The 72,089-nt window shown below is 40.9% G+C and overlaps 1 protein-coding gene across 1 annotated transcript; it reads right to left on the bottom strand.

Annotated features, from left to right (window-relative positions):
- Window positions 1-4,143: 4,143 nt before the first annotated feature.
- Window positions 4,144-10,485, bottom strand: LOC123394913 (squamosa promoter-binding-like protein 6). Its single transcript, XM_045089798.1, has 11 exons — window positions 9,401-10,485; window positions 7,901-8,079; window positions 7,162-7,464; window positions 6,894-7,081; window positions 6,710-6,784; window positions 6,531-6,638; window positions 6,335-6,452; window positions 6,094-6,235; window positions 5,841-5,979; window positions 5,155-5,742; window positions 4,144-4,771 (listed from the first exon to the last, which is right to left on the bottom strand). The coding sequence occupies exons 1-11, from the start codon at window positions 10,006-10,008 to the stop codon at window positions 4,325-4,327; spliced, it is 2,895 nt and encodes a 964-aa protein (XP_044945733.1). The 5' UTR covers window positions 10,009-10,485; the 3' UTR covers window positions 4,144-4,324.
- Window positions 10,486-72,089: the final 61,604 nt, after the last annotated feature.

Here is a 72,089-nt window from a genome sequence, read left to right on the forward strand (position 1 = left end):
CATTGGCAAAGGCTATGTCGAGCTTTGGTCATCGACATAGTAACGTGATTCCTGTAGTGAAGTACAATCAATTTATTATTGATGGTAATCTTATATGAGTGAAATGATTCTACAACTTTTAAATGCAACGAACCTTCTCCACACAGTTATATGTTTGTTTGATCTAACCATCACACTAGAACTCTTAACAGCAACGAACTTAACCTTATATTGACCCGGACCCCTCACATGACTCCGTGCTCCAACAGCTCCCATCTGAAATTCGGTGTGGCATAAACCTTGGGAAGAGTGTGGGGGGGTATCCCAAGGCAAACGGCAGATCACGACCACCCCCATCACGGTGAACATTATTGGCTTGTACAGAAAGGCCCCCGCAAAATAAAATGGGGGTACATGTTAGCCTGACGACTGCAGACATTGCACCTTGGCATGATGTGGCATGGTTTTGCGGATCTCCAAGCTAATATTGCATAGCTTCACCGCATCGGTTATTGCAACGCACATGCTGTTGGGAACACCGAGGACAACATGGCATTTGCCAAGATGCGTCAATCTTCTTCTAGACCAGATTTGTGTAACATCGTTACCTATTTGGCGAACATTTTTGTAGAAAAGGAGGATTACCCCCGGCCTATGCATCAATTAATGCATGCAGCCTTTTATTAACCAAATCCACAAATAGGTCTGTAGTTCAAAAACCTATATGGCAAGCGTAGTCTTCAAAGGTAAAGCTTGTCTTGTGTCCTTCATTTCTTCATGCTTTGAGTCCCACCAGCGAGAAGGATTTTTTTTCAAAAGTACTACCTATTTTGTACCAAATTCGAAAAGCGTATGTCGAAACTGAAACAAAATCAAAAATAGCACCCCGTCAGCCTCTCGTGGGTCAAAGAGGGGCCCGTCAGCCGGCGGGAGGCCGAAGAGGGGCCCGTCGGCCTGCAGTAGGCCGAAGAGGGGGCCGTCCGCCTGCAGGCGACCGAAGAGGGGCCGTCCGCCTCCCGTTGGCCGAAGAGTGTTAGAGGCACAAAATGCAATTAAGATGGCCTTAAATGAAAAAGTTATCAACATGAAAAATCTTCGTCTCGTCAAATCGGTTGATTTTGATACAAAAGTTGTCTTAATCTGAGGTCGTATGCAACTTGTAGAGGAAAAACAAGGTCAGGGGCAAAAGTTGCACAGTTACTTCGGACAGACCGAATGGATGTCAGAAAATTTGTCACGGGACACCCGGTGCAGGCCCTGAGTTACTTCGGACAGACCGAATGCGTTTTTTGTAAAAAAATGTAATTAGGTGTTTATTCACTGCAATAAGTGATTAGTTGTTTATTAGAAGGAAAATGGAAATATGGAATTAAAGTTAGGATTTTTGATCCAAAAGAAATTTCGTGTGCACCGGGAAGACTGCTCGCGAACCACGCTTCCGACCGGTACACAGTGACGTTTTTGTGTGCATCACCCCCGTCGTCGAGGGTACACGATGACAAGCCTGAGAGGTGACTGTTGCCTCTACTTTGCATGGTGGATGATGTCAGCGTCGAAAGTTTTGGTCTTAATTCTTGCCATCGCAACAGAGTCATTTCTTCAATGCCCGCACGTGTCTTCCTGGTGCAGACGAACAATGCCCACATCAATTTATGAGGCGGCTGGACTTCCCGTACAATAAAAGGACTAAAAATTCTATCCAAAAAGCTTTGGCAATTTTTCGGATCCATTCGGAGCCTCCGAGTGGTTTGGTTCGGTCTCACCGAGTGAACGTGACCAAACTTGTGTACTCTTCTATATTCCACACGGTCTCACCGAGTGCACCTCGTGCCCCGTGACAAATTTTCTGACATCCATTCGGTCTGTCTGAAGTAACTCTGCAGCTTCTGCCCCTGACCTTGTTTTGGCTCTACAGGTTGCATACGACCTACGATTAAGACAATTTTTATATCAAAATCAACCGTTTCGACGAGATGAAGATTTTTCATGTTGATAACTTTTTCATTTGAGGTATCTTAATTACGTTTTGTGCCCTGACACTCTTCGGCAACGGGAGGCCGACGGGCCGCTCTTCGGTCGCTTGGAGACCGACGGGCCCCTCTTCGGTCTACTGCAGGCCGATGGGCCCCTCTTCATCCCACCGCAGGCCGACGGGCCACTCTTCGGCCCACTGCAGGCCGACATGTTGCTATTTTTGAAAAAAAAAAATCGACATACGCTTTTCGAATTTGATACAAAATAGGTAGTACTTTTGAAGAAAAAATCAGCGAGAAGCAACACAATGGACATTAGACAAGATCTTCAAAGTTAATCAATAGAAACAAACTAAGCTAAGAGGATTAGTAGTCTAGCATCATTAGTGTGTTGTAAATCATTAAACTGATGTCACACTTGTGCAAGAGTTTTAGGGCCTCTCTGATCTGCATGAATTTCAAAACACAAGTGTGTGAAAAATACAGGATTGAAATGCATGTCCAGTTTACTCCTAGAGGGTACGATAGAATGTTTGATACCACTGGAAAAGCAAATGATTTGACAAGAGAGGTTCAAGTGGATGTTAGGTTTTCTATGAAATGTGGTGCAAATGATTCCTTAAGTTAAATTCTATAGGATCCAACCCTAAAATCAAACAACCAACTTAGGAAAAAATCATAAGGATTCTAATCCTCCAAAAATCCTACAAAATTCTTTAAATCAAAGGAGCCCTAAAATATTAAAAAAAAGACTTAATAGTAAGTTGTCGTTTGTGTACTTAAATAAGATGAAACATCCGAGTAATGAAACTTAAAGATGGAGAAAGCTTTTTGGATGGGAAAGCTAGGCAACATACAAACACGAACGAGCAAGTACATTTGGTGTGGTTTTGAACCATAGCCTGAACCGCCATCAAACAATGGAATCACTCATGCATCCTTACTAATTGACATGGTAGACAACCCTCAATCTAATTAACCAATCAATGGTCATTGATGTGCATCCATGTGTGATACAACAACTTGTAAACAATACTTCGCTAAATATTGGGATTGTCAAACACCTCCCTGTTTCGCTATTCCTCTAAACAAACTGAAGTATTTTTAGATTTTGGTATTACATGCTACTATTTTTCGGGAAACTGTGGATTTTACTTGTAATAGTCAAAATTCCCACCCGAGTACTCGCCGACGTGCCTGCAGCCGCAACCTCCATCCACGTCGTTGTCAGCGCAGGCACGAGAACGAACGCCCGCAGCTGCAACCTCCGTCCATGTTGTCGCTAGTACAGGCATGGGAACGAACGCATACGAGAGGTCTATAGTTGTGGACGACGGACTCCTGCAGAAGGGGGAAGGGGATTTGAGATCCCTTGCCAAGTAACAGTGGTCCATGCCCGCCGCCGTCGACCTAGTAGTTGTGGATGTCGCTGTCGACGGGACAATGAATGGGGCGGCAAGGTGGTCATTGGTGATAGCAATCGGGCAAAGAGAGATGTGTGAATAGGTTTGGACGGTGAGAGGAGAGATGGTGGGAGTTAAGACAGATTCCAGATGTTTCATCATCTCGTGCGCTTTCCCGGAGCCTGGTTGGGCTAGATGCACGCAACCAAACAGGTCCCTAGGCACTCTAGAAGAGAAAATAAACAATAAGAATTCAGCATATATATACGAGCACGGCTATTTGGCTCTCGAGCTCCTCAACACCTACCATGAACAGTAAATTCAAAAAATATTAGGAAAAATGACGATACCTGATTAATATTTGTGCATAAAAGATGCTTCGATGCGTGAGGTCCGCTCTAAATTTCAGCTCATTTGAATATCTGAATAGATTTTGACAAAACATGATAAATTTAGGATCTGTGAAGCAGTTTATTGTTTATATACTTTTTTTATTCAATTTTTTTAGAGCTACTTAAATGTTCAAATAAGCTGAAATTTAAAACCGACCTCAAAAGCATCTTCCATGCAAAACAAAAGGATTTTTTTTGAATTGTTTTTGTTTCCTTTTTCTTTTCTTTTAAAAATTTACTGTTCACCAGGTGTATATGAGCCCGGCTCAGACATGGATATTCGCATATATACAGATTACAAAGAAGGATTAAAGAACATGTTTTAATCTGATTCTCTTCTAAACACACAACTCTCAAAAATGGTTTTCACAGCCTAAAATTGCAACCAAATAGAAATAAACGGGCACATGTACAATCAATTTATTATTGACGGTATATAAAATTTATATCAGGGCAAAGATTCTGCAATTTTTAAATACAACGGAACTTCTTCACACAATTACATGTTTGTTTGATCTAACAACCACACTAAAACTCTTAACAGCAACACCCCTAACCTTATTTCGACACGCACCCCTCACATGGCTCCGCGCTCTAACAGCTCCCATCTGAAATTTGGTGCGGCATAAACCTTGGGGAGGGTATGGAGGAGGATCCCGACGCAAACACAGATCACGGCGACGCCCATCACGGTGAACATTGCCGGCCTGTACAGGAAGGTCCTCGCAAAGGAACTTGGGTACATCTTAGCCTGACGACTGCAAATGTTGCACCTTGCGGCGGATGTTGTTGTCACTGGCATGGCTTTGCAGATCTCCAGGCTGATATCACCTGCCTTCACCCCATCGGTAATTGCAGGGCACATGCTGCTGGGAACACCAAGGACAACATGACCTTTGCCAAGATGCCTGTCAATCTTCATCTGGACCAGATTGATGTAAGCATCGTTGCCTCTTTGGCGAGCATAGTCTTCAGGGGTAAAGCCTGTCTCGTCTCGCGCATTTCTCCATGCGTTCAGTCCCACCTGCAAGAAGCAACAGCAGGGGCATTAGACAGGATCTTCAGAATTAATTAATACTCCCTCCGTATGGAAATAACTGTCACTCAAACGGATGTATTTAGACGTATTTCACTGCTAGATACACCCGTTTGAGCGACAACTAATATGGGACGGAGGAAGTGGAAACAAACTAAGCTAAGAGGATAAGTAGTATAGCATCATTAATGTGTTGTTCATCATTAAACTGATGTCAAACATGTGCAGAAGCTAAAAGATAACAAAAAGAAAAGCCTTAAATAATAAGCTTAAACATCCAAGCAATGAAACTTAAAAGATCAAGAAAGCTAGACAACATAGAACACAAGCAAGTACATGAGATCATATTCCATGAGTAGATGAGGGTGTACCAGTCCAGGGTCATCAGTCAATGCATCCAATACATCCTCTGCATCACTAGTAGCGGCTGCTATATGTAGGGGTGTAAATGCAGAAGGGCCCCGAGCATCAGGTCTGAATAGGTATGTCTCTGCAGTTTCATTCAGGCCTCTGTTCGGCTTGTATGTCAGCAGAAATTTAACCATTCGGGCAGAGTTTCCTCGCACAGCAGAGTGTAACAAATTTTCTGACAATACCACCTCTTTGGGAGACTGCAACCCAGCATCAACAAATCCATCAAATAACAAATCTAACAGCATTTTGGTCACAGCACACCACTCCCGCTCCATCGCAAATATACCAAGATTCCTGAATCTCAACAGGTTAAAGGCCGCTACAGGCAGCTCCGCTTTATCATGCTTAGAAATTATGTTAACTCTATGAAGAAGCCACCCCAGCTCATGTAGAAACTCTAAAGCTTGATTCATGACATTGTCATTGTCTGCCTGCTCATGACTGGATGACTTAAATATGCCCTCCAGCTCACAAACCTCAGAGCACACATTCTGCTCAGCAACTATGAAGGGGAAGAAACCATTACTAAATCCACTATCTTCAACCTGAAATCACCAATGATACCATTAATTAGAATGATTTAGAAGTTATTATTAAAACAAAAACTACACCCGAACAGAAGTTAACACGTTATAACTTGTACCTCTATGAATCCTCTTCCTCTTGTATCAGGGAGAGAACAACAGAAGTTGAGATATTCAATATCTTCATCCTCGGTATCATCAGCCATGATAGCTGTGTCTTCTTCGAATATAGAACGCCCTTCAATTGAGCAAATTAGCCTGTGAACATGACATGTGTATTTTTAGATAACAGCGTATTGGCTGAAGTGAACATCAAGCTGTACTTGTCCTCTGCAAGAATGAGCATTATGCAAATTGTATATGATAAAGTACCTCGAGGAAGAACTGACTAGGTTGAAGCCTTCTACCCTGAAATTAACTGTTGCTGAAAAAGGAGCAGCAACCGGACTAACACATAAAACCTTGCAGTAATGGTGAGAATTAGGTGCCAGTGGTTTGTCCAACATAACTTGACCTGCAGTAAAATGACCATAAGGTGATATTACAAAATATTGACGTACAGCTTAATGAAACCTGACAAGCCATGTAAGAATATATAAGAGCTTGGACTCACCATTGTGCATAAAAGCAATTTGATGTTGTACCATCACAAATACCAAACCAGATGTCCAAAAGTTATCAGCAGAACTACTTGAGAGCTTATCCAGATATACACTCATATTCTCAGAGAGCTGTACAAAAGAAATGTGAAGCACCAGCCAGAAAAAAGAACACTACCATGACATGAAATGTTTATGAAAGAAATGTACTTCTCTCCATGAAGACTCAACTAAACGAAGATAAACTGTCAAGATAATACAGCCAGGTCTGATATAGCTCTCTATATCAGTAGGGCTACTGGACAACCAACCAAGGATCTGAAATTCAGGGTTAAAGTGTTAAAATCAAGATATGCTCTCTTCTAATTTGCGAGAGTGAGCATATTTACCTGTGATCGCAAAATTGGAGGTAATTCACTAGGAACTTTCTCAAAAAGCTTGAATACAATTTTATCAGTCCGACACTTGAAGCAAAACAGTACCAATGTATGTCAGAGAAAGGTACGAAGATGTTGAAAATAGCTATTTAGATTTATTTTTTCTGAGCACATTGAAAGGATGAAAATAATAAACCTGAGCATCTCCATTTGAGCTTGACAGTGACTGAGCTGATGTTGAATCCGAATTACCACTAGTCTGTGGTGGGCTTTGAGTAGAATCTTGACGTATCCATGATGGGCAATTCGAACCATCCTCAAAGCCTTCCATATCGTTGCAAGTGTCATTCAAATCAAAATTCTTTAACTTGCATGCTGGAATCTCTGTAAACACGCAATACCGATATCAGCTATTTTTTCATAAGCAATAATTTCTTGGGAGTTAAAAAGGTTATATGTCTTACCGGTAGTTGCCACCATGGGAACATTTGATTGTACTGGTACAACAGCAGATGACGACTGCCCACATTGACCACCATTCGCAAAAGGCGCCTTAGAGTTAGATGGTCCTGCAGCCTCTGCTGCAGCAGTATTCACCAAAGCATTAGCTGCTTCCGAGGTCCCAGCATTTGATCCATTTTGCATGTTCTGACACGCCTCCAGGAGTTTACAGAGTTCTTTTGGATCCAATGATTTTGCAACAGTCCCCAAGTTTCTCCAAAGATTGGATAGCAACTCCTGACCTTGTACACGCTCAGCATTGTCAGCTGCAAGTACAATGTTAAGAATCATGTCTCTTCCTGAGTACTATTACCATAAGAGTAGTTCTAAAAGTCATTAAGTACGCTGATAATAGTTCAATTTAGGCATAGAACAATGCTCTTATCCTATATTTGGGAGAAACCATCATAGACAACAAATATTAGGCAGTAAAGTAGTATAAAGATGCTAAGCTCACACCGCTAAAAATCACAGGATTATGCAACTGCGAATTTAAGAAAGATATAATGGACATCATAAACAATATCAACAATAGTCTTCTTTTAGGTCAAGGCCAAATAAAATTCAGTCAAAGCTCGGAGTCAACATAATTTCAGATGGTTAAGTGGAAAACTAACTATACAAATACTAGTACCCTTATTCACAGAATATTAGCTGTATATGGTACTCTAGCAAGTTTGGAACCTTCATAGCAGTACTTACAGTTAAAATTGGCGCATATTCCAAGAAGACTCAACAATAAATAACTGCTAACTTTTTCCTCAATAGGAGCCCCACCAACAGCACTTTCAGGGCGGGTTTTCCTCCTACGTTTATTATGGCCTGCTAAACGCCGGCGACAACTTCGCTTTCCTTCATCAAATTCTTGAAGAAGGTGAAATCTGCACATAATGTACGGTAGTCAAGAGGATTTGTCAATATTTTAGAAGGTACACATAATGCATGCACTATGATCATACCAGAAAAAATACATTAGGTAAATCAAATGCTTTCAAAAGTAGTCCTCCGGTCATGCCCAGGCTTCAATATTTCCTAAAAGTGGGCACCATCTTTAGAGATATAACTTGTACAAGAACAGGAAAAAATGAACCACGGAAGGCCATTAGTTTTCGCCATGTCATGCCCAAATATGCATACATGCAGGAGCCAATGTGACAATTACATCGCATGAAAAACTTGATGGAACTTAGTCTAGTTGGAAATTTGGACTGTGTGAAACATATCTTTGCGCTCTAATACAAGGTTAAGTTACTGAGAACAACATACAAATTTCGAAAATTTCTTTTTTTCTTAAATATCTGAATAGGACGGAGATTTCCAAGTTTATCAACGTCAACTAATCCTCACACATATGCAAATAATGAAATTGTACCGATTATATCAACTGAAAAGGGAAAACTAAGAGTACAACAGTGCATTTGTATTTGGGAATTGGTTATGACTTATAACTCACGTAAGTTCGATAAACCAAATTCACGAATCCTGATATAGATGAATAACTAATAGGTGTAATCAGAAGTTCAGAACATATTCCCAGTGGTACTATGTGATCATTTGCTCCCAGCGACAACACCATAACTCTTCCTTCTATGGAAGTTGGATGTTCCTGTTTTCTTTCTGCTAGATATTTGCTAAAAAAAATCTCCACATGTCGTTTCAATCTGCAAATGAGAGCTTACTTTGCTTTCATATAGTTGACATATAGTTTGGTGATTCTCACATATCAAATGGTATTGCTTAAAAGATCATCATGGACAGAAGTTTGCTATGGGGTTTGCTCTGGTCTCAAAGGGTCTGTTTGCTTCACGCCCAGGTCATGCACCGCCAAAATCAGGCTCGCGAAATTATTGGCGAAGGATTCTGTTTCGCCGCATCCGTCTCGCTAGAGTGCGGGCGTTAAAGTTAAATGAACGACAAAAATATTTGCCGTGGACAGGAAACCCTGGCTACAATCCACGGACGCCAATACCTATGGTCAACGCCAAAAGTTTGGTAGTGCAGCCTCACGTTGCATTCCGAACAGACCCGAAATAGAAACAAAATAAAAACGTGCATAACATGTTCAACCAATACATTCCCACACGAGGAAATGTATCACATGTAAATAAAAGGTAATAGCAGCTCAGTCTAAAACGGACCTGCTACATTGCTGGCAGAACACATGTAAATAAAAGGTAATAGCAGCTCAATCGGAAAACGGACCTGCTGCATTGCTGGCAGAACCGCTGGACGGTATTTCCGACCACCGCAGTGTTGGCCTTAGCATGCATCTCGCAGACCTTGTGCCGCCGATGGTAATCCTTTGCCGCGCTAAGGTCAGCGCAGCAGCCCTCCACCTGACACGCCGGACCGTTTGAGCTTCCGCCCTGCACCCTGATCCTCTTACCATTTCTGTCCTCCTCGTTCACGCCGCCATCCTCCGCCGCTCCGCCGGCAACAGAGTTGCCGCCGCCAAGTCTCAAGCTGAGCACATTGCTACTGTTCCCCACTGGGTCATCATCCTTCTCATTGTCATCATCATGAATGACAACCACTCGCTTCCTCTTATCAGAGTCAACTCTAACGTTACCATTCCTAGCCACCTCAGGCCCGGCTTCCTCGGAGGAAGACGGCGAACTGTTGAGCGACAGTCCATTCCCCGCTGCCGCGGGCACCGGCGTGGCGACAAAGCGCTCGCTGTCCCAGCTCCAGTCGTTGAGGTCCCAGCCGAACACCCGCTTCTCGCGCCTGGCCTGCTCAAGCTCGCCACCCAGCCCGCCTCCGTACAGGTGGCGGCTCTGCGACCCTACCCTGGCCGCCTCCAAGTCCATCCCCACGAAACCCTAGAGCAAAGCACCCACGAAACAAGCAGCCCTCCTGAAACCGCCGCAGCGCGCGGCCGCCGCCGGGGGCCGAGAGATCTAGTCGGCGCCCGTACCGCCCAGGCAGTCGACGAAGGTGACGCCCACGCAGCCGCGGATCCAGACCAGCGACACCCACATGCCCGCGGCGGGCGGGGGGGATCACTCACTCGGAAAACCGCCGCGAATCCGAGCCCATACCGTGGATCAGCGGGGGCGACGGGGCGGACGAATCGACGGCGCGGACGGCGGGTGAGGGGGGCGAATCGGGCTCCGGGAGGGTCGGGACGGCGGGTTCCGCCGGGAGCAGGGCGAATTCGGGAGCGGGATTGTGGTGGGAACGGTGGACTGGGGAGCAGCGGAGTCGCGGAGGACTGGGGGAGGAGGGAAGGAGGGAGGGGAAAGAGCGAGGGGCGCGTGAGATGGTGGAGGCCGATGGGGACGCGTAGCGGGGACGGCTGAGTTGAGTGTGTGTGTGTGTGTGTGTGTGTGTTAGTAGAAGAAAGTGGCCTGCCAAATTTGTACGGGCACGCGGGCGCGGCTACACGCCCGGCAGGGGGCAGATATTCATTGTTTATTATCAAACCTTATTTTTATATTATCATCACAAAGTTATTATTGGTGTTTTATGATGGTACTATACTATACTAGGTAATGTTCATGATGGCGAGGTGTGCAGTCCATGGAAGGTGGATCTTCTGGATGGTCAAACTCGCAGCCGTTGGACCGATGCGGCGACGCTCAACCGGGAAGGGGTAACGTAAGAGGGGTGGGAACTTTCGACGCGGCTGACGCGGTGCGGCGAGCGGTCGTTATGTCGTATATGATCGGCTGGTTGATATCTAGCAGGCGACGCCAAATGTTGCGGATATCATCTTGAAACGTATGTGACCCATTCAAGGGGGGGCTCAGGAGGTCAAACTTTTGAGTCTGGGTTTTTACACGCGGCATGAATTGCGTGACATACGATGGTGAAAATTAGGAAAATAACATATAAAATATGTGTGTATGGAGAAGGGGCGCGACGTTAAATGGTAAGTGAGGCCATGCATTAAAGAACCATCCAGGTGTATCGTGACACTTGGGCATAACCATGTCAAGGTATGCGGTGCATGAATGATGGATCATGTGAATGGTCAAACTTGCTTTGTCACTCCGGCAGTTGGACCGATGCGGCGGCGCTCGTCGAAAAAGGGGCAACGTAAGAGGCACGAAAACTTTCGATGTGGCTGACGTGGTATGGTGAGCGGTCATTATGTCGTATATGATCATTTCGTCCATATCTAGCCGGTGACGCCAATCCTTGTTGATATCATCTTGAAACGTATGTGCCCCATTCGCCTCAGGAGGTTAGACTTTTGGGTCTTGGTTCTGCACGGGGCGTGAACTCCATGACATGCTGAGGTCAAACTTTGCACGGGTTGTTGATATCTACCAGGTGACTCCAAATGTTGTCGATATCATCTTGAAACGTATGTGCCCCATTCAAGGAGCGTCTAAGGTGGCCAAACTTTCTAGTCTTCGCTTTTGCACGCGACATGAATCGTGTGACATGCTATGATCAAAACTAGGAAAAAGCATATAAAATGTGTATATAGAAAAGGGCTAGGACGATAAATGGTATGTGAGCTCATGCATTAAAAGAACCGTCTAGGTGTATATGATACATGGACATATAGATGAACATAACCATGCCAAAGTATGTACATGGATTTTGTGAATGGTCAAATTTGCTTGTCACTTTGGTAGTTGGACCGACCCGGTGCTCGTCGAAAAAGTGGTAACATAAGAGATGCAGTTGGAGTAAGCAAGTCGGGCCTTAATTTGAGTCTTGGTTTTACACGCGGTATGAAATATGTGACAAAATGTGGTCAAAACTTGGACAAGAACATATGCATAATGTGTATATATGGAAGGCTCGCGACGTTAAATGGTAAGTATGTCACATATTACAGAACCATCTAGGTGTACGTGAGGCATAACCATGCCAAGGTATGCATCCCACGAAAGATGGATATTGTGAATGGTCAAACTTCCGTTGTCACTCCGGCAGTTGGACCGATGCGGCGGTGCTCATCGAAAAAGGGGCAATGTAAGAGGCATGAAAACTTTCGATACGACTCACGTGGTGTGGCGAGCGGTCATTATGTCGTATATGATCATTTGGTTGATATCTAGCCGGTGACACCAATCCTTGTTGATATCATCTTGAAACGTATGTGCCCCATTCGGCTCAGGAGGTTAGACTTTTGGGTCTTGGTTCTGCACGGGGCGTGAACTCCATGACATACTGAGGTCAAACTTTGCACAGGTTGTTGATACCTACCAGGTGACTCCAAATCTTGCCGATATCATCTTGAAACATATATGCCCCCATTCAAGGTGCATCTAAGGTGGTCAAACTTTCCAGTCTTGGGTTTTGCATGCGGCATGAATTATGTGACATACTATGGTCAAAACTTGGAAAAAAACATATAAATGTGTATATAGAGAAGGGTCATGACGATAAATGGTAAGTAGGTCACATATTACAGAACCATCTAGCTGTACGTGAGGCATAACCATGGCAAGGTATGCATCCCACGAAAGATGGATATTGTGAATGGTCAAACTTCCTTTATCACTCCGGCAGTTGGACCGATGCGGCGGCGCTCATCGAAAAAGGGGCAACGTAAGAGGCATGAAAACTTTCGATACGGCTCACGTGGTGTGGCAAGCGGTCATTATGTCGTATATGATCATTTGGTTGATATCTAGCCGGTGACGTCAATCCTTGTTGATATCATCTTGAAACGTATGTGCCCCATTCGGCTCAGGAGGTTAGACTTTTGGGTCTTGGTTCTGCACGGGGCGTGAACTCCATGACATACTGAGGTCAAACTTTGCATGGGTTGTTGATATCTACCAGGTGACTCCAAATGTTGTCGATATCATCTTGAAACGTATGTGCCCCCATTCAAGGGGCATCTAAGGTGATCAAACTTTCTAGTCTTGGGTTTTGCATGCAGCATGAATTGTGTGACATACTATGGTCAAAACTAGGAAAAAAACATATAATTGTGTATATAGTGAAGGGTCATGACGATAAATGGTATGTGGGGTCATGCATTAAAAATCGTCTAGGTGTACATGATACATGGACATACATATGTACATGATACATGGACATACAGATGGACATAATAACCATGCCAAAGTATGTACATGGATTCTGTGAATGGTCAAATTTGCTTGTCACTTTGGTAGTTGGACCACCCCGTGCTCGCCGAAAAAGGAGTAACATAAGAGAGGCAGTTGGAGTAAGCAAGTCGAGCTTTTGAGTCTTGGTTTTACACGTGATATGAAAGATGTGACAAAATGTGGTCAAAACTAGGAGAAAAACATATGCATAATGTATAGGTATAGAAGGCTCGCGACATTAGATGATAAGTAGGTCACATATTACAGAACCATCTGGGTGTACGTGAGGCAAAAACATGCCAAGGTATGCATCCCACAAAAGATGGATATTGTGAATGGTCAAACTACGTCATTTTGCCTTTTGAAACGAAGCGCGTTCAATCAGGTTACGTGAGATGGGTAGATATGTTCAACTACACACACAATGTAATAAGTGGTCATTAAACCATACTTATATGATAGTTGGGAAGAATCTAACATGTACTCTATCTCGTCACGATTTATGTTGCAGACTCGTTATTCGACGGCGATGGATGCAAGTGAATCAAAATTTGGTTCCTCGCCATGTACACATTATCAATTACATGATATATCATGGTAAAGTTTGAAAATAAATAAGACATATGACTATATGTCATTAACAATCATATTAAATGGTGAACAACTCAAACAACGACACTAACACATACTCCCTCTGTCAACTAATATAAGAGCGTTTAGTACATCGCATGGATACTCTGTCAATGACACGTGACAGTAGCATACTTTGTTAACCAGCGACGGAGTCAGAAAATATGTACTAACACGGAGATGAAGGTAACAGATCGAAAGTTTTCTCACACAAAAATTCAGCGACAAAAAAATTACCGAGAATAATGCAAGGATTCAGTAACCAACCATGCATGTATGTGGGTGACTGTGTGTGTGCGCGCGAGTGTGTGTCCGTAGCGTTGTAGCACGCACGAGTGCGGTTCACCAGAGAGTCAAACCAAAATGTGTCTGGGTTCCGTGAGGGCAAACTTTTGGTCATGATTAGTCTCCAACCCAGTCACAGGCCTAATCCCTGCAGACTGAACAACGCGGCGCACGTGTGTGATCGTGCCGTATGGGCTTGCCCAGCGACAACCACCACCGTCTTGTTTTTTCTCTCGCAAAATTGGGCCGGGCCACACGTATCCGGGAACTTGTATACTACGCTTCATGCGTTAAGCTGACCGCGTTTTGCATAGAGCGAATTCGCGGGCTTCGTAGGTTTCTGGTCCAATACCGTCTCCCGCTTTTTCACTGTTTCGTTCTTTCTGCCGCTGTTTACAGTTCACACGCTGGTTCTTGCTGATGTTTCCTGTTGCTGTTCTCGTCGCTACTCCCTCCGTTCGTAAATACAAGTCTTTTTAAAAGTTTCATTAGACGACTACATACGGATGTATATATACATATTTTGGTGTGTAGGTTTACTCATTTTGTTTCGTATGTATTTCACTAGTGATATCTTTAAAAAAACTTATATTTAGGAATGGAGGGAGTATATTTTTTTTGAATGACTACCTTTTCCAGCGATTATTTCTCTTACTACAGTTAGTTTACTTCGGGGTTTGCACGCGGATTTCTTCCAAGGAACCGGTGGAACAAGCTTTGATAGATTTGGAATTATATATTCAATTATAATAATTCAAATTAAGAAGGTATTCATAAAATTTATCTATAATTTTGGAATTTAAAAATGATTGAGTTTTCAAAAACCATATTACCAAATTTCTCCAATTTCAAAAAATTCTCGAATTTATGAATTTTCTCGATTTCTAAAGTGTTCTTGAATATAAAATTCTGCACAAAGTTTTAAAAATATATTTTTAAATGTTCCCAAATAAAAACAATGTTAGAGAAGCTAAAATTTCTTCTCAGTTATGTAAAATGTGCTTGGATTTTAAAAATGTCAAAAATTTAAAATGTTCTCATAGTACGGAAAATATTCGTGAATAAAAAAGCTTTTTAAACTTTTTTAAAACATATGGTTCAACAAGAGCATGTGTTTTTAATTTCCAACTGACATTTTATCAAAGGAATTGGTCACTAGAAATAAGAAAAAATAAAAAAAGGGTTGACGCAACTACACACGATAGGTGTGCAATAGTTGACACTTTGATGCAATATGCATCAAATAGTATTTTCCAACGTACACTCCCCCGGTCGCGGAACCTTCTAAGCGTCAAATAGCAGGGTTGTTGCATAAGGACGCGCCCTGGTGGGCCGCCCACTCCATGTATATGCACACAATGGCAACGAGTTCAAACACACTAACAACCCAGTCTACTATAGCCACTGAATACGGTACCAATATGGCCTACTATAAGGAACCAAAGTATTGCAGTAGCTATTTTTCATAGCTGCTTATTTTCTAAAAATTGGAGCATTTCTCAAACTTTAAAATTTCAATAAGGGGGAGCATTTTAGAAATTTGCACATAGTTTGTGAAAATGAGAATGGTTTCCAAATTTGGAAATATTTTCAAGACAAGATATTTTTTCAAATATTGAGCATTTTTTTAAATCCATGAAATTTATTTTCAAATTTGTGATCATTTCCTCAAATCAGAAAACATTTACTTTTCTACTTTTTCTTGTTTTAAATAATATGAATATATTTTTATGTATAATTTTGTTTCTAAATGTGAACATTTTCATAAGTATTGAAGGATTCTTGAAACAGATTTTTTTAATATTCCAATATTTTTTCCAATTTCACAACATTATTTCAAAAATTCGGATATTTGTAATTTTTAATTTATCATTGAGAACCCGATATATTTTTGAATATGAGAATTTTTAATTGTGAATTTTTTTAGAATTATGTGAAATGTTTAAAAATTTAAAGAAAAGAAAGAGCAATAGGAAACGACTTCACACATGTTCCCAAAAACAGGTAAAATTGACTTAAACCTTCTAGAAGATTCCCAAGCTAGAATCAGAAACCGTCACCTAATAATGAAATGGCCGGTCCACTTCCTCGCTGTTGTGACCATGTCTATGCGTTTCGGCACAAATCTAACGCAACGAACCTTCCTCGCTATCCCCTGACAGGTGCGCGGACTAGGAGGACCCGAGCAGTAGATTGGATTTGCGCCCCCCTCACGCCGATGGTAAGGTAGACGGAACAAATGTAAAAGTTCCAAAACTTTTTTGAAAATTTGAGCGAATTTGAAAACACGAACATTTATTGAAAATCACGATTTTTATTTTTTAAAAATGGGAACAAATTTGAAATTGCAAAACTCTTTTGGAAATTTGAAGAAATTTGAATACGTGAACATTTTTCTAAAATCACAAAAAGAAATTTTAAAATGGGAAAAAATGTGAAATGACAATTTGTTTTGAAAGATTGAACAAATTTGGAAGAGCCAACATTTTTTGGAAATAATGAAAAATTTTGAAACAAAGAAAATTTGGAAACACAAACAAAATTTGTACAAATTTTAAAAGAACGAAATGTTTTCTGAAACATGAACAAAAAAATCGAACTTTTAAAAAAAAAAGCCAAACGAAGTATTGAATATATTGAACATTTTATGAATTGCGATTTTTCTAAAACAAAACTAAAAGAAACAAACAAACAGATAAACGAAAATGTTCGTTTTTTTAAATGTATTTTCTGAAAACTCTGAACATATTTGGAAAAGTGAACGGAAAACGTGAAAAAAGTAAAATAGTAAAGTGAAACTAAAAATAAGAAAAAGAGAAAACGTGAAACAAAAAACAAAGACAAAAAAATAAAGTAAAACGCGAAAAATATTAAAAACAGGTAAAAAAAACGGCCGTAGGCCGCATTGTAAGTGGGCCGTTCCAAGGGTCGGCGCCCCTGTGCGAAACGCCAACTATTCGCCTCTGTAAGCGAAGAATAATATTTTCCAAGGTAGACCACTGAACATGTTGGCATTTTGCGCCACTGCCAGAGTTAATAATAATCATTCCCAGAAGAAAAGCAAACATGCAAAATGGGTCAGCCCATCCTGCGCGTGTGCACAACATTCTGCCTTCTTTACTTTTGTTTTTTCCGCTGTGTGTAGCTTTTTTGTTTCGGCTATTTCTTTATTTTTCTTATTTTTTATTTTCCTATTTTGAGATTTGTTTTCTTCCCTTTCTAGTGTTTTTAAATTGAAAACTCTTGCAATCAACCGGCTGAAATTTCTCTATCTTAAGCCGCGCGCTACGAATGACACGCGTCCTGGTGGGATCCGTCAACCTGCCCGGCCTTATCCCGTCATATCCAGCGAGAGCCAGTCATTCCATCCAGATCGACCCCTTTTCATCCCCGCACATCTCGCCATGGATTTGTTCTCCAAGCTCTGTCCGCCCTAACATGCTTGCCCAAGCTTCAACCCCCGCAGCCCAAGTTTCACACGTCGGCGTGCCGCGCGCAACCGTTGTGATGCTGCAACCCCGCGGGGCTACGCTCGGGGCACTCTTGCGACGAAACATACAAGGGGAGGTGGCTGCTAGTCTGTGTGTTGGCGATGTGATGCGGCGCTCGTCGACCCACCGGTGCTGCAATGCAGACAACTCGACCATGGTCGTCGGGGCTGCGACGCAACAACTCATCCACGACCACCATGATGCGATTCAACCTCACCGGCTCGCTGGTGCCGTAAGTCGTCGACGGCGGAGCTGCAATGGAGCGCTCGCCGGCGGCTCCCCAGCCTCCGATGCAACACGCTCGCGGGAAGCTTCCTATGCTGCATCCCAGCGCTTGTCAGCGGCCTCAGAGTGGTGTTGAAGAGTTTGGTGCTCCATTGAAACGCCGACGAAGAAGAAGCTTTCAAAGAATAACGAATTGCCTTAGAGTACGTATGAAACAAAGAAGGCTCTCCGCTCTCTAGGATTAGTGATGGAAAAGATACATGCATGCCCTAATGGCTGCATCCTCAACCGCGGTGAGGGGTATCAGAATTTTAATGCATGCCCGGTATGCAGTGCATTGCGGTATAAGATCAGACGAGGTAACCCTGGTGATGTTGAGGGCTAGCGCCCGAGGAAGAGGATTCCTGCCAAGATGATGTGGTATGCTCCTATAATACCATGGTTGAAACGTCTGTTTAGAAACAAAGAGCATGCCAAATTGTTGCGATGGCAGAAAGAAGACCGTAAAAAAGACGGGATGTTGAGAGTACCCGCTAATGGGTCGCAGTGGAGAAAAGTCGAGAGAAAGTGGCTGGTGTTTGTAGATGACACATGGAACTTATGGTTTGGTTTAAGTGCATATGTCATTAATCCTTTTGGGAGCACAACAGCAATTATAGCACCTGGCCTATAACTCTATGTAACTATAACCTTACTCCTTGGTTGTGTATGAAGCGAAAGTTCATTATAATGCGAGTGCTCATCCAGGCCCTAAGCAACCCGGCAACGATATTGATGTGTACCTAAGGCCATTAGTTGAATAACTTCTACAACTGTGGGATATCAAAGGTGTATGTGTGTGGGATGAGCAGAAACACGAGGAATTTGACCTACGACCATTGTTGTTTGTAACCATCAATAATTGGCCTCCTCTTAGTAATCTTTCAGGACAGACAAACATGGGATACAATGCATGCACACACTATTTAGATGAGACTGAAAGTATATATTTGGACAAATGTAAGAAGAATGTGTACCTGGACATCGTCGATTTCTTCTGAGCGGGCAGAAAGAAAGGCAAGCATTTCAAAGATGAGGTGGATCACCAGAAGAAGTCTATCCTCCATACAGGTGTTGCTATATTTCATATGTTCAAGGATTTAAAAGCAATCTTTCGAAAGGTTCCGCGCGGACAATCTGTTCCGAATGACGCTCATGGACACGCGCCCATGTGGAAGAAGAAATCTATATTTTGGAACCTACCCTATTGGAAAGACCTAGAGGTTCGCTTTGCAATCGACATGATGCACATGTTGAAGAATGTTTGCGTGAACCTGCTAGGCTTCTCGGGCGTGTATGGGAAGACAAAAGATACACCGGAGGCACGGGAGGACCAGCAACGTATGTACGAAAATGAAGGCATGGATCCAAAGTAGTATCAAGGTCCTGCCAACTACGCTCTTACCAAAGCAGAGAAGGAAATCTTTTTTGAATGCCTGCTCAGTATCAAGGTCTCCTTTGGCTTCTCATCGAATATAAAGGGAATAATAAATATGGCCAATTTTTTTTCCAGAACCTAAAGTCTCATGACTGCCACGTGATTATGATGCAACTGCTTTTGGTTGAATTGAGGGGGCTTCTACTAGAAAATGTTCGATTAGTCATTGTGACGCTATTTGCATTCCTCAATGCAATTTCTTAGAAGGTACTCGAGCCAGAAATCCTTCGAAGGTTACAAAATGATTTGGTCAAATGTCTTGTCAGTTTCGAGTTGGTGTCCCCACCATCCTTGTTCAATATTATGACGCACGTCCTAGTTCACCTAGTCGACGAGATTGCCCTTCTGGGTCCTGTATTTCTATACAATATATTCCCCTTTGAGAGGTTCGTGGGAGTCTTGAAGAAATATGTCCATAACCATGCTAGGCCAGAAGGAAGCATCTCCAAGGGTGGTGAAAAAGAGGAGGTCATTGAGTTTTGTGTTGACTTTATTCCTGACATTAAGCCGATTGGTGTTCCTCAATCGCGACATGAGGGGAGACTGAGTGGAAAAGGCACGCTAGGATCGAACTCAACAATATGTAGGGACGGGCATTCTGAGGCGCAAGCACACTACACAGTTCTACAAAATTCTACCTTGGTGGCCCCATATATTAATGAACATAAGAATATTCTAGGCTCCAAACACCCGAAGCGGTCTGACATGGATTACATGTGAACACACGGGGACTTTTGGTGGTTAGTTGCAAACACATCTCATGAGTAACAACACCGTTGGGGATGACTTGTACGTTTTGGCGAGGACACCATCTTCGACTATACTGACTTTCCAAGGGTTACGAGATAAATGGAAATATATTTTACACGATTGCCCAAGATAAAAATAGCACTAACCAAAACAATGGTATCTGCTTTGATGCAGCAAACACCAATAGGGTAAAGGACACATATTATGGTTACATAGAAGAGATATGGGAACTTAACTATGAGTGTGATTTTAAGGTCCCATTGTTTTTTATGCAAATGGGTCAATCTGACAGGAGGCGAGATACAGGTAGACCCGCAGTATGGAATGACCATAGTGGATATCAACAATCATGGGTACACACAGAAACCATTCGTCCTGGCCAATGATGTGGCGCATGTTTTCTAAGTGAAGGACATGTTTACCAAACCGAGAAAAATAAAGATAAGGAAGCAAATACATCATACAAAGAGCCAAAGCGCAACATAGTTCTTTCAGAGAAAAGAAACATCATGGGAGTGGAGGACAAGACAAACATGTCAGAAGATTATGAAAAGTTTCATGAAATTCCTCCCTTCGGAGTGAAGACTGATCCAAGCATCCTGTTAAATGATGAAGATTATCCATGGTTACGCCGCAATAAGCAAGGTACACACGCGAAGAAATAGTTTTATACCCCAAGATCCCACTCTGGGATGTGACCAGATTCACCGCCATCACTTTATCTCTAGTGTGAGTTTTCATACTTATAGCTGGAAAGTGCCACTTCGGACAAACTGGAGGGAATTTTAGCTACGGCATTTTAGCATTTGAAACATGATTGTAGAATAATCATTTATTAAGTTATGGATTCTCAGTTATTCTTGTCCTTTTAGTTTCCGAGAAAAGCCGCTTGAGGTTTGACAGGAATAGGCCATACACCCTCACCAGTTGGAGATATTTATAAAGTAGAGTAGATGAGATAGGGGCGACACTAAGAGGAACACGGGTTCGCCTGCTCGGTTGCTCCCAGTAAATTAAGCGCTGAAGGTGTTGTCATGCCGGTCAAGTTGGGAGTGTTGGAAATATGCCCTAGAGGCAATAATAAATTAGTTATTATTATATTTCTTAGTTCATGATAATCGTTTATTATCCATGCTATAATTGTATTGATTGGAAACACAGTGCATGTGTGGATAAATAGACAAAATACTGTCCCTAGTAAGCCTCTAGTTGACTAGCTCGTTGATCAAAGATGGTCAAGGTTTCCTGACCATAGGCAAGTGTTGTCACTTGATAACGGGATCACATCATTAGGAGAATCATGTGATGGACTAGACCCAAAATAATAGACGTAGCATGTTGATCGTGTCATTTTGTTGCTACTGTTTTCTGCGTGTCAAGTATTTGTTCCTATGACCATGAGATCATATAACTCACTGACACCGGAGGAATGCTTTGTGTGTATCAAACGTCGCAACGTAACTCGGTGACTATAAAGATGCTCTACACGTATCTCCGAAGGTGTTCGTTGAGTTAGTATGGATCGAGACTGGGATTTGTCACTCCGTGTGATGGAGAGGTATCTCGGGGCCCACTCGGTAATACAACATCACACACAAGCCTTGCAAGCATTGTGACTTAGTGTAAGTTTCAGGATCTTGTATTACGGAACTAGTAAAGAAACTTGCCGGTAAACGAGATTGAAATAGGTATGCGGATACTGACGATCGAATCTCGGGCAAGTAACATACCGAAGGACAAAGGGAATGACATACGGGATTATATGAATCCTTGACACTGAGGTTCAAACGATAAGATCTTCGTAGAATATGTGGGATCCAATATGGGCATCCAGGTCCCGCTATTGGATATTGACCGAGGAGTCTGTCGGGTCATGTCTACATAGTTCTCGAACCCGCAGGGTCTGCACACTTAAGGTTCGACGTTGTTTTATGCGTATTTGAGTTATATGGTTGGTTACCGAATGTTGTTCGGAGTCCCGGATGAGATCACGGACGTCACGAGGGTTTCCGGAATGGTCCGGAAACGAAGATTGATATATATGATGACCTCATTTGATTACCGGAAGGTTTTTGGAGTTACCGGGAATGTACGGGGAATGACGAATGGGTTCCGGGTGTTCACCGGGGGGGGGGGGGGGGAGGCAGCCCACCCCGGGGAAGCCCATAGGCCTTGGGGGTGGCGCACCAGCCCTTAGTGGGCTGGTGGGACAGCCCAAGAAGGCCCTATGCGCCATAGGAAGATAATCAAAGAGAAAAAAAAGAGGAGGTGGGAAAAGGGGGAAGGACTCCTCCTTCCAAACCTAGTTGGACTCGGTTTGGAAGGGGAGGGTTGCCCCCCTTGGCTCGGACGAACCCCTTGGGGGTCCTTGTACCCCAAGGCAAGGCTCCCTCTCTTCCCCCTATATATACGGAGGTTTTAGGGCTGATTTGAGACAACTTTTTTGCCACGGCAGTCCGACCACATATCTCCACGGTTTTACCTCTAGATCGCGTTTCTGCGGAGCTCGGGCAGAGCCCTGCTGAGATAAGATCACCACCAACCTCCGGAGCGCCGTCACGCTGCCGGAGAACTCATCTACCTCTCCGTCTCTCTTGCTGGATCAAGAAGGCCGAGATCATCGTCGAGCTGTACGTGTGCTGAACGCGGAAGTGCCGTCCGTTCGGCACTAGATCGTGGGACTGATCGCGGGACGGTTCGCGGGGCGGATCGAGGGACGTGAGGACGTTCCACTACATCAACCGCGTTCACTAACGCTTCTGCTGTGCGATCTACAAGGGTACGTAGATCGGAAATCCCCTCTCGTAGATGGACATCACCATGATAGGTCTTCGTGCGCGTAGGAAAATTTTTGTTTCCCATGCGACGTTCCCCAACAGTGGCATCATGAGCTAGGTTCATGCGTAGATGTCTTCTCGAGTAGAACACAAAATTTTTTGTGGGCGGTGATGTGCGTTTTGCTGCCCTCCTTAGTCTTTTCTTGATTCCGCGGTATTGTTGGATTGAAGCGGCTTGGACCGACATTACTCGTACGCTTACGGGAGACTTGTTTCATCGCTACGAGTAACCCCGTTGCTCAAAGATGACTGGCAAGTGTCAATTTCTCCAACTTTAGTTGAATCGGATTTGACCGAGGAGGTCCTTGTATAAGGTTAAATAGCAATTCATATATCTCCGTTGTGGTGTTTGCGTAAGTAAGATGCGATCCTACTAGATACCCTTGGTCACCACGTAAAACATGCAACAACAAAATTAGAGGACGTCTAACTTGTTTTTGCAGGGTATGCTTGTGATGTGATATGGCCAACGATGTGATGTGATATATTGGATGTATGAGATGATCATGTTGTAATAGATAATATCGACTTGCACGTCGATGGTACGGCAACCGGCAGGAGCCATAGGGTTGTCTTTAAACTAACGTTTGTGCTTGCAGATGCGTTTACTATATTGCTAGGACATAGCTTTAGTAGTAATAGCATGAGTAGCACGACAACCCCGATGGCGACACGTTGATGGAGATCATGATGATGGAGATCATGGTGTGATGCCGGTGACAAGAAGGTCGTGCCGGTGCTTTGGTGATGGAGATCAAGGAGCACGTGATGATGGCCATATCATGTCACTTATGAATTGCATGCGATGTTAATCCTTTTATGCACCTTATCTTTCTTAGAACGACGGTAGCATTATGAGGTGATCTCTCACTAAAATTTCAAGACGAAATTGTGTTCTCCCCGACTGTGCACCGTTGCGACAGTTCTTCGTTTCGAGACACCACGTGATGATCGGGTGTGATAGACTCAACGTTCACATACAACGGGTGCAAAACAGTTGCACACGCGGAACACTCGGGTTAAGCTTGACGAGCCTAGCATGTGCAGACATGGCCTCGGAACACATGAGACCGAAAGGTCGAGCATGAATCGTATAGTTGATATGATTAGCATAGAGATGCTTACCACTGAAACTATTCTCGACTCACGTGATGATCGGACTTGAGATAGTGGATTTGGATCATGTACCACTCAAATGACTAGAGAGATGTACTTTTTGAGTGGGAGTTCTTAAGTAATATGATTAATTGAACTAATTTTCATGAACATAGTCTAATGGTCTTTGCGAATTACGATGTAGCTTGCGCTATAGCTCTACTGTTTTTATATGTTCCTAGAGAAAATTTAGCTGAAAGTTGATAGTAGCAAACTTTGCAGACTGAGTGTGTGAAACCGTGGATTGTCCTTGTTGCTGCGCAGAAGGCTTATGTCCTTAATGCACCACTCGGTGTGCTGCACCTCGAGCGTCGTCTGTGGATGCTGTGAACATCCGATATACACGTTTCTGATGACTACACGATAGTTTAGTGCAAAATACTTAAAGGCTTAGAAGCAAGGCGCCAAAAACGTTTTGGAACGTCACGGAACATAAGTGATGTTCTAAAGAGATGAAATTGTGATTTCATGCTTGTGCCCTTGTTAAGAAGTACGAGACCTCCAACAAGATTCTTTGTCCACAAAGTAAAGGAGAAAAGCTCAATCGTTGAGCGTGTGCTCAGATTGTTTGAGTACGACAATCGCTTGAATCAAGTGGGAGTTAATCTTCCAGATGAGATAGTGATGGTTCTCCAAAGTCACTGCCACCAAGCTGTGAGAGCTTAGTGATGAACTATAACATATCAAGGATAGATACAATGATCCTTGAGCGATTCGCGATGTTTGACACTTCGAAAGTAGAAATCAAGAAGGAGCATCAATAGTTGATGGTTAGTAAAATCACTAAGTTTCAAGAAAGGCAAGGGCTAGAAGGGATACTTCGTAAAACGGCAAAACAATTGCTGCACTAATGAAGAGACCCAAGATTAAATCCAAACCCGAGACTAAGTGCTTCTGTAATGAGGGGAACAGTCACTGAGGCGGAGCAACTCTAGATACTTGGTAGATAAGAAGGCTGGCAAAAGTCGAAAGAAGTATACTTGATATACATGATGTTGATGTGTACTTTACTAGTACTCCTAGTAGCATAAGGGTATTGGATACCGGTTCGGTTGCTAAGTGATTAGTAACACGAAATGATTGCTACGGCGTAAACGGAGACTAGCTAAAGGCGAGGTGACGATACGTGTTGGAAGTGTTTCCCAGATTGATATGATCAAAACGTCGCACGCTCCCTCTACCATCGGGATTGGTGTTAAACCGAAATAATTGTTATTTGGTGCTTGCGTTAAGCATGAACATGATTGAATCGTGTTTATTGCAATACGATTATTCATTTAAAGAGAATAATGGTTACTCTATTTGCTTGAATAATCACCTTCAATGGTTTATTGAATCTCGATCGTAGTGTTACACATGTTCATAATATTGGTGCCAAAAGATACGAGGTAATGATGATAGTACCACTTACTTGTGGCACTGTCGCTTGAGTCATGTTAGTACAAATTGCATGAAGAGGCTCCATGCTGATGGATCTTTATATTCACTTGATTTTGAATCACTAGTGACATGCTAATCATACCACATGAGCAAGGCCTTGTTTTCATTGAGATGAAACATTGTTGGAAGTGATACATTTTGATGTATGCAGTCCAATGGATGCTGAGGCACGCAGTGGATATCATTATGTTCTTACTTCAATGACGATTTAAGTAGATACAAGAGTATTTACTTAATGAATCACAAGTCTGAAATATTGAAAAGTTCAATTCTGTTTGAGAGTGAAGTTCGTCGTAACAAGAGGATAAACTGTCTACGATATGATCATAGAAATGAATATCTGAGTTACGAGTTTTGGTACGCAGTTAATGTTGGGGAACGTCGCATGGGAAACAAAAATTTTGCTACGCGCACGAAGACCTATCATGGTGATGTCCATCTACGAGAGGGGATGAGTGATCTACGTACCCTTGTAGATTGTACAGCAGAAGCGTTAGTGAACGCGGTTGATGTAGTGGAACATCCTCACGTCCCTCGATCCGCCCCGCGAACAATCCCGCGATCAGTCCCACGATCTAGTACCGAACGGACGGCACCTCCGCGTTCAGCACACGTACAGCTCGACGATGATCTCGGCCTTCTTGATCTAGCAAGAGAGACGGAGAGGTAGAAGAGTTCTCCGGCAGCGTGACGGCGCTCCGGAGGTTGGTGATGACCTTGTCTCAGCAGGGCTCCGCCCGAGCTCCGCAGAAACGCGATCTAGAGGAAAAACCGTGGAGGTATGTGGTCGGGCTGCCGTGGAAAAGTCGTCTCAAATCAGCCCTAAAACCTCCGTATATATAGGTGAGAGGGAGGGGAGGAGTCAGCCTCAAAACCTAAAGGTTTGGCCGAAATTGGAGGTGGAGGAGTCCTACTCCAATCCTACTTGGAGTAGGATTCCACCTTCCCACTTGGAAACTCTTTCCACCTTGTGTTTTTTCCTTCTCAAACCTTATGGGCCTTAGTGGGAACTTATTCCAGCCCACTAGGGGCTGGCTTATCTATTCCCATAGCCCATGAGACCTCTTGGGGCGTGACACCCCTCCCGATGGTCCCCGGCACCCCTCCCGGCACTCCCGGTACACTACCGATGAGCCCGAAACTTTTCCGGTAATGCACGAAAACCTTCCGGTAACCAAATGAGGTCATCCTATATATCAATCTTCGTTTCCGGACCATTCCGGAAACCCTCGTGACGTCCGTGATCTCATCCGGGACTCCGAACAACATTCGGTAACCAACCATATAACTCAAATACGCATAAAACAACGTCGAACCTTAAGTGTGCAGACCCTGCGGGTTCGAGAACTATGTAGACATGACCCGAGAGACTCCTCGGTCAATATCCAATAGCGGGACCTGGATGCCCATATTGGATCCTACATATTCTACGAAGATCTTATCGTTTGAACCTCAGTGCCAAGGATTCATATAATCCCGTACGTCATTCCCTTTGTCCTTCGGTATGTTACTTGCCCGAGATTCGGTCGTTAGTATCCGCATACCTATTTCAATCTCGTTTACCGGCAAGTCTCTTTACTCGTTCCGTAATACAAGATCCCGCAACTTACATTAAGTTACATTGCTTGCAAGGCTTGTGTGTGATGTTGTATTACCGAGTGGGCCCCGAGATACCTCTCCGTCACACGGAGTGACAAATCCCAGTCTCGATCTATACTAACTCAACGAACACCTTCGGAGATACCTGTAGAGCATCTTTATAGTCACCCAGTTACGTTGCGACGTTTGATACACACAAAGCATTCCTCCGGTGTCCGTGAGTTATATGATCTCATGGTCATAGGAACAAATACTTGACACGCAGAAAACAGTAGCAACAAAATGACACGATCAACATGCTACGTCTATTAGTTTGGGTCTAGTCCATCACATGATTCTCCTAATGATGTGATCCCGTTATCAAGTGACAACACTTGCCTATGGTCAGGAAACCTTGACCATCTTTGATCAACGAGCTAGTCAACTAGAGGCTTACTAGGGACAGTGTTTTGTCTATGTATCTACACAAGTATTGTGTTTCCAATCAATACAATTATAGCATGGATAATAAACGATTATCATGAACTAAGAAATATAATAATAACTAATTTATTATTGCCTCTAGGGCATATTTCCAACAGTCTCCCACTTGCACTAGAGTCAATAATCTAGTTCACATCACCATGTGATTCCAACGAATCCAACACCCATATAGTTATGGGGTCTGATCACGTCTTGCTCGTGAGAGAGGTTTTAGTCAACGGTTCTGAAACTTTCAGATTCGTGCGTTCTTTACAAATCTTTATGTCATCTTATAGATGCTGCTACTACGTGCTATTTGGAAATGCTCCAAATATCTACTCTACTATACGAATCCGTTTCACTACTCATAGTTATCCGGATTAGTGTCAAAGCTTGCATTGACGTAACCCTTTACGACAAACTCTTTAACCACCTCCATAATCGAGAAAAATTCCTTAGTCCATTAGTTACTAAGGATAAATTTCGACCGCTGCTAGTGATTCAATCATGGATCACTCTTTGTACCTCTCAACATACTTTGAGTCAAGGCACACTTCAGGTGCGGTACACAGCATGGCATACTTTAGATTCTACGGCTAAGGCATAGAAGACGACCTTCGTCTACTCTCTTTATTCTGCCGTGGTCGGGTTTTGAGTCTTACTCAAATTCACACCTCACAACGCAACCAAGAACTCCTTCTTTGCTGGTCTATTTTGAACTCTTTCAAAAACTTGTCAAGGCATGCATCTTGTTGAAACTTCTATTAAGCGCTTTCGATCTATCTCCATAGATCTTTGATGCTCAACGTTCAAGTAGCGTAATCCAGGTACTCCTTTGAAAACTTCTTTCAAACAACCTTGTATGCTTTACAGAAATTCTACATTACTTCTGATCCACAATATGTCAACCACATATACCTATCAGAAATTCTATAGTGCTCCCACTCACTTCTTTGGAAATACAAGTTTCTCATAAACCTTGTACAAACCCAAAATCTTTGATCATCTCATCAAAGTGTATATTCCAACTCCGAGATGCTTGCACCAGTCCATTGAAGTATTACTGGAGCTTGCATACTTGCTAGTATCTTTAGGATCGACAAAACCTTCTGGTTGTATCACATACAATGTTTGCTCAAGGAAACCGTCGAGAAAACAATGTTTTGACATCCTACGTGCAATATTTCATAAATAATGCATCAACAACTAACATAATTCTAACAGACTTTTAGCATCGCTACGAGTGAGAAAGTCTCATCATAGTCAACTGTTTGATCTTATCGAAAACATCTTTGCGACAAGTCGAGCGTTTCTTAATAGTGACTTATCACCATCATCGTGTGTCTTCTTTTAAAGATCCATTTTTACTCAATAGTCCTATGACCATCGAGTAGTTCTACCAAAGTCTACACTTTGTTTTCACACATGGATCCTCTCTCGGATTTCATGGCTTCCAGCCATTTGTCGGAATCTGGGCCCACCATCGCTTTCTCCATAACTCGTAGGTTCACTGTTGCTCAACAACATGACCTCCAAGACATGGTTACCGTACTACTCTGCAGCAGTACGCGACCTTGTCGACCTACGAGGTTTGTAGTAACTTGATTCGAAGCTCAATGATCATCATCATCAGCTTCCACTTCAATTGGTGTAGGCGCCACATGAACAACTTCCTGCGCCCTGCTACACACTGGTTGAAGTGATGGTTCAATAACCTCATCAAGTTCAACTACCCTCCCACTCAATTCTTTCGAGAGAAACCTTTCCTCGAGAAAGGATCCGTTTCTAGAAACAAACACTTTGCTTTCGGATCTGAGATAGGAGATGTACCCAACTGTTTTGGATATCCTATGAAGATGCATTTATCCGCTTTGGGTTCGAGCTTATCAGACTGAAACTTTTTCACATAAGTGTCGAAACCCCAAACTTTCAAGAAACGACAGTTTAGATTTCTCTAAACCTCAGTCTATACTGTGTCATCTCAACGGAAATACGCGGTGCCCTATTTAAAGTGAGTGCGGTTGTCTCTAATGCATAACCCATAAACGATAGTGGTAATTCGATAAGAGACATCATAGTATGCACCATACCAAATAGTGCGTGGCTATGACGTTCAGACACATCATCACACTATGATGTTCCAGGTGGCATGAACTGCGAAACAATTTCCACGTTCAAACAATTGTTTCGCAGTTCATGCCACCTGGAACATCATAGTGTGATGATGTGTCTGAACGTCATAGCCACGCACTATTTGGTATGGTGCATGTTATGATGTCTCTTATCGAATTACCACTATCGTTTATGGGTTATGCATTAGAGACAACCGCATTCACTTTAAATAGGGCACCGCGTATTTCCGTTGAGATGACACAGTATAGATTGAGGTTTAGAGAAATCTAAACTATCGTTTCTTGAATGTTTGGGGCTTCGACACTTATGTGAAAAAGTTTCAGTCTGATAAGCTCGAACCCAAAGCGGATAAATGCATCTTCATAGGATATCCAAAACAGTTGGGTACATCTCCTATCTCAGATCCGAAAGCAAAGTGTTTGTTTCTAGAAACGGATCCTTTCTCGAGGAAAGGTTTCTCTCGAAAGAATTGAGTGGGAGGATGGTAGAACTTGATGAGGTTATTGAACCATCACTTCAACCAATATGTAGCAGGGCGCAGGAAATTGTTCCTGTGGCGCCTACACCAATTGAAGTGAAAGCTGATGATGGTGATCATCGAGCATCAGATCAAGTTACTACAAACCTCGTAGGTTGACAAGGTCGCGTACTACTGCAGAGTGGTACGGTAACCTTGTCTTAGAGGTCATGTTGTTGAGCAACAGTGAACCTACGAGTTATGGAGAAAGCAATGGTGGGCCTGGATTCTGACAAATGGCTGGAGGCCATGAAATCCGAGAGAGGATCCATGTATGAATACAAAGTGTAGACTTTGGAAGAACTACTTGATGGTCATAGGATTATTGAGTAAAGATGGATCTTTAAAAGGAAGACAGACGATGATAGTGGTAAATCACTATTAAGAAAAGCTCGATTTGTCGCAAAGATGTTTCCGACAAGATCAAACAGTTGACTATGATGAGACTTTCTCACTCGTAGCGATGCTAAAAGTCTGTTAGAATTATGTTAGTAGTTGCTGCATTATTTATGAAATATTGCACGTAGGATGTCAAAACATTGTTTCCTCGACGGTTTCCTTGAGCAAACATTGTATGTGATACAACCAGAAGGTTTTGTCGATCCTAAAGATACTAACAAGTATGCAAGCTCCAGCGATCGTTCAAATGGACCGGTGCAAGCATCTCAGAGTTGGAATATACACTTTGATGAGATGATCAAAGATTTTGGGTTTGTACAAGGTTTATGAGAAACTTGTATTTCCAAAGAAGTGAGTGGGAGCACTATAGAATTTTTGATAAGTATATGTGGTTGACATATTGTTGATCAGAAGTAATGTAGAATTTTTGTGAAGCATAAAAGGTTGTTTGAAAGGAGTTTTTCAAAGGAATACCTGGATTGAGCTACTTGAACGTTGAGCATCAAGATCTATGGAGATAGATCAAAACGCTTAATAGAAGTTTCAACAAGATGCATGCCTTGATAAGTTTTTGAAGGAGTTCAAAATAGATCAGCAAAGAAGGAGTTCTTGGTTGCGTTGTAAGGTGTGAATTTGAGTAAGACTCAAAACACGACCCCGGCAGAATAAAGAGAATAGACGAAGGTCGTCTTCTATGCCTTAGCCGTAGACTCTAAAGTATGCCATGCAGAGTACCGCACCTGATGTGTGCCTTGCAGCAAGTCTGTTAAGAGGTACACAGAGTGATCCAGGATTGAATCACTGATCAGCGGTCAAAGTTATCCTTAGTAACTAAATAGACTAAGGAATTTTTCTCGATTATGGAGGTGGTTAAAGAGTTCGTCATAAAGGGTTACGTCGATGCAAGCTTTGGCACTAATCCGAATAACTTTGAGTAGTAAAACGGATTCGTATAGTAGAGTAGATATTTGGAGTATTTCCGAATAGCACATAGTAGTAGCATCTATAAGATGACATAAAGATTTGTAAAGAACGCACGGATCTGAAAGTTTCAGAACCTTTGACTAAAACCTCTCTCACGAGCAAGACGTGATCAGACCCCAGAACTATATGGGTGTTGGATTTGTTGAAATCACATGATGATGTAAACAAGATTATTGACTCTAGTGCAAGTGGGAGACTGTTGGAAATATGCCCTAGAGGCAATAATAAATTAGTTATTATTATATTTCTTAGTTCATGATAATCGTTTATTGTCCATGCTATAATTGTATTGATTGGAAACACAGTGCATGTGTGGATACATAGACAAAACACTGTCCCTAGTAAGCCTCTAGTTAACTAGCTCGTTGATTAAAGATGGTCAAGGTTTCCTGACCATAGGCAAGTGTTGTCACTTGATAACGGGATCACATCATTAGGAGAATCATGTGATGGACTAGACCCAAAATAGTAGACGTAGCATGTTGATCGTGTCATTTTGTTGCTACTGTTTTCTGCGTGTCAAGTATTTGTTCCTATGACCATGAGATCATATAACTCAGTGACACCGGAGGAATGCTTTGTGTGTATCAAACGTCGCAACGTAACTCGGTGACTATAAAGATGCTCTACACGTATCTCCGAAGGTGTTCGTTGAGTTAGTATGGATCGAGACTGGGATTTGTCACTCCGTGTGACGGAGAGGTATCTCGGGGCCCACTCGGTAATACAACATCACACACAAGCCTTGCAAGCATTGTGACTTAGTGTAAGTTGCAGGATCTTGTATTACGGAACGAGTAAAGAGACTTGCCGGTAAACGAGATTGAAATAGGTATGCGGATACTGACGATCGAATCTCGGGCAAGTAACATACCGAAGGACAAAGGGAATGACATACGAGATTATATGAATCCTTGACACTGAGGTTCAAACAATAAGATCTTTGTAGAATATGTGGGATCCAATATGGGCATCCAGGTCCCGCTATTGGATATTGACCGAGGAGTCTCTCGGGTCATGTCTACATAGTTCTCGAACCCGCAGGGTCTGCACACTTAAGGTTCGGCGTTGTTTTATGCGTATTTGAGTTATATGGTTGGTTACCGAATGTTGTTCGGAGTCCCGGATGAGATCACGGCCGTCACGAGGGTTTCCGGAATGGTCCAGAAATGAAGATTGATATATAGGATGACCTCATTTGATTACCGGAAGGTTTTCGGAGTTACCGGGAATGTACCGGGAATGACGAATGGGTTCCGGGTGTTCACCATGGAGGGCAACCCACCCCGGGGAAGCCCATAGACCTTGGGGGTGGCGCACCAGCCCTTAGTGGGCTGGTGGGACAGCCCAAGAAGTCCCTATGCGCCATAGGAAGGAAATCAAGGAGAAAAAAAAGAGGAGGTGGGAAAAGGGGGAAGGACTCCTCCTTCCAAACCTAGTTGGACTCGGTTTGGAAGGGGAGGGTTGCCCCCCTTGGCTCGGACGAACCCCTTGGGGGTCCTTGGACCCCAAGGCAAGGCTCCCCCTCTTCCCCCTATATATACGGAGATTTTAGGGCTGATACGAATTCTTTCCTAGCGTGTCTTTTCCATCCAGTCTTCCCTCATGCCACGATTCAGGAACACCAATCGACTTAAGACCAGGATAAAGTCAACACAGGTACATGCGACCGTTATCCTTATGTAGACAATGGTAAATCCTTCACCGTCAAGCTGCAAGATGACTTTGATATTATTACAGTATGTAAAGACGACATGTATTTTTTGTTAATAAAGTATGACATGTGCCTTTTTTGTTTTAATTAACCTTTAATGTTCTTTTGTACAATTCAACTAGTGCGTTCCGTGCCATGCAAGATTCGCTGTCTTGGACAAGTTTCATTTCAAAGAGAAGGATAGTACAAAGCCTAAGATAGCTCACCTAAGAACGGAGCATTTTATTTTTGTTGTTAAGGTAAAATATGAAGAAAATCATACATATTTTGGTTGTTCTAATTGAAGAGAATTTTGCAAGGTGTATGGGTTAGATGAGGACATGAACATTACCTTCGATCTTGGTAATGACGATGTTCGTGATAATAATATAAAAATTTGTGTGCATGCGGAGGATGACTTAATTCCAGTTCTACGTGCAGGTGTGTTTGTCAATAGATTTGTTAGGTAATTTATATTGATTATTGAAAAGTATGTAGTACTCATCCACTAAATTTATTTATTTTCAATTATTAGCTTATTTCCTTGCTACAAGAACTGCACGACAGATAATAGATCAGACCTACTACAATTATGGCTCTGAGCTTACTAGGTTGGAGAAAAATTATCTCATCTCATTTATTCATGATTTTATGTATCATGATAACTATAACATGTCTGGCAACATTTATCATGGATATGTGCCACTAGTGCACTAGTTGACCCCTCATAACATCACTTTAAACAACTTTGTAAGATTGTTTTTACCATTGCATCACTAGTCCATCCTTTCCATACATTGTTATTAAGCAAAACTAGTTTAGCTAACTATGTTATTTTTACTTATGTTTTTCAACACGTACTTCCGCCAGAGACCGTGCCTAAATGGATGTTTACCATCGGTGATTTATATATGGTTAGCTTATGCCCAATGTGGATGAGTTACCTTGGTAAATACGGAATATATCAAAGTGAAAAAACCCTGAAAATCAAATGATGGAGCAAGGCAATGAAAGCATACACACACCCACTTGGACACAATATTTTGATTGATGGAGATAGGTTGATCACGTCACAAGTTGGAGATATGTTGGTCTGTATTCTTCAATATGGAGATGCAGAAGTTTACCTAGGAGAGAGCAATAGTTAGTGTTTCTAACTTGTGATAACTTGATCACTTTGTACACTAGTGGAGAAATGGGCATTAGTCCTGGTTGGTAAGGGACTTTAGTCCCGGGTCTCCAACCGGGACTAATAACTTCGGACTAAAGCCCCCCGGTTAGTCCCGGTTGGCCACAACCCGGGACTAATGCCCTTCCACGTGGCTGGCAGCATGCGCCGGGGGCGGGGACCTTTAGTTGGTAACACCAACCGGGACTAAAAGACAGCCACATGTCAGCAGCTGCGAGACACTGTTTTGTTTGAAAGGAGGGGTTTAGGGGTTTCTTATATCGATCACTTGCATCCATCTACTTTAGTCAAATATTATGTCATATATCTCATAATCATCTTACTCATCTAACAACTCATCGTCATCTTAATCATACCAAGTTAAAATCTCATAAAACAGAAAAACATCATAATAATAATCATCCTAATCGATCATGCCAAGTTCATACAAACCAGAAAAACTTCTCTCTCATAGGACCTAGTCCTCTCTCCTAGGTAAAATGTCATAAAACAGAATAACACCTATGTCTCCGTGATGAAGCAGAGAGATCCAACGGTCTCCAACTTGTGGATTGCGATCCTTCTTTATTTCTCTCCATCCTTCAATTTGAAGCATTCCTTGTGATTTGCGCTGAGTCGAGTATGGAAAATCAAACTGAGCCCTCATAGGGCCTTTAATTTTCATATGACCTTTGTCATGCATCAATAGAGCCACAACATCATTTGGCAGTTTCTGTTGAAGAACATAATAGTAGCCTAGTTAGCAATGTAAACTACACCATTTACGCAATAGTAGTGTACTTAATTAACAATTCTTACTAAGATATTTGCGTGAATGTCACCAGCGTTCAACCTATGCACTAGTGCCGTGTATGAAGTATAATTTATGCAAAGTCCCATATTATACGGGAAGTTGTCCCTATCAAACAGGACACCAATAACAAAGGTGATAAGAACATCCTTCTCCTCCCAAATTAGATGTGATCCATAAGTGTAGTGTATCGTGTCAACTATATTTCGTGCTTCACTTGAAGAAAGGAAATAAGCTGTAAATTATAATCTAACAAATTTAGTATGGATGAACACCAACTATTTTTAAATATAGAATGCATATTACTTGATAAATTGGTTGACAAACTCACATGGAGGTAAAACTGGAAGCATATTGACATCCACCCAAATGTCGTTATTACCTTCAATATGATCTTGAGGACGAAGATCGAAGGTTATTTCTATATCCTCTTGAAATCCATATGCCTTGAATAGAGCTTGCCAATTTGAATACCTAAATTATGTGTTATTAATTGCATTCATTACTTTGACCAGAAATATGTGACCATGTTTAGTCTTCACGTTAGCTCTCCTCGTCTCCATACTCTCGTGGTCTTCGGAACGAGCCTCTTCAAGACATACCTTCTTGCATGGTAGAGGAGGAACTAGTTGAATTGTATATAAAAAAAATTACACGCTAGCCTCTCCAAGACATACCTTCTTGCATGGAAAAGAAACAGAAGTCATGCTTAATTACGAAAAAACACTTGTCATCGTTGCGTACCGTACAAACATCGAAGGTCTCGTCAAGCTTGATGTTGAAGATCATGCCGTCTCGCAGGTGAGGGTGTCACACACACACCCCGATAATCGCCGCAGAGTTCACTCCCAATAATCGTCGTCAGACATTTCCTGTGTCTATGGATTAATTGCAATAAAGTTAATTACATTTAAATACACTACCTTGAAATAAACTTTTCACCAAAAAATAAAACAGTACATCCACTACATTAAAATACACCTAAATATGAAATACACTTAAAATGAAACACATTTAAAATTCACTACATTGAAATACACTACATTTCTTCTTCTAGTTTTCTAATATCGGAAGCTAATTTTTATCTATATCAAATATTCCCCTAAATACTTCAGATTTTCTTAAATATGAACATTCACAAAATGCTTAAATTCTCCTACATCAAATCCACATGGACACACTTGCACAATAAATCCACAAGCACACACTTGCTCAAACATATATATGAATAATATTCCCCTAAAACGAATTAAGCTCCTTGTTGGTGCTGGTGTCGATGGCAAGAACAAAGGGGGGTCGGGGAAGGAGGAGGGGCCGGTGGGTCACCTCAAGGCCGGAGATGAGGGCGGCGATGGGGCGGGCGATGTGAAGGTTTGTCGTCGGCAGTCGGAGACGAGGCCGACGACGAGGAGGAGCGGCGACGAGCGGTTCGGTGTCGGGGTGGCCTTGCAGCGTCGGCAGTCGGAGACGATGGTGGCGATGAGGAGCAGCACCGAGGAGTGGCGACGAGAGCGGGCGGCCTGGCGACGGTGTTGAGTTCTCACGTGTTGTAACTCGCACCGGGACGATGCGACTATATATAATGAGAGACCTTTAGTCCCGGTTAGTGGCTCCTATCAGGACTAAAGATCCCCTTTTAGGCGGCCCAAATTCCGTGCGGGAAGGGACCTTTAGTCCCGGTTGGAGGCTTGGAGCCACCAACCGGGACTAAAGGTCTCCTTTTCGGCGGCCCAAATTCCGCCCGAGATTAAAGGTCTATTTAGTCTTTTTGGTTTGTTTTGTTATTTAAACATGACAATTTCTGTTTTTAGATTTGGGATAATTATTATAATATTTATAGTTTTTAGATTTGGGTGAAGTGATGATACCATGCCAAGTTTCTGCCCTTTCAAAGTTCATTTGTAGGACTTTTCAATTTCAGGGTCATTTGGCTCAAAAAAATCATTAAATGCATGAAAATATAAAATGAAGTTAGAAAGGGTTGCAAATTGATGACATGGCTTGGAATGATGCATATTGAATGCACAAAAAGTCTGGAGTTGAAATAATCTTAAAACAATGAAATGTCTTTGTAAGAGATGAGTATTCGTTCGAAACCGTGATATTTTGAAAGAGATTGGCTAGTTTGTACATGAAATGCATTCAGTTTTTGTCGTAACCCTCTCAACTTTTTAGCAAATGCTATCTAGATGAAATTATGATACCATGCCAAGTTTTAGCCTTTTCATAGTTCATTTGTAGTGCTTTTCAATTTCAGGGCCATTTGGCCCAAAAAATCATTAAATGCATGAAAAATAGCAAATGAAGTGAGAAATGGTTGTAAATTGATGACGTGGCTTTGAATGGTGCATATTTAACGCACAAAAATCCTTGAGCTGAAATAAGCTTAAAAAATAAAATGCCTTTGTAAGAGATGAGTATTCGTCCGAAACCCTAATACTTCAAAAGAGAGTGTCCAGTTTGTACATAAAGTGCATCCAGTTTTTGCTGTAACTCTTTCAACTTTTTAGCACATGCTATGTGGGTGAAATGATAACACCATGCCAAGTTGCAGCCTTTTCGTTCATTTGTAGTGTTTTTCAATTTCAAGGTCATTTGGCTAAAAAAAATCATTAAATGCATGAAAAATAGCAAATGAAGTTAGAAAGGGTTGAAAATTGATCATGTGGATTTGAATGGTGCATATTGTGTGCACAAAAAGTCTGGAGTTGAAATAAGTTTAAAAAATGAAATGCCTTTGTAAGAGATGAGTATTCGCCTGAAACCGTGATACTTCGAAAGAGATTATCCAGTTTGTACACGAAGTGCATCCAGTTTTTATCGTAACCCTCTCAACTTTTTAGGACATGCTATCAGGAAATGAACTAAAGAGTCCGACATAGTTTTTGCAACAAACAGCGTCGTCATGCATGACACATGTTTGCAACCAACCGCCGAATGATGCCATCTGTGTACGTTTGATCCAGGGCTCGGACTGCTCCGGGTTCTTGGAGCATACAATATCCATGTGTTCCTCGATATACGTAGCCACCAAGGTTGAATTTCGTAGAACTGTGTAGTGTGCTTGCGCCAAAGAATGCTCGTCCCTACATATTACTGAATTCTTTCCTAGCGTGTCTTTTCCATCCAGCCTTCCCTCATGCCACGATTCAGGAACACCAATCGACTTAAGACCAGGATAAAGTCAACACAGGTACATGCGACCGTTATCCTTATGTAGACAATGGTAAATCCTTCACCGTCAAGCTGCAAGATGACTTTGATATTATTACAGTATGTAAAGACGACATGTATTTTTTGTTAATAAAGTATGACATGTGCCTTTTTTGTTTTAATTAACCTTTAATGTTCTTTTGTACAATTCAACTAGTGCGTTCCGTGCCATGCAAGATTCGCTGTCTTGGACAAGTTTCATTTCAAAGCGAAGGATAGTACAAAGCCTAAGATAGCTCACCTAAGAACGGAGCATTTTATTTTTGTTGTTAAGGTAAAATATGAAGAAAATCATACATATTTTGGTTGTTCTAATTGAAGAGAATTTTGCAAGGTGTATGGGTTAGATGAGGACATGAACATTACCTTCGATCTTGGTAATGACGATGTTCGTGATAATAATATAAAAATTTGTGTGCATGCGGAGGATGACTTAATTCCAGTTCTACGTGCAGGTGTGTTTGTCAATAGATTTGTTAGGTAATTTATATTGATTATTGAAAAGTATGTAGTACTCATCCACTAAATTTATTTATTTTCAATTATTAGCTTATTTCCTTGCTACAAGAACTGCACGACAGATAATAGATCAGACCTACTACAATTATGGCTGTGAGCTTACTTGGTTGGAGAAAAATTATCTCATCTCATTTATTCATGATTTTATGTATCATGATAACTATAACATGTCTGGCAACATTTATCATGGATATGTGCCACTAGTGCACTAGTTGACCCCTCATAACATCACTTTAAACAACTTTGTAAGATTGTTTTTACCATTGCATCACTAGTCCATCCTTTCCATACATTGTTATTAAGCAAAACTAGTTTAGCTAACTATGTTATTTTTACTTATGTTTTTCAACACGTACTTCCGCCAGAGACCGTGCCTAAATGGATGTTTACCATCGGTGATTTATATATGGTTAGCTTATGCCCAATGTGGATGAGTTACCTTGGTAAATACGGAATATATCAAAGTGAAAAAACCCTGAAAATCAAATGATGGAGCAAGGCAATGAAAGCATACACACACCCACTTGGACACAATATTTTGATTGATGGAGATAGGTTGATCACGTCACAAGTTGGAGATATGTTGGTCTGTATTCTTCAATATGGAGATGCAGAAGTTTACCTAGGAGAGAGCAATAGTTAGTGTTTCTAACTTGTGATAACTTGATCACTTTGTACACTAGTGGAGAAATGGGCATTAGTCCTGGTTGGTAAGGGACTTTAGTCCCGGGTCTCCAACCGGGACTAATAACTTCGGACTAAAGCCCCCCGGTTAGTCCCGGTTGGCCACAACCCGGGACTAATGCCCTTCCACGTGGCTGGCAGCATGCGCCGGGGGCGGGGACCTTTAGTTGGTAACACCAACCGGGACTAAAAGACAGCCACATGTCAGCAGCTGCGAGACACTGTTTTGTTTGAAAGGAGGGGTTTAGGGGTTTCTTATATCGATCACTTGCATCCATCTACTTTAGTCAAATATTATGTCATATATCTCATAATCATCTTACTCATCTAACAACTCATCGTCATCTTAATCATACCAAGTTAAAATCTCATAAAACAGAAAAACATCATAATAATAATCATCCTAATCGATCATGCCAAGTTCATACAAACCAGAAAAACTTCTCTCTCATAGGACCTAGTCCTCTCTCCTAGGTAAAATGTCATAAAACAGAATAACACCTATGTCTCCGTGATGAAGCAGAGAGATCCAACGGTCTCCAACTTGTGGATTGCGATCCTTCTTTATTTCTCTCCATCCTTCAATTTGAAGCATTCCTTGTGATTTGCGCTGAGTCGAGTATGGAAAATCAAACTGAGCCCTCATAGGGCCTTTAATTTTCATATGACCTTTGTCATGCATCAATAGAGCCACAACATCATTTGGCAGTTTCTGTTGAAGAACATAATAGTAGCCTAGTTAGCAATGTAAACTACACCATTTACGCAATAGTAGTGTACTTAATTAACAATTCTTACTAAGATATTTGCGTGAATGTCACCAGCGTTCAACCTATGCACTAGTGCCGTGTATGAAGTATAATTTATGCAAAGTCCCATATTATACGGGAAGTTGTCCCTATCAAACAGGACACCAATAACAAAGGTGATAAGAACATCCTTCTCCTCCCAAATTAGATGTGATCCATAAGTGTAGTGTATCGTGTCAACTATATTTCGTGCTTCACTTGAAGAAAGGAAATAAGCTGTAAATTATAATCTAACAAATTTAGTATGGATGAACACCAACTATTTTTAAATATAGAATGCATATTACTTGATAAATTGGTTGACAAACTCACATGGAGGTAAAACTGGAAGCATATTGACATCCACCCAAATGTCGTTATTACCTTCAATATGATCTTGAGGACGAAGATCGAAGGTTATTTCTATATCCTCTTGAAATCCATATGCCTTGAATAGAGCTTGCCAATTTGAATACCTAAATTATGTGTTATTAATTGCATTCATTACTTTGACCAGAAATATGTGACCATGTTTAGTCTTCACGTTAGCTCTCCTCGTCTCCATACTCTCGTGGTCTTCGGAACGAGCCTCTTCAAGACATACCTTCTTGCATGGTAGAGGAGGAACTAGTTGAATTGTATATAAAAAAAATTACACGCTAGCCTCTCCAAGACATACCTTCTTGCATGGAAAAGAAACAGAAGTCATGCTTAATTACGAAAAAACACTTGTCATCGTTGCGTACCGTACAAACATCGAAGGTCTCGTCAAGCTTGATGTTGAAGATCATGCCGTCTCGCAGGTGAGGGTGTCACACACACACCCCGATAATCGCCGCAGAGTTCACTCCCAATAATCGTCGTCAGACATTTCCTGTGTCTATGGATTAATTGCAATAAAGTTAATTACATTTAAATACACTACCTTGAAATAAACTTTTCACCAAAAAATAAAACAGTACATCCACTACATTAAAATACACCTAAATATGAAATACACTTAAAATGAAACACATTTAAAATTCACTACATTGAAATACACTACATTTCTTCTTCTAGTTTTCTAATATCGGAAGCTAATTTTTATCTATATCAAATATTCCCCTAAATACTTCAGATTTTCTTAAATATGAACATTCACAAAATGCTTAAATTCTCCTACATCAAATCCACATGGACACACTTGCACAATAAATCCACAAGCACACACTTGCTCAAACATATATATGAATAATATTCCCCTAAAACGAATTAAGCTCCTTGTTGGTGCTGGTGTCGATGGCAAGAACAAAGGGGGGTCGGGGAAGGAGGAGGGGCCGGTGGGTCACCTCAAGGCCGGAGATGAGGGCGGCGATGGGGCGGGCGATGTGAAGGTTTGTCGTCGGCAGTCGGAGACGAGGCCGACGACGAGGAGGAGCGGCGACGAGCGGTTCGGTGTCGGGGTGGCCTTGCAGCGTCGGCAGTCGGAGACGATGGTGGCGATGAGGAGCAGCACCGAGGAGTGGCGACGAGAGCGGGCGGCCTGGCGACGGTGTTGAGTTCTCACGTGTTGTAACTCGCACCGGGACGATGCGACTATATATAATGAGAGACCTTTAGTCCCGGTTAGTGGCTCCTATCAGGACTAAAGATCCCCTTTTAGGCGGCCCAAATTCCGTGCGGGAAGGGACCTTTAGTCCCGGTTGGAGGCTTGGAGCCACCAACCGGGACTAAAGGTCTCCTTTTCGGCGGCCCAAATTCCGCCCGAGATTAAAGGTCTATTTAGTCTTTTTGGTTTGTTTTGTTATTTAAACATGACAATTTCTGTTTTTAGATTTGGGATAATTATTATAATATTTATAGTTTTTAGATTTGGGTGAAGTGATGATACCATGCCAAGTTTCTGCCCTTTCAAAGTTCATTTGTAGGACTTTTCAATTTCAGGGTCATTTGGCTCAAAAAAATCATTAAATGCATGAAAATATAAAATGAAGTTAGAAAGGGTTGCAAATTGATGACATGGCTTGGAATGATGCATATTGAATGCACAAAAAGTCTGGAGTTGAAATAATCTTAAAACAATGAAATGTCTTTGTAAGAGATGAGTATTCGTTCGAAACCGTGATATTTTGAAAGAGATTGGCTAGTTTGTACATGAAATGCATTCAGTTTTTGTCGTAACCCTCTCAACTTTTTAGCAAATGCTATCTAGATGAAATTATGATACCATGCCAAGTTTTAGCCTTTTCATAGTTCATTTGTAGTGCTTTTCAATTTCAGGGCCATTTGGCCCAAAAAATCATTAAATGCATGAAAAATAGCAAATGAAGTGAGAAATGGTTGTAAATTGATGACGTGGCTTTGAATGGTGCATATTTAACGCACAAAAATCCTTGAGCTGAAATAAGCTTAAAAAATAAAATGCCTTTGTAAGAGATGAGTATTCGTCCGAAACCCTAATACTTCAAAAGAGAGTGTCCAGTTTGTACATAAAGTGCATCCAGTTTTTGCTGTAACTCTTTCAACTTTTTAGCACATGCTATGTGGGTGAAATGATAACACCATGCCAAGTTGCAGCCTTTTCGTTCATTTGTAGTGTTTTTCAATTTCAAGGTCATTTGGCTAAAAAAAATCATTAAATGCATGAAAAATAGCAAATGAAGTTAGAAAGGGTTGAAAATTGATCATGTGGATTTGAATGGTGCATATTGTGTGCACAAAAAGTCTGGAGTTGAAATAAGTTTAAAAAATGAAATGCCTTTGTAAGAGATGAGTATTCGCCTGAAACCGTGATACTTCGAAAGAGATTATCCAGTTTGTACACGAAGTGCATCCAGTTTTTATCGTAACCCTCTCAACTTTTTAGGACATGCTATCAGGAAATGAACTAAAGAGTCCGACATAGTTTTTGCAACAAACAGCGTCGTCATGCATGACACATGTTTGCAACCAACCGCCGAATGATGCCATCTGTGTACGTTTGATCCAGGGCTCGGACTGCTCCGGGTTCTTGGAGCATACAATATCCATGTGTTCCTCGATATACGTAGCCACCAAGGTTGAATTTCGTAGAACTGTGTAGTGTGCTTGCGCCAAAGAATGCTCGTCCCTACATATTACTGAATTCTTTCCTAGCGTGTCTTTTCCATCCAGCCTTCCCTCATGCCACGATTCAGGAACACCAATCGACTTAAGACCAGGATAAAGTCAACACAGGTACATGCGACCGTTATCCTTATGTAGACAATGGTAAATCCTTCACCGTCAAGCTGCAAGATGACTTTGATATTATTACAGTATGTAAAGACGACATGTATTTTTTGTTAATAAAGTATGACATGTGCCTTTTTTGTTTTAATTAACCTTTAATGTTCTTTTGTACAATTCAACTAGTGCGTTCCGTGCCATGCAAGATTCGCTGTCTTGGACAAGTTTCATTTCAAAGCGAAGGATAGTACAAAGCCTAAGATAGCTCACCTAAGAACGGAGCATTTTATTTTTGTTGTTAAGGTAAAATATGAAGAAAATCATACATATTTTGGTTGTTCTAATTGAAGAGAATTTTGCAAGGTGTATGGGTTAGATGAGGACATGAACATTACCTTCGATCTTGGTAATGACGATGTTCGTGATAATAATATAAAAATTTGTGTGCATGCGGAGGATGACTTAATTCCAGTTCTACGTGCAGGTGTGTTTGTCAATAGATTTGTTAGGTAATTTATATTGATTATTGAAAAGTATGTAGTACTCATCCACTAAATTTATTTATTTTCAATTATTAGCTTATTTCCTTGCTACAAGAACTGCACGACAGATAATAGATCAGACCTACTACAATTATGGCTGTGAGCTTACTTGGTTGGAGAAAAATTATCTCATCTCATTTATTCATGATTTTATGTATCATGATAACTATAACATGTCTGGCAACATTTATCATGGATATGTGCCACTAGTGCACTAGTTGACCCCTCATAACATCACTTTAAACAACTTTGTAAGATTGTTTTTACCATTGCATCACTAGTCCATCCTTTCCATACATTGTTATTAAGCAAAACTAGTTTAGCTAACTATGTTATTTTTACTTATGTTTTTCAACACGTACTTCCGCCAGAGACCGTGCCTAAATGGATGTTTACCATCGGTGATTTACATATGGTTAGCTTATGCCCAATGTGGATGAGTTACCTTGGTAAATACGGAATATATCAAAGTGAAAAAACCCTGAAAATCAAATGATGGAGCAAGGCAATGAAAGCATACACACACCCACTTGGACACAATATTTTGATTGATGGAGATAGGTTGATCACGTCACAAGTTGGAGATATGTTGGTCTGTATTCTTCAATATGGAGATGCAGAAGTTTACCTAGGAGAGAGCAATAGTTAGTGTTTCTAACTTGTGATAACTTGATCACTTTGTACACTAGTGGAGAAATGGGCATTAGTCCTGGTTGGTAAGGGACTTTAGTCCCGGGTCTCCAACCGGGACTAATAACTTCGGACTAAAGCCCCCCGGTTAGTCCCGGTTGGCCACAACCCGGGACTAATGCCCTTCCACGTGGCTGGCAGCATGCGCCGGGGGCGGGGACCTTTAGTTGGTAACACCAACCGGGACTAAAAGACAGCCACATGTCAGCAGCTGCGAGACACTGTTTTGTTTGAAAGGAGGGGTTTAGGGGTTTCTTATATCGATCACTTGCATCCATCTACTTTAGTCAAATATTATGTCATATATCTCATAATCATCTTACTCATCTAACAACTCATCGTCATCTTAATCATACCAAGTTAAAATCTCATAAAACAGAAAAACATCATAATAATAATCATCCTAATCGATCATGCCAAGTTCATACAAACCAGAAAAACTTCTCTCTCATAGGACCTAGTCCTCTCTCCTAGGTAAAATGTCATAAAACAGAATAACACCTATGTCTCCGTGATGAAGCAGAGAGATCCAACGGTCTCCAACTTGTGGATTGCGATCCTTCTTTATTTCTCTCCATCCTTCAATTTGAAGCATTCCTTGTGATTTGCGCTGAGTCGAGTATGGAAAATCAAACTGAGCCCTCATAGGGCCTTTAATTTTCATATGACCTTTGTCATGCATCAATAGAGCCACAACATCATTTGGCAGTTTCTGTTGAAGAACATAATAGTAGCCTAGTTAGCAATGTAAACTACACCATTTACGCAATAGTAGTGTACTTAATTAACAATTCTTACTAAGATATTTGCGTGAATGTCACCAGCGTTCAACCTATGCACTAGTGCCGTGTATGAAGTATAATTTATGCAAAGTCCCATATTATACGGGAAGTTGTCCCTATCAAACAGGACACCAATAACAAAGGTGATAAGAACATCCTTCTCCTCCCAAATTAGATGTGATCCATAAGTGTAGTGTATTGTGTCAACTATATTTCGTGCTTCACTTGAAGAAAGGAAATAAGCTGTAAATTATAATCTAACAAATTTAGTATGGATGAACACCAACTATTTTTAAATATAGAATGCATATTACTTGATAAATTGGTTGACAAACTCACATGGAGGTAAAACTGGAAGCATATTGACATCCACCCAAATGTCGTTATTACCTTCAATATGATCTTGAGGACGAAGATCGAAGGTTATTTCTATATCCTCTTGAAATCCATATGCCTTGAATAGAGCTTGCCAATTTGAATACCTAAATTATGTGTTATTAATTGCATTCATTACTTTGACCAGAAATATGTGACCATGTTTAGTCTTCACGTTAGCTCTCCTCGTCTCCATACTCTCGTGGTCTTCGGAACGAGCCTCTTCAAGACATACCTTCTTGCATGGTAGAGGAGGAACTAGTTGAATTGTATATAAAAAAAATTACACGCTAGCCTCTCCAAGACATACCTTCTTGCATGGAAAAGAAACAGAAGTCATGCTTAATTTCGAAAAAACACTTGTCATCGTTGCGTACCGTACAAACATCGAAGGTCTCGTCAAGCTTGATGTTGAAGATCATGCCGTCTCGCAGGTGAGGGTGTCACACACACACCCCGATAATCGCCGCAGAGTTCACTCCCAATAATCGTCGTCAGACATTTCCTGTGTCTATGGATTAATTGCAATAAAGTTAATTACATTTAAATACACTACCTTGAAATAAACTTTTCACCAAAAAATAAAACAGTACATCCACTACATTGAAATACACCTAAATATGAAATACACTTAAAATGAAACACATTTAAAATTCAGTACATTGAAACACATTTAAAATTCACTACATTGAAATACACTACATTTCTTCTTCTAGTTTTATAATATCGGAAGCTAATTTTTATCTATATCAAATATTCCCCTAAATACTTCAGATTTGCTTAAATATGAACATTCACAAAATGCTTAAATTCTCCTACATCAAATCCACATGGACACACTTGCACAATAAATCCACAAGCACACACTTGCTCAAACATATATATGAATAATATTCCCCTAACACGAATTAAGCTCCTTGTTGGTGCTGGTGTCGATGGCAAGAACAAAGGGGGGTCGGGGAAGGAGGAGGGGCCGGTGGGTCACCTCAAGGCCGGAGATGAGGGCGGCGATGGGGCGGGCGATGTGAAGGTTTGTCGTCGGCAGTCGGAGACGAGGCCGAGGACGAGGAGGAGCGGCGACGAGCGGTTCGGTGTCGGGGTGGCCTAGCAGCGTCGGCAGTCGGAGACGATGGTGGCGATGAGGAGCAGCACCGAGGAGTGGCGACGAGAGCGGGCGGCCTGGCGACGGTGTTGAGTTCTCACGTGTTGTAACTCGCACCGGGACGATGCGACTATATATAATGGGAGACCGTTAGTCCCGGTTAGTGGCTCCAATCAGGACTAAAGATCCCCTTTTAGGCGGCCCAAATTCCGTGCGGGAAGGGACCTTTAGTCCCGGTTGGAGGCTTGGAGCCACCAACCGGGACTAAAGGTCTCCTTTTCGGCGGCCCAAATTCCGCCCGAGATTAAAGGTCTATTTTGTCTTTTTGGTTTGTTTTGTTATTTAAACATGACAGTTTCTGTTTTTAGATTTGGAATAATTATTATAATATTTATAGTTTCTAGATTTGGGTGAAGTGATGATACCATGCCAAGTTTCTGCCCTTTCACAGTTCATTTGTAGGGCTTTTCAATTTCAGGGTCATTTGGCTCAAAAAAATCATTAAATGCATGAAAATATAAAATGAAGTCAGAAAGGGTTGCAAATTGATGACATGGCTTGGAATGATGCATATTGAATGCACAAAAAGTCTAGAGTTGAAATAATCTTAAAACAATGAAATGTCTTTGTAAGAGATGAGTATTCGTTCGAAACCGTGATATTTTGAAAGAGATTGGCTAGTTTGTACATGAAATGCATTCAGTTTTTGTCGTAACCCTCTCAACTTTTTAGCAAATGCTATCTAGATGAAATTATGATACCATGCCAAGTTTTAGCCTTTTCATAGTTCATTTGTAGTGCTTTTCAATTTCAGGGCCATTTGGCCCAAAAAATTATTAAATGCATGAAAAATAGCAAATGAAGTGAGAAATGGTTGTAAATTGATGACGTGGCTTTGAATGGTGCATATTTAACGCACAAAAATCCTTGAGCTGAAATAAGCTTAAAAAATAAAATGCCTTTGTAAGAGATGAGTATTCGTCCGAAACCCTGATACTTCAAAAGAGAGTGTCTAGTTTGTACATAAAGTGCATCCAGTTTTTGCTGTAACTCTTTCAACTTTTTAGCACATGCTATGTGGGTGAAATGATAACACCATGCCAAGTTGCAGCCTTTTCGTTCATTTGTAGTGTTTTTCAATTTCAAGGTCATTTGGCTAAAAAAAATCATTAAATGCATGAAAAATAGCAAATGAAGTTAGAAAGGGTTGAAAATTGATCATGTGGATTTGAATGGTGCATATTGTGTGCACAAAAAAGTCTGGAGTTGAAATAAGCTTAAAAAATGAAATGCCTTTGTAAGAGATGAGTATTCGCGTGAAACCGTGATACTTCGAAAGAGATTGTCCAGTTTGTACACGAAGTGCATCCAGTTTTTATCGTAACCCTCTCAACTTTTTAGGACATGCTATCAGGAAATGAACTAAAGAGTCTGACATAGTTTTTGCAACAAACAGCGTCGTCATGTATGAGACGTGTTTGCAACCAACCGCCGAATGATGCCATCTGTGTACGTTTGATCCAGGGCTCGGACTGCTCCGGGTTCTTAGAGCATACAATATCCATGTGTTCCTCGATATACGTAGCCACCAAGGTTGAATTTCGTAGAACTGTGTAGTGTGCTTGCGCCAAAGAATGCTCGTCCCTACATATTACTGAATTCTTTCCTAGCGTGTCTTTTCCATCCAGTCTTCCCTCATGCCACGATTCAGGAACACCAATCGACTTAAGACCAGGATAAAGTCAACACAGAACTCAATGACCTCCTCTGTTTCATGGCCCTTGGAGATGCTTCCTTCTGGCCTAACACGGTTATGAACATATTTCTTTAAGACTCCCATGAACCTCTAAGAGGGGAACATATTGTGTAGAAATACATGGCCCAAAATGGCAATCTCTTCGACTAGGTGAACTAGGACGCGCGTCATGATATTAAAGAAGGATGATGGGACTACCAACTCGAAACTGACAAGACATTGCACCATATCATTCTGTAACATTGGTAGGATTTCTGGATCGATTACCTTCTCAGATTTCATTGAGGAATGCACATAGCTTCACAATGGCTGATCGGACGTTTTCCAGTAGAAGCCCCCTCAATTGCAACCAAAAGCAATTGCGTCATAACCTTGGTAGATGATGCAGTCATTAGGATATGCATGCATCTTCTGCACCTCTAATCCTAGAGGGCAGATAGCCTTCTTTGCTTCGTACGTACTATCGGGCAATTCATTCTCCTTTGGAATCATCTTCTTTAACATTTTCAGGAACTTTTCAAATCCCTTGTGAGATACACCATTCTCTGCCTTCCATTGCAGAAATTCCAGTGTGGTACCCAGCTTCTTCTTGTCATCTTCACAATTTGGATACAACAATTTCTTGTGATCATCTAACATGCGCTACAACTTGAACTTCTCCTTTTCCCTTGCGCAGTTTCTCTTTGCATCAGCAATGGCCCGACCAAGATCATCAGCGGGCTCATTTGGTGCCTCTTCTTCAGCTTCTTCCCCCATTGTAGTACCATCGTATTCAGGGAACACATGATAGTTGTCATCATCCTCTTCTTCTTCATTCTCTTCCATTAGAACCCCTCTTTCTTCGTACTTGGTCCAACAGTTATAGATGGACATGAAACCGTACGTAAACAGGTGGATGTGAATGACTCTTGACTTAGAGTAAGTGTTATCACTCTTACATATAGCACATGAACAACACATAAAACCATCCTGCTGGTTTGCCTCAGCTGCACGCAGAAAACTTTCGACGCCATTAATGAATTGGGGAGACCGTCGTTCATCGTACGTCCATTGTCGGTTCATCTTCATTACACAAGACCGAAAAGACCAAATTAATACAAGTTCATACACACTTATTCTCATAAAACAACATACAAGAGTACCTAGCTAAAGCATTTAAATACAACAACAAATGCGATCAAGATCGCAACTAAGGTAACAATTGATCCAACAACATAGTGATACCAAGCCTCAAATTTACCAATGAAAGATGAAAGGACAAAGTTGCTAACCTTTGTGAACACTTGAAGAGATGTGGTGCCTCAAATATTTACAAATCTTGGCAAACAATGGAGGATAAGCTCGAGCTAAGGGGGAGAACAAAGAGGGGAATGGAGAAGACAGAGAAATGGGCTCGATCTGAACGAAGGACATATATAAGGACATCTTTAGTCCCGGTTGGTTTTACAAACCGGGACTAAATGGCGACCTCTAGTCCCGGTTTGTATTACAAACCGGGACTAAATGGGCTCATGGGGCCCCCAGCCTGACGCCCGCCTACCACCATACCTATAGTCTCGGTTTGTGATACAAGCCGGGACTATAGGTACAAAATGAACCGGGACTAAAGATGGCCGTGCCCACGACCGCTCCTAACCGTTGGAACCAGGATTAATGGTCACATTAGTCCTGGGCCGAAATCAAACCGGGACTAAAGATCCAAACACAAGGTCTGTTTTCTACTAGTGCTAGTAGTATGGTAACAACCAGAATGATGAGGAGTTCATCTTTTTATGCTATTTTTACCTAGAATGATGAAGAGTTGATTAAGATCACGATGAGTTATTACATGACATATACGAGCACAAATTAGATGGATGCAATAGACCAAGTTGAATTAGAGGAAAATACGATGTTGCGAATCGCAACACCGTATTTTCCTCTAATTAAACTTGGTCTCTTGCATCCATCTAATTTGTATTGATGTTGGATGTTGTTCTTCTATAATTTGTATTGATGTTGTATATCAATATGTGTAACGTGCCGGTCGACCCATGCGTTCACGGATAAACTCTCGTTTAAAAAAAACCAGGCGCTCACGCGTGGCTGCCTTTTAGTCCCGATCGGTGTTACCAACGGTCCCGATCGGTGTTACCAACCGGGACTAAAGGCCCACTTGCTTGGGCACCCTACAACGGCCATGTGTCGCTCCTTGAGTCTCGGTTTGTAACGCAACCGGGACTAAAAGTTGGGGCCTTTTGTCCCGATTGCTTAGTCCCGGTTGCAGAACCGGGACTAAAGGCCCTTAGGTACCGGGGCCAAAGCCCTGTTTTCTACTAGTGGATATATATAGAATTTTTTTAGTCCCGGTTGCTGGGGTCTAAAACCGGGACTGAAGACAGAGACACCAACCAGGACTAAAGGGCCCCTTTAGTCCTGGTTGATGTCTCCAACCGGGACTGATGCTTGCCGAGCCTTGTCCGTCCTAGCCGCTCGAACCGGGACTAATGCTCACATTAGTCCCGGTTCGTAAAGCTATCGGGACTATTGCTTTGATCCGGCTAGAACGAAAGCCCTGTTTTCTACTAGTGTCGATGTTGAAATTATACATCAACTTGTATTTGTTTTATTTTGTGATTTGAAATTCTATCAAGAATTAGTATCTTGTATGTTGAGATTATACATCAGATTTTATTTGCCTTGTTTTGTGGTTTGAGAGGCTATAAAAAGTTCATATCTTGTAAGTGTCCTAGAAATTATTGTGATGCAAATTATCTTCTACGAGTTCCTATTTGTGATGCAAATTTTTCCTATGTAAACTGTACACAATATAGCTAATTTCTAAAATTCAAATTCATCAAGTATGAATATATAGAAAAGGCGATGCCAAACACTTTTGAGATTAATTTGTTTTCTAAGAAGGTTACTTATAAAACTGAAATTCGTCAACTCCGAAGAGAAAAAAGTGTTAATGAGACTGATGTGCAAATTCTCAACCTTGTTCTTTATAACTATTTTTGGCACTGGATTTTGTCAATCTACTTGATTTGCCCCCCCTATAACCCAAATCCTGGCTCCGCCCCCTGAATAAACCTCGTCAATCAATGTGTGTACCAGCCAGGATTATATTCACTAAACTAATGCTCCATTAACAAGATTTGAATTAATGGGATGTTCACGGTGAACTCGTATAAAAAATTGCCTACATGTGTTTTGAAAGCTAGCTGAATAGCGCCGGAAGCACGTGTGCAACTTAGGGCGCAAGCCATGGTTGAATTTTAACCTATGCGACACCCGTCGCACACCTGCATCGAAAATCAGCTATTAAAGTAGTACTCGTACATCCCACCACCTGAAAACTGTTCGAGCTATAAAGTAGTACTCGTACTTTCACTCGGAGACATAATGAATGTGTGCAAGGACATTACTTCCTCCGTCACGGTTTAGAAGGTACAGTTAGACTTGCGTGCTTTCTAAAATAGATAAAGATTAAGACACGTTGCATTTACTCATAACACATAATTAGTACTCTGTTGTACTAATTCTATATGCGTGCGTAGTGTGAATGCTATTTTTTTAACTTATTTCACAGCCAATCAATAACCACCTAGGTCCTAGAAAATTTACATGCACGCCTTCTAAACCGTGACGGAGGGAATACAATATTTTCATGATATCACCCGTTCTCGTTCTTTAAATATGAGACTTCACACTACAGAAAGGATCAAAATGGTAGCTCACTTTGTGTTTGAGTGGGAGTTGCTCGGGACGTGTGGCGTCAAAACTTGGTCTGCATACGTGTAGCAATAGGAGGCACCAGGAATACTGCCTCTGCATACTAGTAGCAACAGATAACAGGAACGCACATAGCAGCCGCCTGCCGTCGCCGCGCTGGCTTCCGGCCACGGTGGTACCGTGCAGTCGCACACGTCAGCCTTGCAAGGAAGGAGTCAATTAGCCTGCTTGTCGTATCATAAGTTAGTATCATATACTATATGATACTATTGTATTATACTACCTCTCTAATGCATAGTATCATATAATAATATTTTAAATTAATTTATTTATTGACATGCATGACACATTGTAATATAACATTTATTATGATACAATATCATGATATGATACTCAACCGTCTTTTTTTATTTAAATCTACGACACCTCATTATAATTACTTAGTTGAGATGCATGATACTAGCCATGATACTTCCATCACACTAGCCTTAGGCTGGTCATAGTGGGAGTAACATATAATAGTATCATATGATACTATTGTATGATACTACCTCCATAATGCACATTATCATAAACTAATATTATAGATGACCTCATTTATTGACATGCATGACACATAGTAGCATATCATTTAACATGTTATGGTATCTACCTGTGTTACTCTAACCCTCTCTTTCTTCTTTAATTATCTGCCATATCAACATGTTTGCTAGCCCCGAGTATATGATACCACCTAAGTTACTCCCACTATGATCAGCCTTAGGAGATGCAACATGTCACCGCCGATTCTGCCGATCAGCTCGCAAGCCGCTTTGATGGAGGTACCAAAACCATCGGTCCGCCCCAGGAGCATAATCTCCCCACATGGAGAAGTCACCTTTTTAATCTCCGTGAATACGAAGGGAATGCCATGCTATTTACCTATAAAATTGAGTTATTCATCACCAGACCGTTACCTCTATGTTTCTTTTGACTTTCGGGTGGGTCTGCCTCAAATCAGCATCTAACTTCATCGTTTTGGAAAAAAGTCTTCATGTTCTTAAAGATTGCAAATATATTCCGCTACGGGAAAGACAATATGCGAGTCAACGGCAGAGACACAAGCACATTGTGTTTATTTCTTACTCTACATGGTTAGTGTTTACGGATGTTCAACACTACCGCACTTATCAGTAAACCGTCCAGTAAAACTTTTGGAGCCAAACTATTTAAAGTATTGAATTGTGCAGCTGCGATACTTCTCCAAGTAAAATGTATGCATCGGAGACCATTTCGAGAGAAATAAAAGTGTCAGTGTCCTTAAATATTTTCTACCATGAGCAAAGAAAATAGTCGAGTGAATGGCACAGAAACAACGTGTCGCCTTCATTTCTTACTACATGGTTAGTGTTTATGGAAGTAAGTTTGAGTCTATTTGGCTTATGTTCCGGAGTAAACCGTTTAGTAAAACTTTTGGAGCCAAACTATTTCAAGCATTGAATTGCGCAGCTGGGAAACTTTTCCAACTAAAAAACATGTATCATTGATCGTTTTGGAGAAAAAGGTGTCGGTGCTCTTAAAAGATTGCAAATATGTACTCTGAAGCAAAGAAAAGCTGAGTCAACGGCAGATAAACAACACATTGGCTTTCTTTCTACTACATGGCTACTGTATGCGGAAGTAAGTTCAACTCTACCGTACAGGCCTTCTAGAATAAACTGACCAGTAAAACTTTTAGAGCCAAACCATTTAAAGTATTGAATTGCGCAGCTGGGGAACCTTTACAGCTAAAAGTACGTAACATTTAAAGACGCAATGCATGTTGGTAAGTACAATTAGTTCAAGGGATCACCCATGCATTCTCTTCTGATAAATATGAGACTTCCCACAATTGCCTCCATGGATGATCTAACTGGTAGTTCACCGTGTGCTTTATAGTGTAAGAATTGCTCTAGACAATGTGGCGTCAAAAATAGATATGCATGCATGTAGCAATGGGAGGCACCGGGAATATCTGCAATGTGTGTGTTTCACCGAGCTAGCCCAATAACGTGCATCAATGTGTTTCAAGATACATGTTGTCTACTGCAGTTTGGACATACTCCTAGTGACCATGCCTTGGTTGGTTATTAATGTTAGCGAACATGTGTTCGTGTTATCTGTAAATACCCGTACGTTACAACGAAAGAAAAATAACATCACAACTCTAAGAATGATCAAGACCCTCCACTCAGATCCACGATCTCTATTTTAACATAACAAATCAGCAATGTCATCACTTATCCTCCCACCCATCCCCCTCCTTTATGTATGGTACATGTAATTGCAATGCTTTAAGATCTAAAGTAGCACTGAAAATCTTATTATCCATAATATTCTCACGATAGGCATAAGTAATAATTGATTTTCATATTTAATAATCTATTGTCCACAATACTCACATAATAACCAAAAGTTAGAAACAAAAGAGCTAGGGTGTTGCAACGGGTACAAAATATAAATATATGCTTAAAGATTTGCGGGAAATTCTACTCAAAGAACTTGACAAGTGACAAAAAACCAAAGTAGGGCATTATTATTCGAGTGTGAAGTTTTGGTGGATGGGAGCATTGGATGACTTTATTTCAAAATGTTTCAAAAAAAATCCAAAAATAGATATGTCAAAACTTATACATATTTGCAGTGGATCTGTAAAATTTCATTCAATTTTTTTTCTTTTTGCAAGCCGTACAAAAATAACAAAATTCTGGCCCAAGAACAACAAAAAATGGCCCATTTTCATTTGTGTTTTTGTTTTCTTGTATATGCCACGTATGAAAGTATATTGTTACGAACTTTTTCCTCAACGTGTTATATGTGTGTTTGCATATGTATATTTTTTGACTTTTTTAGTGATGTGGAAATATGTTTTTTTAAGTCCTCCCTGGAGCCCGGGCTCCATTTGCACTTTTCGATCATTATTCAAACTATTTTTTTGTAAAAATATATTTTCAGTTGATGTTTCAAGTTGCATGGTGTCTGTCCTCCTCGGTGATACCCACAAATTTTTGCATTATGATGAAAATAGCAAAGTATGTTTTATTAATTAATGATAGCATATGCATAAGAGCATTATTTTTAACTTGCTGATATATGTGTTTGCATTTGTAATCTAACTGAAGTCTTAATTTGGTGTTAGACATATTAGATAGATCCATCAAAATCAATCAATTTGTAAGTACATTCATACCAAATGTTCAAGGTTGCATATCGGCATCAATATTCTTAAAAAGAACATTATCAAAACAGTTTAAAACAATATGAAAATCAATGCTAAGCCATTGGCTTATGTCAATCTTGTATCAGCTAAATTGTACATTTTTCATACATCAGAAACATTTTATATATACACGTTTAGTATTTTTTAATTTCATGTTCTACATTTTTCTAAATATATTTAGGTTCTACATTATCCAAATACATGATTAACGTTTTCGCTTTTTTATTTTTGGTGTCTACTTTGTTCCATACACATTATATATTTTTGCATTCATTTTTCTTTTACATCAGAGACATTTTTATATGCATATTTAACATTTTCTAAATGGATGGTCAATATTTTTAAAAATAATTGAAAAACATATATTATTATTTTTCTATAAAATTGTACATTTTTTGCATCTACTGGAAAAAAATTCTATTCAAGTTTGACTCTTTAATGCACGATTAACATTTTTTCAAAGTTTGTGTATGAGTGATTTTTATGAATAAAATATTCAAAGTTTATGTTAATAAAGCCAAAAAATAAAAAATAAAACGAATGAAGAAGAAGTGAAAAAAAGAAAAAAAAAGTAAGTGCTGAAGGTTGGCCCAATCGGGCAGCTGGGGAGGCTAAGGGAGAAAACGAAGAGAAAAAAAGGAGAATGAAAATCTAACTTGTGTGTCCAGGGTGGAGGAGCGAACTTCCAAGGAGTTGCCCGATTGGGCCATCCAATTGTGATAAAACTGAGGACCGCAACTTTTTGAATTAGAAGAATCGCGACACTTAAAAAACAAACCGTTTTCTTCACTTATCCATAGCATAGGAGGTAAATTCATGCAAACTTTAGGTGTAATTTTTGTAACAGATGACGAAAAGTTATATTTGCTTTATATTATTATTATTATTATTATTATTAGGACTTCACAAGGGAGTGGTGCCGCATATTAGTCTTCTCATATGGCGGCTCCCTTCCATCCATTTCTTGCATGCATGTAATATTATATAAGTATGACATCATTAAATATTCTTTGATTTTAATTTTTATTTTAATCTTCCAAACCGTTATCTCAATTAATGATCCGCTTTCACCACTAACTTTGTCGCGACGAGATCTTCAAAATAAGATCCCATGTCGACATGTTTGAACAACTTTTGTTTTTGTCGGTACTTGTGAGATTACTATCACTTACTTGTCATATTATTTGTCATATAGTTTTCACATTAAATCAACTTGGTTATCAAATTTATGAATGTCGATATACCCCACTAAAAAACTTGATTCATTGTACTTGTATTGGTTCATGCATTTACTTGGTTATTGTTAGTGCCTTAATACCCATTTTTTAGCTCCACATTACATATAATGCTTGAAAAATATAAAATTATTGTCGCGGTAACTGCGTGTAATTTTTATGACAACCGTACATCCGTAAGATGACAACTATGATGACATAAATGTGGCACCTAAGAACAACGAAAAAAATTTAACGAAACATGTCAACATGAGATCTTATTTTGAAGGTTTCGTCGAGACGAATCTAACGGTAAAGGCGAATGTCCAATCAAATTATTAATCTACGAGATAAATCATTTTTAAAATTTAAAAAAGACATTTAATACGATAATGTAAGCATGAAGTAGAAGATTTTACATGGACATGAATTGTACGAGCCCGTCGAATGGGGGAGCTGTGGTGCGGCGCTTCTTCATAGATTTTTCCTAAATTATTATTATTATTATTATTATTATTATTATTATTATTAGGTAGAGACGCATGCCTAGTTTCTAGGATTAGCGATTGAGTTTGTTAGCTGAGCCAGTTGTGTATGTATATATAAAACCTGTGTAACCCTAGATTGATCACTGTAATGAGTGTTGCACAACTTCTCTCTCTTTGCTCGTTTTGGCTCTAGCAATTAATAGCTTGGGCCCGCAAAAGCGCGCCGCCTAAACTGAATATGTGTCGTCTTTGGTTGGGCACAACCTTTGATTGCATTTGCTAGCCAAACATCCTCAACTATCTCTTTCTTCGATCCCAGGCACATAATCTCACATGGACAAGAGGAAATGTGTGAAGAGCTTGGGCTTCTCCTGGAGATTGGCTTTTCTACATCCGAATGTGGTACACCCCACCAGGAGCGGACCCAGAATTTTTTGTGAGAGGAGGGCAAAATATGTCACATTCATGAACCAAAAAAGAAAATACACTCTTGTAAAAAGTGTGGGCATAACCGTTTTATTCTCCACATGGTAATCAAGTTCATTGAAAAAATACAAGAAACAAACTAGTAACAACTTGAGAAAAATAAATCATAGTAGCATAACAATGACTTGTTTCGAAGTTGCAAAAAACAACATTGCCTCATTGTTCTAACACTCTAGCCTACAACCTGCATCAACAATGAAAGACATGATCAAATTGAGGGAGAATGAAAACATTGAAGAAGGTCGGTATTTAAAAAGACAAGAACTTTATGTAGAACATTACCTTTCGCTTCATCCCACGACGATCTTTCACCGCATGAAAACGTTTAACTATCACTTCATTGGGAATTTTTCTCAACAATTCTTTTTCTACATAGCAGTTAAGGCTATGGTTCATAAAATCATCACTGATTTTGTTACGTAGAACATTCTTCACAATCTTCATAGCTGAGAAGCACCTCTCAACAGTTGTAGTGGCAACAGGCATAGTTAGTGCTAGCTTTATAAGTCGGTATACTAAAGGATAAGAAAGATTCTTCTTTATAGTCACCATAAATTCAGCCAGATCTCCAATATTATCCAAGCTAGCAAACCTTGTATCATGGGTTATATTATCCAAATAGAGATCAAGTTCATGCTCAAGGGCCACAAAATCATTGAAGTCATCAGGATAAAAATGAGCCAATTTCATCAACTTTTCAACATTATAGTGACTAAACTGACCACTTGGACTCAAAGCTGACATACAACAAAGTAACTCGGAACCTATAACATTGAATCTGCCATTTAACTCTTCTACCAACATATCTAGGATATACAAAGGAAGTACTTGATGTGGGGTCCTCATCGACCTCGTCCTAAAACATATAAACCAAGGATGTTTGGGAAGACCAATAGGTATTTTAATCCTGATTGGTATGATGATTATGATGGTAATTGGCTAGAGTATTGTGAGGCAGAAGACAATGCATATTGCTTGTGTTGCTATTTATTCAGGGATAACATCAAAGGAAATAAACCTGGGCATGATGCATTTATAGTAGATGGCTTTCACAACTGTAAGAAGCCAAAAAGATTTTTGACTCACGTAGGTGATCAAAACAGTTTCCACAATAGAGCAGTAAAAAATTGTGAGGACCTACTAAATATAGATCAATCTATCCCGGCAGCCTTACAGAAGCAAACTGAAATTGAGAAAATTGAGCATCTTATTCGGGTCAATGCTGCAATTGATGTTTGTCGGTATTTGTTGCATCAGGGACACTCATTTCGTGGTCATGATGAATCAAAAGATTCGGTAAATAAAGGCAATTATCTGCAGTTGATAGAGTATACTATTAGTCACAATGAAGTTGTAGCCAAAGCATTCAAAAATGCCCCAACTAACAATCAAATGTTGTCTCCAAAAATTCAGAAAAGTATTACTGAATGCTTTGCAGAAGAGATCTTATCGTGCATTTTGCAAGAAATTGGTACTGATGTGTTCAGCTTATTAGTTGACGAGTGTCGTGATATTTCTGACAAAGAACATATGGCATTGGTTCTACGATACGTGAGTGGTGGACTTCCATACGAGAGGTTTGTAGGTGTTTTTCAAGTTGAGGAGACAACAGCTAATTTTCTGAAGTCAAAAATTGATTTCATGATTGTAAAGTTTGGCTTGAGTATAAAACAAGTGAGAGGACAAGGGTACGACGACGCTAGTAATATGGCTGGTGAGTTTAATGGTTTGCAAGCAAAAATTATGAGAGAGAACAGTTCAACTTATTTTGTACATTGTTTTGCTCACAAACTTAACTTGGTTGTTGTCGCCATTGCAAAGAAAATCGCTGATGTTGGAGACTTCTTTGATATGATATCACTTATGGTGACAGTTGTTGGATCATCTTGTAAGAGAAAGGATAAAATTAGAGAGCATCATCAAGAAGAAGTGAGGAAAGCAATTGGTAAGGGCGAAATTGCTACAGGAACCGGGTTAAATCAAGAGCTTTCTCTTCAAAGACCAGGAGATACTAGATGGAACTCTCACTACAGAACTTTGGTAGGTTTGTCAAAGATGTTTCCCTCGGTGATTAAAGTGCTAGAATATGTTGAGGAAGATGGTACTGATCCTATTAAGAAATGTCAAGCTAGTGGGATTCTGAAATATTTTCAATCATTCGATTCTGCATTCTATGTACACATGATGATGACTATATTTGCTTTAACAAATGGGCTATATAAAACCTTTCAGAGAAAGGATGTGGATATTGTTAATGCCATGTCAGATGTGGAATCCACTAAGAGAGAGCTACAAAATCTTAGATCTGAGCATGGTTGGAATGATCTTCTGAACAAGGTACGTTCTTTTTGTGAGAAGAATGGCATTTCAGTGATGCAAATGGAAAATGATTATGTGAATCCAAAGAAGACAAGGCAAAGGACCGGCATTAACAATGAGCATCATTATCGAATCGATTGTTTCTTTGTTGTCCTAGATATGTTGGTAGAAGAGTTAAATGGCAGATTCAATGTTATAAGTTCCGAGTTACTTTGTTGTATGTCAGCTTTGAGTCCAAGTGATCAGTTTAGTCACTATAATGTTGAGAAGTTGATGAAATTGGCCCATTTTTACCCTGATGACTTCAATGATTTTGTGGCCCTTGAGCATGAACTTGATCTCTATTTGGATAATGTAACCCATGATACAAGGTTTGCTAGCTTGGATAATATTGGAGATCTGGCTGAATTGATGGTGACTACAAAGAAGAATCTTTCTTATCCTTTAGTATACCGACTTATAAAGCTAGCACTAACTTTGCCTGTTGCCACTGCAACTGTTGAGAGGTGCTTCTCAGCTATGAAGATTGTGAAGAATGTTCTACGTAACAAAATCAGTGATGATTTTATGAACCATAGCCTTATCTGCTATGTAGAAAAAGAATTGTTGAGCAAAATTCCCAATGAAGTGATAGTTAAACGTTTTCATGTGGTGAAAGATCGTCGTGGGATGAAGCGAAAGGTAATGTTCTACATAAAGTTTTTGTCTTTTTTAGTACCTACCTTCTTCAATGTTTTCATTCTCCCTCAATTTGATCATGTCTTTCATTGTTGATGCAGGTTGTAGGCTAGAGTGTTAGAACAATGAGGCAATGTTGTCTTTTGCAACTTCGAAACAAGTCATTGTTATGCTAGTATGATTTATTTTTCCTCAAGTTGTTACTAGTTTGTTTCTCGTATTTTTTCAATGAACTTGATTACCATGTGGAGAATAAAACGGTTATGCCCACAGTTTTTACAAGAGTATATTTTCCTTTTTGGTTCATGAATGTGACATACTTTGCCCCCTCTCACAAAAAATTCTGGGTCCGCCCCTGATTCACCGTGATTCCCCCTCTCTGAAGATGGGTATCATGTCCAGGTACTCCACTGCAATATGCAGACTACATGTACAGTAATCTGAGCAAACACATCGTTCGTGACTCCAAACAAAAAGAGCACAACATCTTTTTCTCTCCTACCTCTCTCTCTCTCACGCGAAGAATCACTTGTCTCTCTAAGTCTCCCTCTCACAAACGAGAATAATACTTCTCTCTCCCATGTGGGCGCAAAAAATAAAGGTTTTTCTCACACATAGGTAAAGGAGAGGACAAAATAGGCAAAGATAAAAGGTTATAATCATGATCCAGAAATGCTCAATGTCACGTGTCTACAGTGTTAGAACCGGCAAAAGTGCAGAACCTGTTATGTTCTTAGGTTTAGAAGGGTTATCTGTGAGCCAACCACCTTATTTGAATACATGCATGTTGTAAATCCTCTGGCACGAGTCAGCCGAGTGCACGTATCTAAATAGAATGTAAAGGGATAGGATGAGCAATGTGTATAAGGTCGCGCTTGGATGGTCGTATTGAAATACAGAGGTATTTAGTTTACACTTGTATTTTATCGGTGGCTGAACAATTTTGGGCTGAAAACAAAACGACCACTCGAGGTTTGTATCTTCTACACGCGTATTAGAAACGAAACGACCATCCAAGCATAGCCTAAGCCCAGGTGCAGCCAAATCTTGTGCAAGATGTGCTAACCCAAGAGTGCGATGTGTCCGAAGTGGACACCGCCAAAGGAGGCCACCAACCTTAACGTGATTACTTGTGCAAATTTTAGGTCCACCGGGCACAACCTTGTTGTTTGCTGGGCTGCTAGCTTAGCGCCAGTTCTTTTGGTAGTTTTTTTAGGCTTCTAGAATAAGCTGCCTTCTAGCCAGCTTATTCTAGAAGCCTAATTAAAAATATTTTTCTAGAAGCCTAGTAATCAAGACTTAATTATTAGGCTTCTAAAAGAATATATTTGATTGGGATTCTAGAATAAGCTGAGTAGAAGGCAACTTATTTCAGCTTATTCTAGAAGCTATCAAAAGAACTGGCCTTTAGTTGCGTAGGTTTATGGTGTTGTATTAACAAACACTAAATACCAACCAGAACTTAAATACAATTATTTTGTCATAGAAGCACACAAACACCAATACCAAGAGTAATTTAGATATGTTGAAGAGGAAATTATTTGAAAATTATGCATCTCTAGATTATTTGCAAAGTGACTAGATGAAATCTGACATTTTAGATATAAATAATTGCACTTTAACTTGCAAGCTCGCATCAACGAAATAAACACAAAATATGTGACTCGCCCCCCCTTCTTCTGTTGGCCTGCAAAACCACTAGCAAGTGCTATTGGATTGGTATGCAAGACCAACTTAATTTGATCTAAATGTGTGAACTAAATTAAACACGGCAAAATTAGGTTCAATAAATGACTCGAATAGGGCCAAATTTGGCGTTGCATGAACTATCTTCAGAAGAAACATTTATCCTAGATATCATTTGATTTTTCAATTGGTATCAGAGAACTATGATCCAATCCTTTGACCAAATCGGACAATAGAATAAATCAATGTAATTATGATTCCTAATTTAATCAAAGATAATCCAAGAGAACATGTATGTACTACAAAACTAATACACTGCATCTTAATAAAAGGAAGAAAGGCAAGATATATTCTACTCCATCCGTCTTAAAATAAGTGACTCAAAAATGACTCAGTTTTGTACTAATTTTAGTACAAAGTAGAGTCATTTTTGAGTCACTTATTTTGGGACGGAGGGAGTATTAAATAAATGATATGTTAGTTTTGAAAGAAAGAAACATGTACCACCTAGCAAAGAGAAGGAACAACAGAGCATGCATAATATATCTGATTCTTCACTCAATTCTTACTGTTAGCTTAAAGTTGTGAAGTAGAAAGGCCATAAACATGGTGTTTTTTTTGTTTGGATGGATATAAAACAAGAGTGGATGAGTAATGACATCTTCCATGGACAATCAGACAACCAACACCGAGAACTAGTTTTGATAAATCTGCATTGTAAGCCTCAACGGATTGGCTTCAGATGCAAGCATACAATTCAGATATCCTTCGGGGTCCTTAGTGATAAACCTCATCAAATGATCTTTGTTGGCCATGTTTATATCACTGAAGTAATAATGCTCCAATTTATGGAATGCTCATAGTAAACTTCAGCTGAATAGGACACTAGGAACACACATGAAAACAATGCAACTTAGAGAGCAAACCCGTCGACTAATTTTCCTTTTTCAGAGTAACTTTTCCTTGAACTTTAACCTAACTGACACTCAGCACTTACCTAGCTAGAGATACATCATCCAAGCTAATCCTTTACAGTTATTCCAGCATATCATAATTCATCCCACCATTGGAAAATAGTTTCACCTGTGAGGTACTACTAGGAGTTGGAGGCACAATGAATGTGTTTAAGGACAATAGATTACTTGATGGCATAACCCATTATATTTCTATAAATATGAAACTTGGGACATTGTTGCACTTGAGGACTAAATTCGGAGTTCACCGTGTGCTTGAGTCGGAGTTCCTCTAGACAATGTGGCTGCAAAACTTGATGGCATAGGTAGCAACAGGAGGCACTAGGAATACATGCAGCGTCTCCATTTTAACAAGTTGCTCCTCAATCAATAGCAGAAGCTTGGCTTCTTCCTGGGTGGAAGGTAAGCTCTGGCTGATTGAAAGATACTCGAATAACTCGCGAGGCATACAAATGAAGGTGTGTGTAACTCGGGGAGGAAAACATTGTTTCAAATTTAACCCGAGCACCACTCATCATAGACTTGCACCGAGCAATGAGCCAGAAATAATATCTCCAAGTTGACCCTTTTCAGTTATTCCATCAGACCATAATTCTTACTTGATCTCCTCACTAGATCACTTCATTCTGAAACTACACACCAACATTCAACACCATTTCTCAAAAGAGGAAGAAATACAGAATATTCTGCAAAAGCAATTCATGCATTTGCATAATAGGAATAAAACGCTAACTGCAATTCCTGTTATTAACTTATTATTCGTCACACATGAAGTACATACCGAATATTATGCCAACCTCAGTCGACATCATACTACTCAAACATATATCTTAGATAGTACTTATACAATATTGATACATGGTAAAGCCCCCATAGTTTACATAGTAGCAAACACACAACCAGGACTAACAATCTAAGTATTACCCAGACTAACAATCTAAGCATTACCCAGTTTTGCTAAGGAAGCCCAGTTCACAATGACTAGCACAAAACCCCGATCATAAACGCTGTAACAAAAGCGAGAACCATGAAAATCTCCATTTTATCTTCAACAAAAAGGTGCACAAAACCACCCAGAGACCCATCACGGGTCCACAACTCATGGTGAGTAAAAATGAAGCCACACCGCTTACATCTCCATAGTTTTCCCAAATGGGTGGAATATATGTTGGGTCCTTGACTTGTTCTGAACATTTCCATAGGAGAAGAGGACACAAAAGTCCCGGGTTGCACACATATATGTAATCTAGATCCTCAAGTGTTTGTAACTGATTTTCGGATGGCACCTTTCCTCTTAGATAGTTGTAGGATATGTTAAAGCGACTCAACAATGTGAGAGTTGATAAGCTTGTAGGGATTCCGTAGGACAACTTATTATGGGATTGGTTGAGTAACTCCACTTGCACCAATGCACCAATCTTCTCAGGAATTTCTCCACTCTGCACATTCCATGATAAGTTGAGGCTCTGCAATGCAACAAGAAGATTATAATTTCTTCAGGAATCTCCCGAACAAGATTATTCGAGGATAAATCAAGATTCGCTGTATATATATATATATATATTATAATTTCTCATGTATATAATATCTCTTGACCCTTTGTAAATATTGTCCAAATCTCTTTGTAGTCGCCCACTTCATTATATCATCGTTTCACATGAAAGAGTCAAATGCATGTTCAAGTCCAGCATCACCATCCCCCATTAGTACCATCCATTTGCACTTAAAGTATGGATCTCAGTATGCTTCTAGTTATATTGTTGTAGGTAAGGTACAAATATTGAAGATTAGTTATCTTCATAAGGTCCTTTAGAATGTGGCACAAAACCATATTCGGCCATAGACGCAAGAATTCTAAAGATGTCCTTTTATGCCCAATACTTGTTGGCAAGCCCCAATAAATGGTTACGTGAAAGATCAAGACAAATAAATTTCTTGCAATTTTGAAGAAATGAAGGAAATTCACTAGAAAGGTTGTTGTTTTCCAAGATTAGCTTAACAATAGTCATAGTAGTCGTGTTTGTTGTGGGTTCATTTTCTAGGCAACTCGGAATTTACCCAGTTAGATATTTCTTCAAATATCTAACAACCTGAGTGGATGCAATTTGCACAAAGGAAGTTTCATGGTGCGCAAGATAGAGTTGTCAAAAAGAACAAATGATTTAAATCCTAGTGCTCTAAAGTCTAGTGTTAGTGGCCCCACTAAATTGTTTCTACTAGGATCTAGGGCGGATAGGTTTATGGAAAGCCTAGGTATTGGACCGTTGAGCTAGTTAGAACTAAAATCCATTGTTTAAGATATCATAAATTCCATTGTTAATGGGATGGCTCCTCTGATCCGGTTATTTCGGATATTGAGATTTAAGACTAAGGAAGTTGATATAAAGAGCCAATTTGGCACCATGTAAGATATGCTTGTGTTTGATATAACGATATTATATACTTGTCTTTGCCATTTAATCCACATTGGAAATTTAGGCCTTAGCTGGCAGGACCGAAGTTCAACGACTCTAAGATTGACTATGATGGCCGTAGAGTTGTCTCACAATCTCAATTTTTCTAGCATACCTAGATGTGATAAATGGACTTCATGTATGACCCCATCAAGTTTGCTAGAGATAAGGTCTAATGATGTTAGCTTCGTGAGATCTCCTATCCACGACACAAGACCTATGAGGCTACTGGAGCTAAGGTACAATGATGTTAGCTTTGTGAGATCTCCTATCCACAGCGCACATGACATGTGAGGTTGTTCGAGTTAAGGTCCAATGATTTTAGCTTTGTGAGCTCTCCTATCCACGACGCAGATGACATGTGAGGTCGTTCGAGTTAAGGTCAAATGATGTCAGCTTTGTGAGATCTCCTGTTCTTAGAGGCATGAGACATGTGAACTTGTTAGAGCTTAGATCAAGCCAAGTGAGGTTGCTAAAGGGTGTTAGCATGGCTGACATGCTTCCTGTCAAATTGCTCTCTGGTAGTAACAATATTCGTAATTTACTACATGCACTACTTGGTAATTGGTGAAAGAAGTCCATTATGCTCATATTGATGTTCTTCTCAAATAGAGACACCTCTTCCACTTGCATAGATTCTTCATGCTAGTTGGTACCATGCCCACGAGGTTAGTGTTTGAGAAACCAAGTCCAACCATGGTGTCCATATTACCTATCTTTCAGGAAATGGGCCACATAAACCACTAGTGGAGATAACAAGATACTTATGTCTAGTTAAACCCCAAAACTAGTTTGGTGTGCTACGCTTTTGGAAGTTATTGACCCTAAGGTCAAGTATTTGAAGAGATGTTAGATTTGAAAATGGGCAAGAATGAGGGCTAGTTGTAAGCTCGTAGTAGGAGAGATATAGAACTTTCAGAGTTGGAAGCATGTTCACAACGAGAAGCCAATGAACAATTGTACTGAGGTTCATCGATGGCATATCTAGGTGCACAAGGTAACTTAAATGTGACAAACATGTGATAGACCTAGAGTATGCGGCACCATAAGTGGAATCTAGTCTAAAGTACATCAGGTTGGAGCGATTACCAAGTTGTGGAGATATCCTTCTGATAAAGCTCGACCTTGATAGGTGTATATATCTCAAGCCATGGAGATAACCAAAGAACCGAAACTTCTCAAACCTATTGCACCTGAAGTCGAGATACCATAGATGTTGTAAACCGAGCAATGATGAGCTTATGTTGCCTCCAAGCACATGCATACTCACATCACTATTGCTGCAATCTAGTCCATGGAAATCGAGCTTGATGACATGGCCGATGATGTTGTCGTAGTGGATGCCCTTCTATCAACAATACTCACCGCCTTTCCATGATGAAATAAGGTTGCAGGGTGTGAGAGATCCTCCTTGAAGGTGGCAAGAGCAGACCTCTTATTGGTAATATAGCTTATGGTCATACTGTTTGGATGCGTAGATGTCTCCTCTGCGTTGCTCTTGGCTTGAGTGAGCAAGAGCAAGGCTATGGCAATGGAGAGTTGAAGCCTGCACATGGGTGTTTTTGTGATGGATGTGTGCAGGATACCCCATGGTATGCCTGATATATATGTAGTCCTACTGTTGGTGTCACCTCCCAAGAAAACATAATATTTAACTTGGGAGTGTTGAAATTTCTACCATGTTTAACTACCACATGATGTGCTTACAGTGACATTAGCAACAAAATTTCTTTTGGTAGAGTGTTCTTTATATACGTCTGCGTGAATTTTATGCAAACCTGAGCACGAGTGATTTCCATGAGAAAATTGCTGCCCAGGTCCCCAGGAGTGTCCATATTGATGACGTTCCTCCTGGCATATGCCTTCGGTGAGAGGAATATCAATTGAAAAAATTGGCAAGCAGTCTGATTTGGTGGAGAAGAGTATGCATACATATTAGTTGTTCACCACTGTCAGGGCCACAGAAATTTCGAACCAAATACGTGTTGTTGGTACAGAAGAAATTAAAGGCCACAAAAGTATTGATTTCCTCGACCTCGGGTCTGATCTAATAAGTATTGTGTCTCTACAATTTCCTTCTGGTTTTCATTCGGCTTGCATCTGAGCAGAAATGATAGATTTTCCTAGCAAGTTAGTGTGTGCAACAATTTTTTTGATGATGCTACATCTTCTGAAAAATACTACCCAACATCAACAGAGAGAAGAAAGACGGATACCTATCGAAGCCGGTACAACTTGAATCGCTCGGAGGGGGTGAATCGGTGGAGTGACGGCCCGACCTTGGGTCCGGGGACCAATCAAGCTTTGAACGTGTTGAACTGTGCAGTTTCCGTGAAGATTCTGGCTAGTTCAGGAGCTGGAGTTTGGTGAGAATGGCGGAGCAAGAGAAACAGAGTTGAGGAGAACAGTGTAATCTAAGAATAGTAGGGGAGAGAGTGAGGCGATAGTCCTCGACGGCGCGGGAGTGACTGCAATTCCATTCTATTTTCCGTGGGTCTGGTCGGGGCACGAAGCGAGATGTGAGAGGATCGAACTTGGCGGTTGCGCAAGGACGATGGCAATTTAGAACTAGAGAGTAACGTAGTCGTGAGGATTAGCCGCAATAGACAAGAGAAGCACATAAATCCTAAGTTGAAGAACGTTAATAGGTTGAGATATCAACATGATGCTATAATCCTAACACGTTGAAGAGTGATGTATGTGTATATATAACACACGATAGTACGTAGTATTCTGTTTTCGAGTTCTTCTTAAGTAAACCCATATCGGTGATCCCAATGCTTTCGACTTTTCAGGAATGCCCTAGAGTTGGAAAGAATCTGAACACGTTGTACCGTGAGCAAAGGAAACATGTGTTCCAAGGCAACAACAACTATATGTATGTTACTTTCATTTTAACTTTATGATTGGTGTATCAAGAAGATCGATCGTACTAGTCGTTGTTGGAAAATGAGCAACTAACTTTCACAGAGGACCAAAGGCCAATATATGTACATGTGTGATAAAATGTAGAAAACCCCTTGTACAATGAGGATATATAGTAAGGGATATTATACACATCTAACACTCCCTCAAATTCATGGTGGATGAACAACGCTAAGTTTGGAGAGAAAGAAACCATGTTGTGCTTGCGCTCGAGTCTGTGCCTTCGTGAAGAAGTCCACCAACTATAACCCAGAGAGCATATAGTGAAGAGCGAGAGTCTAATCCTGCACAACAGCATGCACAAGATGGGCATCCACGCCGACGTTCTTGGTGAGCTCATGCTTCACCGAGTCACGCACAATACTGATAGACCATGTACTGTTAGGCATTAAGGGAGTCGATTTAGTAGAAGACATACCAAAATCCTCAAGTAACCAGCGTAACAAGATCACCTCGGCGGTCAACATAGCCATCGTGCACAACTCAACCTCTGTACTTGAGCGAGAAACTGCAGTCTATTTCTTTGTCTTCCAAACAATAAGAGAGCCACCAAGAAAGACACATTAAGCAGGCATTGAGCGTCGATCAGAGGGATCACTATCCCACGTAGCATCAGAGTAGACCTGGAGCTCGAGAGAGCTAGAGCAGGGAAAGAAAAGGCGATGAGAGATCGTGCCACGAAGATATCATAGAACATGAAGGAGGTGACTATAGTGGACAGAGGTGGGGGCTGAAACAAAGTGGCCGAGAATGTGGACATGATAGAAGATGTGAGAACGCGTAACAACAAGATAGACAAGGCCCCCAACAAGGTGGCGATAGCGAGTAGGATTAGGAAGAGGATAATCATGAGAACCATGAAGCTGAATGTTGAGCTCCATAGGAGTCACAACAGTGCGCTCATCACCGAGAGCGGCTCGAGCAAGAAGATCCTGAATATATTTTTCCTAGAAGATGAAGAAGCCATCACAGGTTGAAGAAACTTCAACCCCAAGAATAGCAAAGTAGACCAAGATCAAACATGAGGAATTGTTCGCCAAGGTGGTCCTTAACAAAGGCAATGTAGTCAGAGTCGTCACCAGTGATGATCATGTCATCAACATATAGAAGGAGAAGAGTCTGAACACGAGGAGACGTGTGAACAAACAAAGTAGGATCATGATCACTTGGCGAGAAGCCCACAGCAGTCACCACAGAGGCGAACCGCTCGAACGAGGCACGAGTGACTTTTTTAAGACCATAGAGGGAGCGACGAAGTCGAAAGACCATACCATGAGGAGCATAGTACCCCGGGGGTGGCTGCATATAAACCACCTCACACAACTCACCATTGTGAAAAGCGTTCTGGATGTCAAGTTGAGACACAAACCAATGACGAGCTGAAGCCACAACAAGGAGAGTGCGATTGGTGGTCATGTGGGCCATCAGAGCGAATGTCTCATCATAATCGCGGCCCAGCTCCTGCTGAAAGCCATGAGTCACAAGACAAGCTTTGTAGCTCTCAAGAGAACCATTAGAGTGAGTCTTTATCTTATAGACCCACTTGCAGGTGATGGGACGAACACCAGAAGCAAGGGAAACAAGATCCCCATGTGCTAGAGCGCTCAAGGGCAACAAGATCCTCGGCCATCGCAAGCTGTCATTCAGGCTGAGTCATGGCAACCCGATAGGAAGTGGGCTCGACAACAACAAAGAGACCAAACCGGTCAGGAGAATAGCGATCATGTGGGGGGCGAGGCCGAGCACGAAGGTTATGAATAGGGGGAGGCATGAAGGGAGGCGCTCCGGAAGTGAAAGGCGTGTTAGTAGAAGCATCCTCAACACGAGGACGACGAGTGTAGTGTAGAGGAAATTGGAGAGAGAGGGCGATAGATCGGAGAGGATGGCAGGGAGGTAGATGATGAGTGTGAGGAGGAGGATTGAGGGGAAGGTGGTGTCGGTGTTGGATGAGGAAGAGGGAGAAGTGCGAGAGGAAGGGGGAGACATGAGGCACAGAGGTGGGTGTCTTGGGAAGAAGAAGAAAAGAAATATCTTCCACATAGAGGCTCGAGAAGGAAGGACGCGGGTAGTAAGAACGAGACTTATCAAAAGTCACATCACGCGAAATGCGCAGCCGACGACCAACAAGATCCCAACATCTATAGCCATTGTGCTCATTACTGTAGCAAAGAAAAACACACTCAACCGACTAGGTAGTCAATTTGGTGCGTTCTCGTGGCGCAAGAAGAACATAGCACACACATCTAAACATACGCAGAGGTGAGTAGTCATGAGAACAACCAGATAGATGCTCCATAGGAATACCACCCTGCAAGGAAAACGAAGGATGGATGTTGATGAGATAGGTGGAGGCAGAAACGGCCTCAACCCAAAAATGTGGTGGAAGAGAGGCAGCGATCATCAACGCCCAAGCACTCTCAAGTAGATGATGATGCTTACGTTCTGCAACACCATTCTGAGCACGGGCACGATGACATGAGAACTGGGCAAGAGTACCCTGTTCCGCAAGGAAACCATGCAACATCTGGGAGATATACTCTCTAGTGTAGTTAGCACGAAAAATATGAATGGGCATAGAAAATTGGTTGTGAACCATGGCAGCAAATCGCTTGTATATAGAGAGAACCTCGCTATGAGATTTCATAAAGTAGAGCCAAGTGTAACGAGAGAAATCATCAATAAACAGAACATAGTAGCGATGACCACCTTGCGAATCAAAGGGAGCAGGACCCGAAACATTAGAATAAACTTAGTAAAAAGGATGATGAGATACCAACTCACTGGTAGGATAAGGTAACTGTATCTGTTTGCCAAGTCTACAACCATTACAATGTAAAAAAAACATCTCCAGAAACAGACCTTAAGAGGCCCTGACGCACTAACGATGACAAGCAAGAGCCACCAATATGACCAAGTCGATGATGCCACCGCTGGAAGGACGCAGGCGAGGAGGCAGCAAGAGCATGAGAACTGGCAGAAGTGGTGACAGCGGAAGGAACACAA

The sequence above is a fragment of the Hordeum vulgare genome, chromosome 5H (genome assembly GCF_904849725.1).
Source record: "Hordeum vulgare subsp. vulgare chromosome 5H, MorexV3_pseudomolecules_assembly, whole genome shotgun sequence".
Classification (NCBI taxonomy): Eukaryota; Viridiplantae; Streptophyta; class Magnoliopsida; order Poales; family Poaceae; genus Hordeum; species Hordeum vulgare.

Coding starts and splice junctions, on each gene's coding strand:
- LOC123394913 (XM_045089798.1), bottom strand. CDS start 10,008: ATGGACTTGGAGGCGGCCAGGGTAGGGTCGCAGAGCCGCCACCTGTAC. Junction 7,082..7,161: donor TCCCATGGTGGCAACTACCG/GTAAGACATATA, acceptor GCGTGTTTACAG/AGATTCCAGCATGCAAGTTA. Junction 6,639..6,709: donor CTCCAATTTTGCGATCACAG/GTAAATATGCTC, acceptor CCTGAATTTCAG/ATCCTTGGTTGGTTGTCCAG.